At 41.0% G+C, this 67,561-nt stretch overlaps 2 protein-coding genes and 2 gene segments (V, D, J or C); all 4 read left to right on the forward strand.

Moving 5' to 3' along the window:
- LOC115363516 (immunoglobulin mu heavy chain-like) overlaps positions 1-22,997 on the forward strand; it is a 69,718-nt gene extending 46,721 nt beyond the window's left edge. Inside the window, exons 3-7 of the mRNA XM_030057775.1 lie at positions 18,605-18,661; positions 20,135-20,431; positions 21,573-21,884; positions 22,017-22,334; positions 22,508-22,997. Coding sequence (XP_029913635.1) covers positions 18,605-18,661; positions 20,135-20,431; positions 21,573-21,884; positions 22,017-22,334; positions 22,508-22,899 — 1,376 coding nt within the window. The 3' untranslated portion in view covers positions 22,900-22,997. The remainder of the gene's footprint in view (positions 1-18,604; positions 18,662-20,134; positions 20,432-21,572; positions 21,885-22,016; positions 22,335-22,507) is intronic.
- Positions 22,998-25,914: 2,917 nt separating this feature from the next.
- On the forward strand, positions 25,915-33,190 carry LOC115363708 (uncharacterized). Its single transcript, XM_030057981.1, has 13 exons — positions 25,915-25,930; positions 26,438-26,755; positions 27,095-27,388; positions 27,488-27,799; positions 27,917-28,201; positions 29,369-29,665; positions 29,765-30,076; positions 30,202-30,486; positions 30,963-31,289; positions 31,460-31,780; positions 32,086-32,373; positions 32,489-32,637; positions 33,175-33,190. Exons 1-13 carry the CDS (start codon positions 25,915-25,917, stop codon positions 33,181-33,183), a joined length of 3,213 nt encoding a protein of 1,070 aa, XP_029913841.1. The 3' UTR covers positions 33,184-33,190.
- A 7,378-nt stretch (positions 33,191-40,568) lies between these two features.
- Positions 40,569-56,008, forward strand: LOC115363598 (immunoglobulin heavy variable 4-30-2-like; the record flags this gene model as incomplete). The annotated part of the segment is given in 3 exon segments: positions 40,569-40,611; positions 50,330-50,446; positions 55,827-56,008. Coding segments are annotated over 3 exon segments (342 nt in total), but the record flags the coding sequence as incomplete, so codon positions are not given.
- Positions 56,009-66,799: 10,791 nt separating this feature from the next.
- LOC115363589 (Ig heavy chain V region XIG14-like) lies at positions 66,800-67,249 on the forward strand. The segment is given in 2 exon segments: positions 66,800-66,842; positions 66,945-67,249. Coding segments are annotated over 2 exon segments (348 nt in total).
- The last annotated feature ends 312 nt before the right edge of the window (positions 67,250-67,561 follow it).

A 67,561-nucleotide genomic window follows, 5' to 3' on the forward strand; every position in this document is an offset into this window, starting at 1 on the left:
TGTTGGATGGGATCAGAAAATAAAATGTATATGTATAAAAACAGAACATAATTCACTATAGCAATAAATAAATAGTGCAAAGCCCCTCCAAAAATGACAAATATCCTGTGGCTTAAATTGTCAATAGTGGCAAATATTAGTCCAGAAAAAGAAAAGCAAACATAAAACACTATTTCCACCGGTCAAGCTGGCACTGGTGTCGGTGCTGCTGCTGTTGGCAAAATTTACATCCATTTTTTTTTTTGTTGTTGTTTTTCGTCGACGTTGTCAGTCATGTTACTAGTTGTTATGCTGTAAGTTTTGGGTTGGGAACGTAACGCTACGGAGCGTGAGAGTCGTTTCATGAGCTCTCACGTTGTTTTAGAGATGAAAACTGTAAAGCCTCAGGCAGCCGACTCCTAGTCTCGCGTTATCCGATCCAAAACTCTACAATCAATTCGTTTGAGGATTCATGGCTGATCCATATCGACTGAGGAGTCTGCTACCGACACAGCCGTATCCCTCGCCTGTAAAAGCAGTTATCCGGTCATATTGCTTTATCGTTCCCAACCCTAATATAAATGTGACAACTGGGTTAGAATAAAGCAGCAAAGCTTTCACCTGTGCAAACTCAGACATTCACAGTTAGCATCGTGGCTACATTTTAGTATAACCACAAGACATGGGAATGAGCAGAGAAATTACAATTATTATTTGGACCAGATTTTTTCTTACTTCCATTAAAAGTTTCCTATACTGATTTGTCAAAACATGTGAGCTACTTTTTCATATTTTTCATTTATTTATTATTTGAGATCTGACTGAAAAGAATTGGTTCGTTTTCCATTATTTTTACAATGCTACAAATGAATGTAATTATTATTATTATTATTAATTTATTTTTGTTTTGTATGTTTTTAAGGACAGACTCTGTCACTTTCTCCTTATACAAATAAATAAATACATACATACATAAAAATGTTTCACTGACCACACTGTGCAGTGTCTTCAGTGTGTCGGGAGGTTTTTGACAGGCTGTGTGTCGCTGTGGTTATACTGGTAGCTGGAGTTATGGCACAGTGTTACATGCCATGACAAAAACCATGTGAGTCAGAAACCAGAAGTTTCCACTTCTCTGCCGTCAACTGAATTTTACAGATACATTTATAGATTTCTGTCAAAATAGGTGTTATTAAAATGATGAATATGCTTCGAAGACTATTCAATAAATACATTTACACACACAAAGAATTACTTTTTTAACCCAGTTTGCCAAGCAAGCCGGTTTTGTGTCAACACATATGAATGTGACAACTGGGTTAGAACGTAATAATAATAATTATTATTGTTATTATTGTTATTATTATTATCATCATCATCATCATCATCATCATCATTATTATTATTATTATTATGCAGTAAATATTAATGATTTGTAACAAAGACACACTGTGATGTTGTCGCTCATCTCCGTGCATCAGTGTAACTGCTGTGGTTATGTTTTGAGACGTTTGCTGCTTTTTAAATCTTAACACACACACACACACACACACACACACAAACACACAGAAACAGCTCTCGACTGAATGTCATGTAAAAATTATTTCCTGATTTAGCAAAAGTAAAGAAACAGAAATGTTTGTGTTGCTGCTGGACCTTGAGTGAGTGTTCAGTTGCAAGTGTGGGAGGTTTTTGACAGGCCATGTGTCACTGTGGTTACTGGAGTGGCAGCGGCACAGTGAGACATGCCATGACAAAAACCACCAGCCGCTGTCACGTCCCTGCTCTCAGTCAGAAAGCTGGAAGAACTACACAGAAATTAGTGCTTTGCAATACTTGGACTTTTAAAAGAAAACAATGTAAAAACAAACAGTTAATGCATTAAATTAACTGATGTATACTTTTATTCATAGATAAGATTACTGTCCAGTAAAATCCAGATTTGCTTCAGTTGTGGCAGTGGTTCAGTGATAAAAAGGCTTATGCTACCAAGACAAGTCACTGACTGCATTAACATGCACAGATGATTCCATTAGGCTGGTTTCTCAATTAAAATTTTGCCTTCATCTCATCCTTAAAAAAAAAAAAAAAAAAGTTACTAGTGTCTGCTCATGCATAGGGCACACATTAAGGTCAGTGTTGAAATTTCACAGTCATAATTCTTATATTACAATATAACAGAATAATAATATAATTTTGATACATTTTTTTTTTTTTTTTTTTTAGATTTGACAAATTGTACTTTGAACAATAATGAATATGTTTAACTTTCAATTGTTTGCTGGGGGGACAAATTTTTATCAAACTTTATTCATCATATTGTCAGGCATATATTATTTAAATTATGTAAACTATTCAGACACAAATACTTGAGATCGCTTTTTCTCCACTGAATGTTTTGTAAAAACAATAATCTCTGTCTTTGTCCAAACTCCAGAAAAGACATATCTCTTGTAGGAGTGGGGAGGTTTTTGACATGCCATGTGTCACTGTGCCATACGGGGTGGGGTACACAGTGTTACATGCCATAACAAAAACTATGTGGAGTCAGAGGGCAGACAGCAAGAAAAACAAAGCTAAACATGAATGACTGCAACTTGAATAAAACACAGATATAAAGCAGGATCATCATTGTATAGCATAGTGCAATTACAAACACAAAATCTGACATATTTTTCGTTCAAACATATTAAATTTACAGCATTGAAAAAAGTCACTCCAAATATACAATTTTATAAAATGAACTTAAATTTATTAATTGACAAGATTATGTTTATGACATGACATGTTTATGGCTTTTCTCAAATGACATTAAAAAGGAAAGTAATTAGCATCATTAATAACATATTTATAATATGCCAATAAAATATCATAGTTACACTGAAGATAAGCACACAAATAATCATAATAATTCATCAATACAAAAATGTTTTGTAATGGTCACCCTATAGTATTTTTCTTTTTTTATTTGAATTATTTCTAATGATTTAGGAGGAAATGAGCAGTTGTTTTAGTCTGTTTCTCGAAGCAGAACCTGTGGGAGCGACATACTGGAGCAGCTTCAGTTTTTGTACTGTCATGTATCACTGTGTACTGGGATGGCCACAGTGAAACACACCGTTACAAAAACCTCACAAGAGGCAGAGGCCGTCACTAGTGGAGGACGCATTTCAAATCTCATTACAGACTCAGCAAGCTGTGCCTAAATCAGTGTGCAGCCAGTCTCACTATGAAATGTATCTGACATAATTCAGTTCAGACTGAACTGAATCGCTCCATGGACACTGGTCCACTGGTTCAATGGTCCACTGGTCCACTGGTCCACTGGCAGCTATGAATCATTGTGCTAGAGGAAAACTTGTCGGTGGACAGTTTTCCTGAGGCCTGTCGTTTGGATTTGGACAATATGTCATACAACTGATAACACTGCTGCATGCACTTTTATTACAAATATTACCAGAAGATTCCCACCAGGATGAAGACTAACGATGACCGAGCCTTTGTAGTCAAGGTGCAGAAACTTTGAAACAGTTTGTCTGAGGAAATATTTTCCAAATGAGTATATGTGTTTCTTTTTATTTTTTAATTGAGCAATGCAGTAGTTATATTATTGTTATTGTTATTCTTAGTAGTAATAGCATTGTTAATGTTAATGTTATTGTTACATTGACAGCGGCTGGTCAAAGCACAGGGTGGGGTTTTTGTACAGCGCTCTATCACAGTGCATACTATAACAACCACAGTGATACAGCTAATGACAAAAACCTCCTTCCACTGTTCTCAGGGAAATAAACGGCACTGACACTGAAAACAAGTGAGTGAGTTAGAATGCTTCCTTCAACTGGTTTCTGTTAAATTTCTCTAACCTGCTGCTGACTGAAAACCTTTTAAAAACGTTGATTTTTTTTTAGGAATTCATTAAAGCAGAGCTGTTTTAAGACAATCTTTAAAGGTTTTTTTTTTTCTTTTTCTTTTTCTTTTTTTTTTTTTTTTTTACTTATTCAGGTGGTTACAACAGCCCTTTATGAGATCAACAGACATAGTATTTCAATTGTGAGAGTATTTTCTCAACCCGTAGATTATGATGTAAATTGCATGATTTTCACACTAGCAAAAACTCAGTGATTTTGAAGAAAAATCCATCATAGAACTACCAAGGAAGGTGGACCAAATATTGAATATTGGAGCAAAATTTATTAGATTTACTCCTCTAAAAACTGTAGTAAATAAAAGTTATTCAGTGCACCCGGACCACGCATCAGACGAAGGTTTTTGTATGAGTGTGTGTCACTGTGTATGGGGGCTACCCACAGTGATATATGCTATGACAAAAACCTCACTTGCCTGAAGCCATTCATAAACAAGGGGAAAATATTCACAAAATCAAGTCTTTCTCAAAACCATGATGCAGGGGACTGATACTGACTGACACCATGGCATGGTACATTTATTTTACATGGTTCTGTACTTTACCATGCTCATCCTGAAATATTTTGAAACTTACATCTAAGACTGACAGTACCTACTGAGACTAGGATCAGCAGACATAAGATTTTAAATATTAAAAAGAACACAAGTTCAAAGACTGATTCTACAAAACTCCACATGCAGTACTACTAGCAGACCAAATAGTCCAATCGGGTTTATCTGTCCGGGTTTATCTTTAAACACTGGAAACAACAACAGGTAACCCTGATGCGATTCAAACACATCCCAGTTGAGATACACCACTTCAGAGGCAGCAAAGCTTACAGCAAGTGGACAATAGATGATCTTATAAGTGCCAAATTGTCTTGTCATTGTCTTAAATATATTAATACACAAAGACATATATTCAGAGAGTGTGACATATGTTGAGAGAGTATGTTATGACAAATATATTGTTAAAATAAATTAGTTGTGAAATCTTTTACAAGGGGCAATCATAACACAAAATAATGTGTATGAATTTTGGACTTGTGGCTTGTGACATCCTGACTGTTTAATATTTATATAACAGACAGGAAACAGCCTTCACCACAGCAGGTGCTTCCTCGTCCAGTGAACAAACTGAAACCTTGGACTGAAATTTATCTGACAGAGGCAGGAGCCAAAGGTTCTGCCCAACTCTGGAAATTGATTTTCTTATACAAATGGAAGCTGCAAAGCTCCTCTGAATACATTAGATTCCTTTAACAAGACCAAACCGTCATAGAAAGACAGAAAGGATATATTCATACAAATAAATTTCCCTATTTTAATATGGATAGTGTGTTCTCAAGTTCCCTATCGAAAACCTGGGAGTGTGAATGTTCTCCACAGTATCCCAGCGGTTCCTAAACTGCACTCATCAAGACGGAGCTGTTGTTCCTGGACTGTGTTGGAGACACTCTCCCAGTTTGGGGGTCACAACCCCAAGTGCAACTATCATTGCCTTCACTTTCAAATTTTTTCCAGTTCCTGTTTCAGTCCCCAATACTTCTACAGCAGCAAGTCCCACGGGGTCTTAGCTCTGTCACTCCCAACCACCCTTTGCAGAGTCTCCCATCTGGACTTGGTGGGATCCGACCTATATTAAGCACAGATGTTCTTCCACACATTCCCTGCAACTTGGTTGTGTTGCTTAGTCTTCCCACTCACATCGTACACCTTTTCATTATGAGCTGGACTGTGTCAGCCTCTGGAGCTGATGTTCTGTCTGATGTGATAGATTCCTGCTTCGACTGACTCAGTGCTAAGTGCGTGCTCCGATTAGTGCCAAAGTGCTGTCCTTCATTCCAGCTTTTCCAGCTAATAGTAACAGTATTTCTTGATGTCAGTCGTCTGTGCTATCTGGTGGTAGTACACTCCATGGAAAGGCTTGGCTTGCTATGGCACCTGGGCCTGGCTAAGGTGTGTGGCGCCCCAACCATATGAGCATGTACAGCAATCCTCTTTGAAGGAAATATCATTCAGTAAAGCTTTGATGACCTAGGCTGAGAGAGTGACTCCATTAAGTGTCCTGTCGGTTCAATCTACCTGCATGCTGCTTTGTGGTGGTCTGAGTGGCACTACACTCAGATTGAACCCCTCCTGTGTTCCAAAGAATTTAAGGAGATCATTAAGATCAAGAACCATTCAGCTGGATGTGTTTTGTCTTCAAGCAGGAGAAGAGGAAGTATAAAAGGCATCTGCTAATTGTGCCAAGTACACACACTACCATGTTATGTCAAAAGCATGGCCCAAATCCATCACATCCAACAGCTGTTAGTGTGCTATGGTGATGATGTGGTTGGGAAAGCCCAGTTCAAGAAGCAGTTTGCTAAATGCAGTGGTGTAGTCTAAGTGATACGCGGGTATACGCTGTATACCCACTAGAAAAGGTCCCAAATTTCCGTATAACCACTTAAAAATGCGTAAAGATACGTATCAGTATGTTTTTTTTGACATAACGTTCACTTTCCCATTCATAAAGTCGCCTTCTCTGTGTTACGAAGCGGGCTCTTTTTGATCATAAGGTCTTCTGTCAGGCGTGACGTTTAGGGGGACACTACAGCTGGAGCTAACGTTAACGTTTCAGAAAGGGAGCCTGTGTGTGTGTGTGTGTGTGTGTGTGTGTGTGTGTGTGTGTGCGCGCGCGCTAGCGTGCACATACGTGCGCACGTATACCCACTAGAATAAACTAGACTACACCACTGGCTAAATGGCTTTGTGAAGCATTTCCAAGAGACAGTGGTGTAGTCTACGTGATACGCAGGTATACACCGTATACCCACTAGAAAAGGTCCTGAATTTCCGTATAACCACTTCAAAATGCGCAGAGATACATATTAGTATGTTTTTTTTTTGACATAACGTTCACTTTCCCGTTCATAAAGTCGCCTTCTCTATGTTACGAAGCGGGCTCTTTTTGACCATAGGGGCTACCATCAGGCGTGACGTGAACCCTAAGTAAACTACTAAGGAAGCAGTGAAGTTGTATGGTGCCGCCTCGGGGGACACTACAGCTGGAGCTAACGTTAACATTTCAGAAAGCGCTCGTGTGTGTGTGTGTGTGTGTGTGTGTGTGCGTGCGCACGTATACCCACTAGAATAAACTAGACTACACCACTGCCAAGAGATACACTATATTACCAAAAGTATTCGCTCACCCATTCAAATGATCAGAATCAGGTGTCCTAATCACTTGGCCTAGCCACAGGTGTATAAAATCAAGCACTCAGGCATGCAGACTGTGAAACAAGACATTTGTGAAAGAATGGGCCGCTCTCAGGAGCTCAGTGAATTCCAGCGTGGAACTGTCATAGGATGCCACCTGTGCAACAAATCCAGTCGTGAAATTTCCTTGCTCCTAAATATTCCACAGTCAACTGTCAGCTCTATTATAACAAAATGGAAGCGTTTGGGAACAACAGCAACTCAGCCACAAAGTGGTAGGCCACGTAAAGTGACGGAGAGGGGTCAGCGGATGCTGAAGCGCATAGTGCAAAGAGGTCGCCGACCTTCTGCACAGTCAATTGCTACAGAGCTACAAACTTCATGTGACCTTCAGATTAGCCCAAGTACAGTACGCAGAGAGCTTCATGGAATGGGTTTCCATGGCCGAGCAGCTGCAGCCAAGCCACACATCACCAAGTGCAATGCAAAGCGTCGGATGCAATGGTGTAAAGCACGCCGCCACTGGCCTCTAGAGCAGTGGAGACGCGTTCTCTGGAGTGATGAATCACGCTTTTCCATCTGGCAATCTGATGGACGAGTCTGGGTTTGGAGGTTGCCAGGAGAACGGTACATTTCAGACTGCATTGTGCCGACTGTGAAATTTGGTGGAGGAGGAATTATGGTGTGGGGTTGTTTTTCAGGAGCTGGGCTTGGCCCCTTAGTTCCAGTGAAAGGAACTTTGAATGCTTCAGGATACCAAAACATTTTGGACAATTCCATGCTCCCAACCTTGTGGGAACAGTTTGGAGCGGGCCCCTTCCTCTTCCAACATGACTGTGCACCAGTGCACAAAGCAAGGTCCATAAAGACATGGATGACAGAGTCTGGTGTGGATGAACTTGACTGGCCTGCACAGAGTCCTGACCTGAACCCGATAGAACACCTTTGGGATGAATTAGAGCGGAGACTGAGAGCCAGGCCTTCTCGACCAACATCAGTGTGTGACCTCACCAATGCGCTTTTGGAAGAATGGTCAAAAATTCCTATAAACACTCTCCTCAACCTTGTGGACAGTCTTCCCAGAAGAGTTGAAGCTGTAATAGCTGCAAAAGGTGGACCGACATCATATTGAACTCTATGGGTTAGGAATGGGATGGCACTTCAGTTCATAGTATGAGTAAAGGCAGGTGAGCGAATACTTTTGGTAATATAGTGTATATTCAGCCTGGAGAAAACGCTCTCACTGTGGTTCGTGCTCACTCTGCATGCAGCATTGTAGCGTCAACAGCCCTCTTCAGTGGGTTGAATGTCGAGGACATATGTACTGCAGCATCCTGATCTCAGATTTGTCCACAGAGTTCTATCTCTTGGAGCTCATGGGTTCCTTCTCGAGGTCAGGTCTCAACCCAACACTTGAGAGAGAGCGGTGTGTGTGTCAGCTGTTTTACACCTGACTCCCATGGACTGTATATATCATGTTATTGAAATTTTGTTTTGTTAGGTTTTGTTCTTGTGTCTTGTCTCGTGACTTCCTGTTTTATTTTGATATCCCACTCTCCTCTTGTGTCAGGTCACTTGCCCTTCCCCTTGTGTGTTTCCCTCTAGTCTGATTGTCTGCCACACCCTGATTGTTTCCACCTGTTCCCCATTACCTTGTGTGTATATATAGTCCGTGTTTCCCCTTGTCCTGTGCGAGTTCGTCCTGCTATGTCCTGCTTCGTCTTGTCTGGTCCTGCTTTGCCTTCCACGTCCATGTTCCTCGTCACGTCAAGTTTTACCAAGTCAGGTTTTGTATTTCCTTTGTTACTTTGTTTTGTCATAGTTAAGTTTCATGTTGTTTTGATACTTTTGTCATAAGATATTTCTGTTGTTACTTTGTATTGATATTTAAGTTGTTACTTTTCTTATTAAAAGAATTAAGTTTCACTCTCGTGAGTCGTGCGTTTGGGTTCTCGTTTTTGCTCGGTCTTGACAGAACGAACTCGCCCGCCAGAACCCAGCCGACTCAGAACAGCTGACAAAATGAACGAGCGGGAAATGACCCCAGCAGAAGTCATTATATTTTGTCAGCGGTTGTGGACTGATATGTCCTCCCGACCTGCACCCCAGTCTCATGTGCCACAGCAGCTCCCTGTTGCCTGTCCTGCTGCTCCGTTCCAGAGCCCATTTCAGGGAACCCGACTGGCCTTTGGGGGTCCTCGTAGCCACCAGCTGGCCAGGCGCCGGCTTGCTGCTCAACAGCGTGCTAGTCGCAGCCCAGCCATCAGCCTCGGCACCCTGGCAAGCTTAGCCCGGAGCCCAAGCAGCCCAGTGTGTCAAGCCACGAGCCCCAGCAGTCAATTGAGTCAAGCCACGAGCCCCAGCAGCCAAGTGAGTCAAGCAACCAGTCCTAGCAGTCTAGCTACCAGCCATAGCAGCCCTAGCAGCCTAGCTAGCCTAACTACCAGTCCAAGCAGCCAGGCTACCAGCCCAGTTACCAGTCCCAGTAGCCTAGCTACCAGTCCAAGTGGCCAAGCTACCAGCCCTACCAGTCCAAGCAGCCTAGCTAGCCCAGCTACCAGCCATAGCAGCCATAGCAGCCTAGCTAGCCCAGCTGCCAGTCCTAGCAGCCCAAGCAGCCTAGCTATTCCAGCTACTGACCCCTGCAGTCTGGCAGGTCCAGCTATTAGCCTCTGCGACCTAGCAGGCCCAGCTACTAGCCTTAGCAGCCGAGCAGTACCTGTCCCAGTTCCCAGAACCAGATTGGCTGCCCCAGTCCCAGTTCCCAGGGTCAGACAGGTTGCTCCGGTTCATGTCACTGTCACAGTACCTCGAACCCAAGTGGCTGCCCCAGTCCCAGTTCCCAGGTCCAGACTGGCTGCCCCAGTCCCGGTCACAGTCCCCCGTGCTGGATCAGCTTCCCCGGCACCAGTCCCAGTTCCCCGAACCGGACCGGCTGTCCCAGTCCATGTCACAGTCACAGAACCTCAAGCCGCACCAGTCCCAGTTTCCCGAACTGGACCCATTGCCCCAGTCCATGTCACAGTTTGCCGAGCCCGACCGGCTGTTCCGGCCCCGGTCTTGGTTCCTGCCCCAGTACCCCGAACCGGACTGGCTGCCCCTGTCCCAGTGCCCCGAGCCAGACTGGGTGTTCTAGCCACTGCCCTTGTCCCAGTTCCCCGTACCAGACTGGCTGCCCAGGTTCCTGTCACAGTTCCCCAAGCCGGACCCACTGCCCCAGTCCATGTCACAGTCACAGGACCTCGAGTCCGACTGGCTGTCCCGGCCCCAGTCCATGTCACAGTTCCCCAAGCCCGACTGGCGGCCCAGACCCCAGTCCCTGTTCAAGTTCCTGGAGTGGACGTTGCCGCTGCCCGGCGGCCCGGAGTGGACGTTGCCGCTGCCCGGCGGCCCGGAGTGGACGTTGCCGCTGCCCGGCGGCCCGGAGTGGACGTTGCCGCTGCCCGGCGGTCCCGAGTCCACGTTTCTGCCGCCGCTGCCCGGCGGTCCCGAGTCCACGTTTCTGCCGCCGCTGCCCGGCGGCCCCGAGTCCACGTCGCCGCTGCCCGGCGGCCCCGAGTCCACGTCGCCGCTGCCCGGCGGCCCCGAGTCCACGTCGCCGCTGCCCGGCGGCCCCGAGTCCACGTCGCCGCTGCCCGGCGGCCCCGAGTCCACGTCGCCGCTGCCCGGCGGTCCAGAGTCCACGTCGCCGCTGTCCGGCGGTCCAGAGTTAACCCTGCTGCTTCCGCTGCCTGGCGGTCCCAAGTCTGCACTGCAGGACGTTATGGTCGCTCTGCAGTGTGGTCCCACCCACACTGCAGCCATCCAGGGTGGGTCCGCCTTGACCGCCAGCACTCTGGCCGTCCGCCAGAGCGTCGTCCCGTCCATGGTTCCCAGCGCTCTGGCCGTCCGCCAGAGCGTCGTCCTGTCCATGGTTCCCAGCGCCCTGGCCGTCCGCCAGAGCACCGCCTCGTCCATGGTTCCCAGCGCCCTGGCCGTCCGCCAGAGCACCGCCTCGTCCATGGTTCCCTGCGCCCTGGCCGTCCGCCAGAGCACCGCCTCGTCCATGGTTCCCTGCGCCCTGGCCGTCCGCCAGAGCAGCGCCTCGTCCATGGTTCCCTGCGCCCTGGCCGTCCGCCAGAGCAGCGCCTCGTCCATGGTTCCCTGCGCCCTGGCCGTCCGCCAGAGCACCGCCTCGTCCATGGTTCCCAGCGCCCTGGCCGTCCGCCAGAGCACCGCCTCGTCCATGGTTCCCAGCGCCCTGGCCGTCCGCCAGAGCACCGCCTCGTCCATAGACTTCTGCCCGGAGTTTTTTTTTGTTTGTTTTGGCCTCCTCCTCCCCCCGTCTTACAACGGCCGTCCATCCACGTGCTCTAAAGACTGTTTGGGACGTCAGGAGCCGTCCCTAGAGGGGGGGGTACTATCATGTTATTGAAATTTTGTTTTGTTAGGTTTTGTTCTTGTGTCTTGTCTCGTGACTTCCTGTTTTATTTTGATATCCCACTCTCCTCTTGTGTCAGGTCACTTGCCCTTCCCCTTGTGTGTTTCCCTCTAGTCTGATTGTCTGCCACACCCTGATTGTTTCCACCTGTTCCCCATTACCTTGTGTGTATATATAGTCCGTGTTTCCCCTTGTCCTGTGCGAGTTCGTCCTGCTATGTCCTGCTTCGTCTTGTCTGGTCCTGCTTTGCCTTCCACGTCCATGTTCCTCGTCACGTCAAGTTTTACCAAGTCAGGTTTTGTATTTCCTTTGTTACTTTGTTTTGTCATAGTTAAGTTTCATGTTGTTTTGATACTTTTGTCATAAGATATTTCTGTTGTTACTTTGTATTGATATTTAAGTTGTTACTTTTCTTATTAAAAGAATTAAGTTTCACTCTCGTGAGTTGTGCGTTTGGGTTCTCGTTTTTGCTCGGTCTTGACAGTATATGCCACTTCTATCCCCCATGCTCTTTGTGGTCCCAGGGCTGTGAGGTGAGATAGGTGTTCCATTGGCATGACCTTTGACCCCTATATGATCAGGCAAGCCATTTCCAGCAATTTGCCTTTTAATGAGCATCTGTGGAGAATCACTTACAGATATGGAATAATACTGAGTACCGGTTCATATGGTTTTAGGCAAGCAGTCGGCATGTCCTCATTGGCTGGCAATGTGCATGCAATTTCACTGAATGAGTCCATGTGTGCAGTTGGAGAGGAGCTACTGGCCATAGAGCCAATTACAGGGCTGTGCTTTACTTATAGAACTAGGGTTACAACATTGTAACTTTAGTTATTAACTGGCCTACTTAGTTCTTGATGACAACTCAAGAACACTCTGGGACTGGCAATCTAGAAATTCTGGCAAATTCCAGATGGGCTGATTCATGTGTTGGCTGCACAGCCTGGACTGTTATTAAGCCATAAAAGAGATAAATATGTTTGGGAAATTGGGGCCTGCACCTTAAGTCCATTTGATGCAAGAACTGATCAGCTGTTTGGGGGTTTCTACATCCCACCTGTGTAAAACCCTTATCTGTAAATGTTCTGTTCAGCTTTATGCTGATGATACAGTTATATATACATCTCATACAAATATATTACAGATTGAATCAGATTTGCAGAATGACTTTAATAATCTGCAACACTGGCTGGTAGCTAATAAGCTACTCCTCAACAAAAATAAATCACATACTATGATTTTTGGCACACGACAGAACATCAAATTCAAATGCAAAACACACACGTGCCGTATTTCATGTCAGGATGGCACTACTTTGCAGAAAGTTGACCATATCAAATACCTTGGACTATATCTCGACTCTGAGCTTTCATTCAACTATCATATTAATCATATAGTCAAAAAAATGAACTCTAGTCTTGGTCTCCTTTTTCATTCTAGAAACTGTTTTTCATATAAGGTCAGAAAAAAGATTGCAACTCAACTTATATTGCCTATAATGGACTATGCTGATTCTGTTTATTGTATTGCCTCCAATACCTCTCTCGCTCCGCTTACTATAGTTTATAACAGATTGTGTAGATTTATTCTTAAATGTTCACCTACAACTCATCATTGCACAATGTATGCACTTCTTGACCTGCCCTCACCTTTGATAAGAAGGCAGATGCACTGGCTGCAATTTATTTTTAAATGTGTTCATTTCAATTATCCTACTTATCTAAAGCAGTTGTTGGTTCCTTTTTCCTCTACTCATCATCTAAGACATACTGTACAGTGTTTCTTTTCTGTACCTAATGTTTCATTGTCTACATCAAAAAAAGCTTTTATGTTCAAAGCACCAGCTGACTGGAATAATCTGCCCGCAAACATCCGCTCTATTCCATCGTTCAGACTGTTTAAACATGCCCTGGCAAGTCATTTACACAGCAATTGTATATGTAGACTTTAACAGTCATCCAATTGTACTTCATATCTCTTCTCTTTCAGTGACATATTACTCCTATATTATTACAATAATGCCGGTCAATCTCTTGAATGACTACTATCCTGTTGTTTAATATGTTGTAATTGTAGGCTCTGATTCCTGTTTGGCCCCTTTTTTTTTTTTTTTTTTTTTTTTCTCCCCCCTTCTTTTGTGTGTGTGTGTGTGTGTGTGTGTGTGTGTTTTGGGTTGTTGTTTGTATTGTGTTAACTGTGATTGGTTCTCTCTTTACGTTTATGTCATGATGTATGTATGTATGTATTTATGGCTATGTTTGTCAAATCTGTCTGAGTATAATGTCCTTATATTTGTCCTGTGCTTAGGACCCCCTCGAAAACGAGATGGTTCATCTCAAGGGGCTATCCTAATAAAAGAACTTAATGTAAAAAAAAAAAAAAAAAAAAAAAAAAAAATCACCCTGCACTTGCTTTGCAACAAATCAGACTGATGTTCTCCTCCTTCTGTGAAAAGACACAGGACCTTCTGAAGAAGATCATGCTGCCAGTCCGTCCCTCTAAAGAATGGTTCTTCCTTTCTATCGTCACGGATCAAATCAAGGATAAAATTCACCACACGTAAAAAGCCTAAAGACCTTGGTGGATTTTCTGATTATTTTTAGCATCCTTTCATCGTCATTTACAGTCTATTTTGAAACAGCTTGTCAACAACTGTCAGACTGATTACCTATTTTTGAGGCATCTAAGAGGGAGCACCACTCCTGGTAGGTAGGGTCACAGAGCTCCCTGCCTTCATGAGCACAGGTGAGGGCAACTAGTGCCGCTCTTTGTCTGAGGCCTGGGAGCTGAGGGGAGGACTGCCTTATTTGTGCAGAGTTGTGGTGCAGCTGACTCAAGGATGGATGGATGTTTGCTTTGTAGCCCCATGTTGAAGAGGAAACAAGACAGCTTGCCTTTCCACTGGCTGAGTTACAGTACTGCCAGTCATCTTCATTGGTGCAGGACCCCCAGTTTAGCAAAATTTAATGCCAGACTGCTGCTTTGCCTGACCTGATTTCCCGAATTGCTTTTTTTTTTTTTTTTTTTTGGTTAAACCTGAATTCTTACAAGTTGCTCTCTGTTTTATATTGTGGTCTCAAAGTCAGACTTTATATAATTGTATTCTGTTTTATCTTGTATGCATGCGGGGAGTACTTGAGACACCTCTCCCTGCATGAAGTGTGATAGGCCTGAAGGACGGTGCTCACTTTAATTTTGTTCATTTGCCTTTCCTTCAGTGCAGTGCAGGTTGCAGTGTAGTTGTGGTGACAGTGTGCACACATGGTGGTCTCCCTTGGGGTCTGCGACAGATTCTCCCCACAGTATAGGTGCCTGCTTCTTGGTTCTGCTTCTTGGTAGAGTCAGTTGGCATTTTCGTTATCTTGCTAAAGGTATTGGATTTATGGTTGTCCCTGCTGTCTTCCCCAGATCCATCATCAAGTCAATTATAAATTTTTAATTGTGAACTGAATGGATGTCTTTGCTCTTCTTTAATTTTAAATTTGATTGTGTCCACGCACAGGAAGTTAACGCCCATTGTGGCCAGTGGGCTTATGTAAAGTCATTGGATATGTACCCCTCCTTGTACACATTGTTGGGTCACACATGGTTAGACTGTGAGGAATCTGACTGCAAACTACTGTCCATCAGAGGCCTACTATACATGACTACAGCTGCCCAAAGTAAGTGTTTAAAAAATGCAAACCCTAGTCATATGTGTTGCTCCATGCAGGTTTTGTGCATCCTCCAGCAACCTTTGTCAGCACTTAATATCACAGTGAATTTCTTAAGCCTTATAGTAAACAAGAGTCACTGCTGACTTCATTTTTATCTCCACCAATCTAAAAGCAAACACATTTCATCAGTCAAACCTTTGCCTCTTACTTTTCTTGAACTTGTAATATCCATTCATGTAGTTTCGAGCAACCAGGAGGCCTTAGCTGGGGTTTTGCCTACAGTTTAACACACAGTACATGTCAATATGGTGTACTGATGAGTGGCGACCAGACAAAAGATTTCAGTGTTGTACAATGTAGAAGTTCTTTAAGCCAAGGTAGAGATAATAAGCACTTTTATGCAAGAAATCAAAAATGTGTAATATAGCCATTTTCATATTCATCCTCAAGATATCAAGATATCCTTCAAGATATCATAGAGTTACATCATCTCAAGATACTGTCCAACATTTTGAGCCCAAATGTCCAGTTTATTAATGGCACAAGAACCCGATTTTATTGTTGCCACATTCTTTTATTATTATTATTCGGGGCCAGGCAGCCTAAGCTGCCAGGACCCTCTTGTATTCTTCTTCTTCTTCTTCTTCTTCTTCTTCTTCTTCTTCTTCTTCTTCTTCTTCTTCTTCTTCTTCTTCTTCTTCTTCTTCCGAGGAAGTCCTACTTCCCATGCATGAAAAATCACCAAATTTTGCACAAAGGTCCAGTCCCATGCCAGATACATTCAGATGCAAAGTCAAACCAATAGTCCTGATGGTGGCGCTATAGCAAGCCTTTAAATTTTAAAACTTTGAAAATTCATAACAAATCAACCATATGTGCTACAGTTTTGCAACTTTCACCAAAATGTAGCCCCAATACTGATGAAACTTTTGTACACTTAAACCTATTGCAAATTATGAAGTCCATCACTCTATTTTTTTCAAAAAATGTAAAACTTGTTAAACCTATCTCCTCCCACAATTTTTGCTCAAATGTCACCAAATTTGATACAGAGCATCTTCAGACTGTCCTACACAAACGGTCCACACAGATTTTTGATTTATCAAAAATTGAGCCTACAGTGCATCAAAATGTTTGACTGTAAATGGTACTGTAAACACACATGCAAATTCTTGGTAAATAAATCTTCAATGTTCATGAAAAAATGGACAAAATTTTGGAGTCATGGTAGATGATGTGTGGCAAATTTCAGAACTGTATCTCAAAAAGTGAATTTTTGACAGCATTTTGAATTTTGCTCTCATGTGAACAATTGGAGTCAATGCAAGAATGGCATTTTTAAACATCAGTTTTTCACTTATGGAGCAAATCAATCATTGTTAAAAACAAATGATCAACATCTCCATGCTGTCTAGATGCAATATCTGTATTTTCAGATTTTTGTCTTAATAACTGAATCTTTGACAGCTGTTTAAAATCTGCCTTTCCATGCATGGCTGGCTGCTGTCCTGCATGTCAGTGATTGGCTCAGTCAGTTTGTGAAGCTACATGTGAACTTTTAGCTCAGTCGAAGATTGTGAGTTCAAGCCTCAGCTTGTGCAACATTCCCATGTGCGAAAATTCACCAAACTTTGCACAAAGGTCCAGTCCAATGCCAGATAATCATTGTCAGATTTTTGTCTTAATGACTGATTTTCTTTTTCTACCGTGGTTTGAAATCTGTCTTTCCATGCATAGGCGGCTGCCTATGCATGGAAAGTGACTGGCTTAGTCAATTTGTGAAGGCTCACATGAGTTGACACTTGTCAATTAGCTCAGTGAGATAAAGTGTTGTCCTGCATGCCAGAAATTGTGAGTTCAAGCCTCAACTGATGCAAAATGCCACCTTTCTTTTCATCTTCCAATTCTCCACTTGTTACTCAGAATTGCCTAAAATTGCCCGGCCCCGACCATTGCTGCACTATCTAGCAGCTATAATTATTATTATTATTATTTTTATTTATTTATTTATTTATTTATTTATTTATTTTTGCTTGACGTGTTTCTTTATTGTCAAGCCTGCAGAGGGAAGGATGATTTAATTGAGCATGCAACAGGAAATAATGCAATTTAAATCCAATTAGTGAAAATCTGGAGTTTAGGAAAGACTGATCTGTCCTGAAGGATGTATGATTTAAAGTGATATTTGAAGGTGTGTTTTGAAAACCGTATTGAAAATGTAACAAAATGGAAAGTGCAATAATCATACTTTTGTATTTGATCTGGAATGACTCACACATATCAATACTGTCATAAACATTTTAGTTCATTTTTTGGCTCAGGTTTTCAGTTGTGTGAGCTGAACTGCAGGCTGGGGGGATTTCATGAAACCCTCTGAAAAAGAGGAAGTTTTCAGCAGCTCTGGACAAATAAGCTTGATATTATGTAACCTAGGTTACAGGAAGTGGTAAGAGATGGTAAGCTTTATCTCAAGGGGATCTGGCTAATAAACAATGTCAAGACGGTATTAAGTGGAACTTGTATGTTTTTTTAGTATTTGTACGGGCGGCACATCACAATCTATCATTGTGATGACTACTTTGACTACTGGGGGAAAGGAACAACAGTCACAGTAACTTCTGGTAAGTCATCATCTGATGAGTTTTGACATTATTATTTGTCAAAACTCATTTTTTATATATATATATATAAAAATGTAAAATATTATGACAAAAATTGAAATTTTCCTTCAGCTGGGATACAGTGTAGGCCTTCAGCAAAAAACAGACACGATCAGGGCAAATGTTAGAAATGTTGTGTATTGAAATAGTTTTGATAAGATGATTCCAATGGAAAAGTATTTTTGCACTGAAGTGCTATTCAAACTGAACACTGTGACTACTACGGTTACTTTGACTACTGGGGAAAAGGGACAACAGTGACCGTAACAACAGGTAAAAATGGCTTTGTTTTATTTTCATCTTCACTGTATCAATTCTAATATTTAATAGTAGAGAACCTGGACTTTAGTGATGTCAGTAGACGGCATCTTTTAGATGGTCGTTTTTGTACGTTGCATGTGTCTGATTGTTACACTGTGACTATGCTTTTGACTACTGGGGGAAAGGAACAATGGTTACAGTTTCATCAGGTAAGTCATCAAAAGTTTTACAAATTTATGGATTAAAAAAGAAAAGAAAAGTGTTTTGTTGAAAATTCAAACTTGATATCAGGGATTTCACTAAGACAGAATGTGTTGAAAAAGAGGGACAAGAGAGAGTTTCCCCTTGTTGTCACTGAAGTCGGTTTAAAGTTTGAAGGTCAACATCATGTATCATTTAATTTTATTCATAAACACTTGTACAAGCAGAGAAAATGTATTTGTAAGATGGCAGAAAAGTGTAGGTTTGTGGACGCAGGTTTTTGTATGCAGAAGATAGTAAACTGTTAGGCTGTGACTACGGTGCTTTTGACTACTGGGGAAAGGGAACAATGGTCACCGTCTCCTCAGGTACGTAATATTAATATTTCTGATTAGATACAGAAATTCTTAATACATCAGTCAGAAATATTGTATTATTTCCAGGTAGTCACAACTGTTGTCTTGTGATAAAACAGCCAACAGTAATTTGTAATCTGTCAAATGATCTGTCTTGAGTGTGAAACCGATCGGGTCTATCAACAGATGTAGTAGATGTTAGTTTGATTTTAACTTTAGACTGCCTTTAAGCTGGCAGGCTCCACAGTCTGTATGATGTGAGGCACTTAGGAGGATAGTTTTTGTAAGAAGTGTGTATTGGTTGTCTCCACTGTGACAACTGGGCTTTTGACTACTGGGGAAAAGGCACTATGGTCACTGTGTCATCAGGTAAGAATTAAAATCTCTCTTCGTTTATGACTCAGACCGAGCAATATTATGTTTTTATGGCAAAAAGATCATTTTTAATTTCTCTGTTTGTCAGGTGTCAGTTCAGATGTTCATTATTAAAATAGAAAGAGTTTCAAATGTGCGAAAAGTGGAAACGGCAAAATCCTCAGTATCAGACAAGATCTTAGACAAAAAGCTGTAATATGAGGGCATTTGGTCATTCAAATGCATTTTATAATATTATTCGGTAACACTTTACAATAGCAGTACAACAATTAACGTTAGGTAATGCCATGATAAACATTATTAAGTGATATAAGTGACAGTTAACTAACCTTAGCTAATGTGTCTAAGAATCATTTACTAATGCTGTTCATGCTAAGGTATTTATTTATATGTTATTTAAGGTTTATTGTAGATATTATTAACATTAGTAAATGCCATAATAATCACTAACTAACAGTTATTTAACCATTACGGCATTAACTAACATTAACTAACATTAATTAATTGTTGTACTCTTATTGTAAAGTGTTACCCATTATTCTCTAATAAACGTAAAGTTGTAGACTTTTCAAACTAGTTATTGACTAGATGAAGTCTTTTGAAAATAAGCGATAAGTAGATTTAGTGCTGTGCTACGGTGCTTTTGACTCCTGGGGGAAGGGTACAACAGAAACTGTTTCATCAGGTAAGAATTGTCAACTTAAATAACCAGTGAACTGAAACAAAAGGAACAGTAATTATTTCATAATCATTTAATGTCCATATTGTGATGTGGCTGCTATTACAGAAATGAATGGATGTTTACTTATGTCAAACCTCCACAAATGTCAAATAATGATGAGATTTTAAAAATACTGTTGAATTTATTAATTGATCATAATTTACCAACAATATACTGACTGATAGCCAATAACTACTACAAAGTGCTATAAGTGAGAGACGTAAGTCCGTTCCTTTCCTTACAAACCTGTAAATAACTGGGATACGAAAGTTGCAACACAAAGCTGCCATGGGCTTCTCTTTGTTATCACTCATGTTAAAAAAAATCTGTCATGTGCAATCAAACTTTTATTTCAATATCCTAATCAGAAATATTTGTCTTTTTCTCAGCCACATCAAAGGCCCCTACTGTGTTTCCTCTGGTACAATGTGGTTCTGAGACCAGTGACACGGTGACTCTCGGCGTCCTCGCCACTGGCTTCACGCCCGCCTCCCTGACCTTCAGCTATGCCACTGCCAGCGGGACTAACCTGCCCGACTCTCTTCAGTACCCTGCAGTTCAGAAGGACAGCTACTATTCAGCGGTCAGCCAGATCCGAGTGAAGAGATCAGACTGGGAACAAAATGTTAGCTGTACCGTGAACCATCCAGGATCAGGATCAAAAACCGTCTACATTGGACCAACACGTAAGATTCACATCAGCTTTTATATATATACTTAGTCAATCCAGAAACTGATCACTTTGTTTGAAATTTAGTATACTGGTTAATCATTTTTAGGCAACATAGAAATTTATGTATTTTTAGTCATTGCAGTTTCAAGTAGGCTAAATTATAAAAAAATAAGTCCTAACTGGTTTGGTTATTATTATTATTGTTGTGATTATTATTCTATAGCATCAATTCTTGTGCATCTGTTGAAGATAGTTGGATGACCTAACCTCTATTAATTAATCACAATGTAATAATATCTTGTTAATTATTTGTACTTTTTCTTCTTTGTCTCCCCCCGCTTTATAATTTTGTGACTTTATGTCACTCCAGAACCTTTTGTAACTTTAAGTGATGTCTTACTTTAGTTCTACATTCATACAGTGCACATAAAAGGGAACCAGATGTGATTTTTTTTTTTTTTAATTTTAAGTTATCTACAAAGACACCATACTAATTTGTTATATGACACATGAAAATAGCATAAAAGCAGGCACAAAGTACAGCATGATCACTCTAAATTGAATGTGACTGCAGTTATTGCTAAATCAAACAGCTTCTCATATCTATAAATATTATTCTGTGTCGAGTCAGTAGCAGGTACAGAGTTCGGTGGAGAGGCTTGAGCTTGCACGATGCAAATTGACTTGTTGGCTCAGTCTAGTTTATTTCCTGCTCTTCTGTGTTCTCTACACCTGGCTAATACATTTTATGGCAATATGTTCTGCTTGCTTCCATCTACTTGCATAACCCGTGTTGTTTCCAATCTGCCTGCCTGCACTTTTACTGTCTTTCAATGAACGTTCACGGCTCAGAAAATGTCCAGTCAAAGCTTGGTTTTGACTTGTTGGCTTGCCTGTACAGTCAGTGTCTATGCAGGAGAGAGTACTAAAGCTCTAGTCATTGCAAAGGTCATTGACAGTGGCGAGCTCTTTTTCTGTTTGACACTCACTGTGTGTTTGAGCAATTCCATATGTACACATGTTACAGTTTCATAAAGCTTCATGACAAGTCGGCCAAGGTTTATCTCAACTGCTGCACCTTGTTCATCTCTGCTTCTGCACATTTGTTATTCTCTGCTTCTGCATACATATATTTGTGTATGTTTGTTTTTCAGCCGTGCCTGTTCAAAGACCAACTCTTAATGTGTTGGGCTCCTCTCCCGAGGATGAATCGAAGGGTTCCTTCTCCTGCTTTGCCATTGATTTTTCACCTGAAAAACATGAGATCACATGGCTGAAAAATGGACAGGAAATCACCAACCCAATATCTGAGATCAAGACACCTGCTGTCAGCAGAGAAACTGAAAATGGACCTGTGTTCAGTTCAGCGAGCTATCTCAATGTCTCAGGGCTGGCTGAAGGTGACATATTGACGTGTTTGTTTGAAGGACCTAAGACAAATGAGAACAAATCTGTCACCTATAAAGGTGAGTATGTTATTATTATTGTTATTATTATTATTATTATTATTTTTGCCGTTGTTGTTATTATCGTGACAGCAGTTCCAATGGCTTTATAATTATGCACGTTTAGTAAAATCCCATTATTTCCTCCCTCAGAACCAGGCGTAGGTCCTACTCCTTGCCCACCTTGTCTGGACATAAAAATCAAACCAATCTCACTGGAGGACATGTTTCTCAACAAAAAAGCTGAGCTGATCTGCGAAGTCACTCCTAAAGAGGGAGTGTCTGTTGAGTGGCAGGACGAGAATGGACAAGTAATAGTTGCAAGCAGAAACCTGAGTGAGAGCAATGGGAAAAGCAAATTTGCCATAATTGATGTCCTGTATGAGGAATGGAGCAAGGGGATAGATTACATCTGTGTGGTTGAACATTCAGACTTGATTGAGCCTAAGAAGGAACCTTATCGAAAGAGCGGTAAGCAAAGTTTCATTATTTTTTCAACTGTGCATTAAAAGTCTGTTTGAATGCCGCTGATGATCATGAATGTGTGTGAGTGTTGTTTATGAATGCTTCTTGTAGAAGAAATGTTGTATAACAGCTGCTCTCGTCTGTGCCACGAGGGCCTAACTGTTCTGTCATGCTTGCAGGAGAAGTGCCTCAGCGTCCATCAGTTTTTCTGCTGCCTCCAGTAGAACAAATTCGAAATAACATGGTGACCCTGACTTGCTATGTGAAAGACTTCAAACCCAAAGAGATTGAGGTGTCTTGGCTTGTTGACGATGTGGCAGCAGATTCAAAAATGTATGCGTTTAATACCACGAACCTGGTAGAAAACAACGGAGTCTACTCTGTCTATGGCCAGCTATCGTTCAGCCTTGAGCAGTGGAACAGCAGTGAAGCGGTGTATAGCTGTGTAGTTTACCATGAATCCTTGATGGACACATCCCGAGTCATTATGAGGTCCACAGTGAGAAGAACAGCTGAGAACTCCAACACGGTCAACCTCAACATTGACCTCCCTCAAAGTTGCAAGGCCTAGTAGATGTTTTGTTGTGTCGCTGTGTCTTATGCCCTGTTTGTCATGTTTGTTGCTTGTGATATGACATGTTGTTTGTCTTTTAAATGCAGATTCAAAATCAAAATAAAAAAAAAAATCACTTCATCATTTTGTTGATTTATGTTGACATCCGTGTTTAACCCATGTATAGAGTTGTATGTTTAGTTGAACGATGAGGTAAAAGGCGTACCGAGTGGCAGCACAAGAGGACAAAGAAATAGAAAGCAGGCATGAAACAATTTGTCATACTGTGGTAACACAAAGTGTACAAACAAGGTGTAGAGAGAAGAATATTTACAACAGAAAGTAGCAGTAGTACAGCAAATGTCCCACATTAAAATTTCATTCACTTTAATAACCCCCACCCCCACTGATCAATGACTGTAAGAGTCAAAATCACCAGCTAAATCATATTTGTTCTTTGTTCTGTGTGGTTGGTGCATGAACACTGTTCTCATGCTTTGTCTTTGTGTGCGTATGTTATCTCTACTGGGTCTTGCCTCCCTGCCAAGAAAAAAAAAATCCATTTAACATCTAACCGGGTCACTGGTCTCAAAGATTATTATTGGGCATTGAGTATTTATGATACCAATTCACAAGCCAAGCCACAGACAGTCCACAGCAAAACATGGGGTCTTTCAAAAGCAATTCAGGGTCATTGCCACTGCTGCTATTACCACCATTTAACACACTCTCTATATATGTATATTTGATAGTAATGACATTTAACACTATATCCATTAGATAAGAAGTATACAAGTATACAAGTATACAAATACATATTGAGAGGACAGGCAGCTTGATTAAAGGATCCATAGAGAATTATCATTCAAAGTCTCAATGACCGGCAGGTGGACTGAAAAAAAAAAAAAAAAAAAAAAAAAAAAAACACATCAGAGAAAACACTCACACACCACCATCAGTCACATCTCAAGGTCTTTTTTTAAAATGAGAAAATGATTATTTCATGTCAAAGGTAAAAACAGTTTGTAAGTGTACAAAGTGTGTCAGAAATGACACACTGCTTCTCCCAATGCTGTTGTCACTGCTTTAAGAAAAGAAAACAAGAAAGAAAGGAAGAAAGGAAGCAAGAAAGAAACACAATAATCAGTCTCATCCCAAAATACCCTTCACAGATCTATATGGGTCATAAATATTGTGTAGTCTTGATAGATGTGATAAAATGTGTCATTTATAAGCAGAGCAGAGGACCACAGATGTGATTGTCAATGTAACTTCACTTCCATCTCCACATGCAGAGTATGTGTTTGTGACTAACAGCTGCTGGGATCTTGCCATGGAAACAGATCAAGACAGCATGGGGAGCACAGCCCTCACCTTCATCATCCTCTTCCTCATCACTCTGCTGTACAGCATCGGGACCACTGCTATCAAGGTAGTAATGCTTTTAAAAGTTAGGGCTTCACCCGACACAGATATCATGTGAAATCTGGATTTAACTCTTTACACTCCAAATGAAATAGACTGGAAAACTGGATAAAGAAAAGCTAAAGGTCATTAAAGAGTAGCTGCAATAGAGGACAGAAAAATCACCAACATGCTGTTGGTTATTGCATATCTTCAGATAATCCTGTGCACATCATATAGATGTGTTAAAACAACTGCATGAGAAAATGTTGTAATGCATGATGAACATGATTTGACTAGATAATGTGGATGTTATAGGTAAGATATACATCACTGAGACCAACTACTAATCAGACCCACACCCACACGCCACTGCCTTTCTCACATCTCTTTTTCCGAGCCTGGCTATTTTATATTTAGCCGTTATTTGCACACTGCTAGTCTTCAGTGCAGTTTCATGATGGCACCAGCCATGGTTGACTGACATTTGTGACACAACTGCACCAAAAGCTCTACAGGGTGGTGATTATCTGCCATCAGTGTTAGATGCATGTACTGTTTTCCCCATCTGCCAATAGAGTTAAAATAATTTCTCAAATTAATCAATAGTGAAACTTCAGAAATATGATCTACAGTACATACCATGCAACAATTATGTTACACCTCGCTGTGTACAGATGCATGTTGCAGTGTTTTCTGCTTCACTTAATAATGATGTGCCTCATTTCACGTTCACTACTTTAGATGATGTCATGATTTTATACTTACTTATACATTATGGCACAAAAATGAAACTTTCTCATCACATACATCATAATGTATTATCACATGTTTTCATTATAAAATTCATGATTTAATTTTAACAAGCTGGTGGTAGGTTATATACAGTAGTATATGTATTACTCAAACTTTATGGTGCATTAAATTGTAATATGGCATTTTCTAATGCAGTTGTGATGAAACTTATGATGTGCACAATGAGTTATACCTCATAACATCCAGCAGCTAAAAAATTTGTACTCATCGAAATGTTAGAACTAGTTACAAATTGTTGTATTTTTATCATTTTTGATATGAAAGCTCTGATCTGTATTTCTTTGTTTTTTTCTTCCCTTTTCAGGTCAAATGAAAAAAAAAGAAAGAAAAAGGAATGCAGTGACTGTCTGTGTAAAAATATCATATTTCCACATATTAATCCTTTGTCTTTTCATTGTACACTGTAAGTCTGCATAATTGCTCTTTTTGCCTTTAAGAACATTTGTGTTATGTCTTTGAAAATAAACCTTTAACTGAAGAGAACCATTGAAGCATTTGTGGCTGCTCCTCCAATATTTTTCTCTCCTGCAGAAAAGGTTTTTATTATCTCCAGGTTATTATGTCAAGGTTCTCATTACACTTACTCTTAAATTGTCTGTAGATCCAACCAACAACAGAACCTAAAGTTTCTTTGAGCTATTTTTAATCAAAGATTATTTACTATTTACTAATGTATGTATTTATTCTTTCATTCTTTCATTCATTACTCTCATTTATAAATTTGATTTTGTCATAGCTGCATCAGTTTTGTCCACCAGCTCTCCAGCACCTGGAGCCAACAGACCGTGTTCAACTGAATATGTAAATATAAAGATGTTACAATGTGATGGTAACAACAGACCAGAGAACTAAAACCCTCAGCAAAGTTGTGAGAAGTCACCAAACAAAATCTGAGAGGTGCCTGAGAATGTAAATAGTTATAAGATATTTACATTTTCAGTGCCTTTCCTTTCCTGGCATGAGCAGGCTTCACAGCTGGGGTGTGTGATGCACCGTTGCTCAGTGTCATGTTTCACTTCTGTATTTCGGGAGCTTTTTTGGGACCTGGGTGTTACTCGGTGCTTCCGCTTGCTGCCTGCCCTGATCGCTCTTCCCTGTCCTGCTCTAACATCTGTGCAACACATCCTGCTCCATCTCCACCTGACTTTAAGCACCAGCCAGTGTACAAGTACAACTCTGCCATCTAGCCAAAGTCCAGGGCTATTACACCTAGGGTTGAGACAGTAGAGCTGCTAAGTTGCCTAAAATCAAAAGGTATGTATAACTTCTCCTGAGATCCTTCATTAGGATTTTGAAAATGTACATGACCTGAAAACCAATCTCTGCTGTGTTCCAGCGCCACGGGTGATCTCTCCAAACATCACACTCTACTCTGTCTGGGAAGGCCAGTTTGGGAGCTCACCAGTCACACTCATCTGCACCCTGAGTGGCTTCTTTCCAGACCAGCTTACTGTGCAATGGCAACTGGGAAACGATACTGTCACTGCTTCACCAGTCGAAAACAAGCTGCAAAGTGTGGATGGAGGGGAGCAAACCTTCAGTCTGACCAGTCAGATTAAACTTGATATGATGGAGTGGGCAAAAGGCTCAGATGTCACATGCAAGTCCCAACACGCCAAAAATGAATTCAAAAGATCCATCAATATTTGTTCAAGTAAGTGTGGGAAAATCTGTCTGATGGCACAACAAGAAAATTGCTAGATCATTACTCAAGACATGTATTCATACTTTAATTGCTATTCTTGGTTTGGGAGTATTTTGGAAATCAAACGGACCACTGATTAGTCTATGATTTTTGAAAGACTGAAATTCACTATCAGTTATATCAGTGTTTATTACTCCCTAAACAAATGATGCAATGCACTATAGTGATATATAAAGAGAGAGAGAGAGATAGGCTATATTCCTATTAAACCACTAAAATAAATCACATTCAGATACAGTCTGCTAGTTTTAGACATTAACATGTTTTGTCCAAACTTGTTTCTGACAGTTCATTCGTCCTCACCTCCCTCCATTCATCTGGAGATCCCGAGATTCAAGACAGTGATAGCAGAGTCTGTGGTCACTGCCACATGTTTGGTCCATACTGACTTGGATGCCAAAGTGACCTGGCTGCTAAATGATCAAGTCCTTTCCAATAAACCAACGAAACAAGACAGAAACACAACTCATATCATCAGTAATCTGACGGTTCCCTCAGCTGACTGGAAAAACCTCAATAAAGTCCAATGTAGAGCTGAACATCGCTGCTTCACACTCACTGAAAACACCATCATTCTTACAGGTAAGAAAACTATCCAAAATAAAAATCAGCTGATATGTGAGAGCTGAAAACCTGAAAACACTGACAGTCTGAAAGTCACCACCTCTATGTTTTGTGCAGGGCCTGCAGCTGCAGCTCCATCAGTGCTGATCAGGAGACCTCTGTCAGATTTGCTCAAGAGAAACAGTGCTGTGCTGGAGTGTGACGTCACACAACTCTCCTCCAGTGACCTCTACATCACATTTCAGGCCAATGGCACTGACATCTCTGGGAAACAGTATGTTGAATTTCATAAAGCCCCAGGCCCCCACTCAGTCACAAAAAGTTTCCCTGTCCCTTCAAATTACCAAAAAAAAGACACAACATTCACCTGCAAAGTGAACCAAGGTTTCTCCAAGCAATGGGAGTCAAACTCCACTGGAAATATTTTTGGTGGGTAGACATTGATATTTTTCTTCCCCTCAAGCTTATAATCTGTTGCCATCTGTTCCCTCCTCAACAATCTCTTTGAACTCAAATGAGCTATTTTTGTTGTTTTTTATTTGATAGGTGACCCATCAGTGGAGCTCCTTTTAGCCCCAAGTGAAGAGTCGGGACCACAGAAACTCTTGTGTTCTGGACGGGGCTTCAACCCTCAAATCAAATGGCTTTCTGGGTCTCAGCACAGACCCGCAGCCTCTCAGGACATCAAGATGGGTGCAGATGGACGTGTGGAAGTAACCAGTCATCTCCTTGTCACTAAAACAGAGTGGAAATCAGGGGAGGACATCACTTGTGAAGTGTCTGACCAGTCTGGAGGCAGTACAGTCAAGAAGAGCATCAGCCTTTGTTCAGGTAGATTGAAAACTAAATGTATAAATGACCAAATACAATTAAAAACTAACAGAACTGACACCATGTAGTACACACAAAATATGGAATAGATCAATTTGACAACACCTGTAAACCTTCCATTGACAATATGAGGACATATTTTACGAGTAATCTTTCCCGCAGAAAGAGCTGGTAGCTGAAATTTGAACCCCTGCATGCTTAAAGTTTTTGTTTCGTTTGTTTGTTTCTTCTTTCTTTGTGGTCAGAACACCAACCAGTGTGAAAACCCTTTTGTAATTGCTCTCTATAATAATCTTATTAATATACCCAAAAATAATGAGCATTTTTGAGGGGCTGCGGGTGCTCAAAAACTCCCCAAACTTTGCACGTGTCAAAAGTGGTTAAAATTTGCATTATTTATGGGTCTTGTGCTTGTGCAAAGCAAAATGGCTCCATAATGCCCCCTAGGAAATTTCTAGGATGCAAGCCTTGCATAACGTTTCACCTCCATGCACAAAATACAGGCACATGTAACATCCCGACACTTGAACAACATCTTACAGGTGGCATGAACAAAATCCAGCAGAAAGTTCACGATTTTGATGAAAATTTGCAAGTTTTTGGAAGGTTTAACTTTTCCAGATGTTGTATTTTAACAACGTCCTCCTGTAGATTTGACCTGAGCAACCTCAGATTTGGTGTGTGACATCTAAAGACCTTTGAGACGTTATATTGTGAAGCTTTTGAGTTTTCGTCAAACAACAGGACCGTGGCAGCATGGCGAATTTTGATGTTTTGTCATGAAACAAGAAATTATAACTAAAATATACATCCTCCATTCTGTCACAAATTTCACATGCTGGATAAGAGTGCAGGCCTGAACACATCTACACACCCATCTTGAGTCATAGTCATAGCACCACCTACTGACAACAGGAAGTCAGCCTCATGTGACACATCTCATCGGATTTGCATGAAATTTACATGGTGTGGTCTATAGATAATATACAGAAACATAAAATATAATTAGTGGCTGTTCTCTAATGCCACATAGTTGGCACAGGTCGTGATATTTAACTGCTTTGTGCAATGTCCAATATGCATGAAAACCCTTTAAACAAATCAGATTCAGATACAGTCTGCTAGTTTTAGATGTTAACATGTTTTGGCCAAACTTGTTTCTTACAGTTCATTCATCCTCGCCTCCCTCCATTCATCTGGAGATCCCCAGCTTCAAGACAGTCATGATGGCAGGGTCTGTGGTCACTGCCACATGTTTGATCCATACTGACTTGGATGCCAACGTGACCTGGCTGCTCAATGATCACGTCCTTTCCAATCCTCGAGTCAATCAGGACAGAAACACAACTCATATCATCAGTAATCTGACGGTTCCCTCAGCTGACTGGAAAAACCTCAATAAAGTCCAATGTAAAGCTGAACATCGCTGCTTCACACTCGCTGAAAACACCATCATTCTTACAGGTAAGAAAACTATCCAAAATAAAAATCAGCTGATATGTGAGAGCTGAAGACCTGAAAACACTGACAGTCTGAAAGTCACCACCTCTATGTTTTGTGCAGGGCCTGCAGCTGCAGCTCCATCAGTGCTGATCAGGAGATCTCTGTCAGATTTGCTCAAGAGAAACAGTGCTGTGCTGGAGTGTGACGTCACACAACTGTCCTCCAGTGACCTCTACATCACATTTCAGGCCAATGGCACTGACATCTCTGGGAAACTGTATGTTGAATTTCATAAAGCCCCAGGCCCCCACTCAGTCACAAAAAGTTTCCCTGTCCCTTCAAATTACCAAAAAAAAGACACAACATTCAACTGCAAAGTGAACCAAGGTTTCTCCAAGCAATGGGAGTCAAACTCCACTGGAAATATTTTTGGTGGGTAGACATTGATATTTTTCTTCCCCTCAAGTTGTTTTTCATTTGTTGGTATCAGTTCTCTCCACAACAATCTCTTTCAACTACAAATGAGCTATTTTTGTTGTTTTCTGTTTGATATTTAGGTGACCCATCAGTGGAGCTCCTTTTAGCCCCAAGTGAAGAGTCGGGACCACAGAAACTCTTGTGTTCTGGACGGGGCTTCAACCCTCAAATCAAATGGCTTTCTGGGTCTCAGCACAGACCTGCAGCCTCTCAGGACATCAGGATGGGTGCAGATGGATGTGTGGAAGTAACCAGTCATCTCCTTGTCACTAAAACAGAGTGGAAATCAGGGGAGGACATCACTTGTGAAGTGTCTGACCAGTCTGGAGGCAGTACAGTCAAGAAGAACATCAGCCTTTGTTCAGGTAAATTGAAAACTAAATGTATAAGTGACCAAATATAATTAAAAACGAATAGGCTAGAACTGGCATCATGTAGTTTTTCTATAGTTTCTATGTTCCTTGTTTATATTGTTTATATTGCTTGTTTGATATTTATTGTCTGTTTTTTTTTTTTTTTTTACTGATGCTGCATATTTTTGCTATCCACTTTACTGCTGTAATGCTGGAAATTCCCCCACTGTCGAACTAATAAAGGAATATCTTATCTTATCTCTCTTACACACAAAATATGGAACAGATCAATCTGACAACATTTTTAACCTTCCATTGAGAAAATGAGGCCATATTTTATGAGTAATCCTTCCCTTAAATAGAGCTGGTAGCTAATATTGGCATCTCGGTACGCTTCAAGTGATTTTTTTTTTTCTCTTGTTTTCCTCTGTTTTCTCTTTTTGTGAACCGTACAGGGAAAATCTTCAGTCATCTTCTTTGTTTTTCAGTGACTCCAGCATCATCTCAGACAGTTGGTGTGTATGTTCAGGGCCCACCTCTCCAGCAGCTGCAGAAAAATGATCATGTGACCATCACCTGTCTTCTGGTTGGTGCAAATCTTGAAGACTTCTCCATTACTTGGAAAGTAGGTGATGCAGAGGTGTTGGACAATGTGGCCAAAGGACCACTACTCCGTCACAGCAATGGGACTGCAACTTTGCAGAGCTCCCTGAATGTATCATCACAGGTCTGGAATTCATATACACAAGTGTCTTGTAAGGCTAAGCACCGATGTTTCGACCAGGGCTACGAGGACCATACAAGCAAAAGCAGAGGTAGCATCACACATGACATTCCTGCAGCTGATTGTTTCACTTTTTGGTTTTCTGCCAAGTTTAATATGACATGACAAGACTGCAGCAATGATGATGATTGATGATGACTGAAACAAAAAAGTCAAAATACAAACCCTTGTTAACTGTTAACTTCTTCTGTGTTTCCTCAGATCTAAATCAACCAACTGTGAAGCTGATACAGCCAAGTGACGCTGAACTGTCAGAGTCAAACACCACCACACTTGTCTGTCTCGTCTCTGGGTTCTCCCCACCTAACATCATGGTGTACTGGGAGAAGGATGGCCACAAGCTGTCATCATCTCACTACACCAACAGCCCTGCTTGGAAAGACCCAGGGAGCAGCACTTATTCCCTGAGCAGCTCACTGAACACATCCCCAACAGAGCAGGACCAGAAACCCACTTATTCTTGTGTTGTCATACACGAGTCATCTGAAAAGCCACTGAGGAGCACCATAGAGGAAGTGTTTGGTAAGCAGGGAGCCAATATAATGTAGAAACACAGCTCTGTTGTGTCCATCACATCCAAGAGTGTCTAATCTTTTTCATGTTCCAAGATTACTGAATAGTAATTATGGTTGTCTGTCTCGCTCCAAAACATTTCTTGCAAGAATTTTTTTTGCTGTCTTTCTGCATTTTGTTAAATCACAACACAATAATTACTGCAAGTGTTACAGATAACTCTTCAAGCTGTTTTGCCATTACATTAATGTAAAATTCATGGAGAAAGATATCATCAGTACTGATCCATAACATGTATATGACTATATTCCCAGCTTCGGTGAGCCTCTCCCGACCTTCAGCCACCTTGCTGCAAGGCTCTGGTGAGCTTGTGTGCCTGGTGACTGATTTCAGCCCTGCATCCATCAACATCACCTGGCTTCTCGATGGCACCACTAAGCTGTGGGACTACAACACCAGTGAGGCCCACAGAGGCCCAAAAGGGAAATTCAGCATCCAAAGCCGACTTCGTGTGTCCCCAGTCAACTGGCAACGTGGGGCAGTCTACACCTGCAGGGTGACACATTCAAACACCACCTTAGCCCTGAATATCACCAAACCAGGTGCCAGTTTGTCTATCATATCTTTGATACAGATAATGGCATCTTCCCTCTTGGTTTGTGGTGCAGTATTTTCTGTGTTGGTAATTAACAGATGTAATATCAATCCCTGTTATAGAGGTCCTGGATGAAGGCATGTTCTTTTATGACATCGTACATGATGTTGTCACTGAGGACTTGAGCCAGGGCAGCTGGTATATGGCTGTCACCTTCCTCCTCCTGTTGTTAATCTCCCTCATCTATAGCATGTTGGTGACCCTCATTAAGGTGAGAAGAATGAGGTGTGAATGTCTAAGGTGGTTTTGCAGAACTTTGTGTCACTGTAATGCTTCCTGTAATTGAGTAGCTGCATGCAGTCAGTAGTGTTGTCATTATCCACTCACCCTCATGGAAATTAAATGCTGAGGTGAGGTTTCTGTGTCAGTGTAACATGCAGCCAGTTAGCCAGTGCTGCTCCACAGGACTCTTCTCTACAACTGTAGAGGAGAAAGAGTTGGCAGCTACTGCACGAGTGCAGAAAGTCCAGGACTTAATGAGGTAAATACTGGACCAACACTGGACTCATCTGGATTCTCAACACATGAATGATGCTCTTTGTTGTAATTTTATCATTTCTGTATTTTTGGAAGACTAAAGAAACAGTCTTCACTACCACATTTTTTTTCTTGCTAACTTGGTGCATCATATCGACATACACACTTTACCGGCATTTCAATCTGACATGATGGTGAGGGCATAAAGACATTTCATTTTTTTAAAGTGTTGTAAGATAACTGACCAATTTTCCCATCTTTTTCTTTTCAGATTAAATGATCATGACGTCTGGAAAGATCCCATCTCATGACCTGAATGTGAAGTGGACGTTTCATTTTCTGTTTTATATGGTTTGTTTGTACTGTCATCATTTCCCTGCAGGATGCTCAGTTCTGTATTTGGTGAGGCATGTTCATGTTGCTAATCTGTTCTTACAGGTTGGAAAAATAAAACTTCAGATGTTGAGAGCAAAGTCTGTCATACTTTCTCCTCTTTGAGCACCTTGACACTAGCAATTACACAAGCTTCAATTTATTTATTTATTTTGGTGATTAATATAAAACTAGAAAAACGCATTTTCTAGAGAAACTGCGTGGGCAAGTTGGAAGCAGCGAGATATTTGGAGTTGAAAACAAAACAGCAGCAATAAACAGCCTTTCCCACCATCTCTATAACCCCCTGGCTTTACGCTGCACATGATGTCCTTTAATATATGAAGGACGAAAAATGACAAAACAATAAAGAAATATATAAATACACATACAAATATACAAATGCATAAATAATTAAATTAATAAATATTTCTACATGTATTTATTTAATTATTTCTGTATTTATTGATGCATTTATTTATTTATTTGTGTATTTATGCATTTATGTATGTATGTATTTATTTATTTCTACATTTATTTATTTATTTCTACATTTATTTATTCATTTGTGTATTTATATATTTTATTATATAAATTTATAATATTATAATATTATTTAGTTATATTTTTATGTATTTCTACATTTATTCATTTAATTATTCCTTCATTTATTTCTACATTTATTTATTTATTCCTACATTTATTTCTGTATTTCTGCATTTCCACATTTATTTATTTCTGTATTTCTGTGTATTAAAAAAAAATAATAAAAATATTTTTTAAAAATGTAAAAATAAATATATAAATACACAAATGAATTAATGAATGCAGAAATAAATAAATATATAAATAAATAAATGTAGAAATAAATACATACATACATACATAAATGTATAAATATACAAATAAATAAATAAATGCATGAAATAAATAAATAAATAAATAAATGTAGAAATATTTATTAATTTAATTATTTATGCATTTATATATTTATATGTGTATTTACTTATTTATGTATTGTTTTATCACTTTTCGTCCTTCATATTAATAACCCCAGTGTCAGATTTACACCCAGCGGCTAGTAAACGGGAATTTAAGCCAGGCTCTAAAAGTTGATATACTTTTCATTCTAACACTGGAAATATGTCATTTTCATCAGTTTTACAAAAATTTCAGGTGACAACGTAGCTATGTAGATTACCAAAATGTGATAAGATTATCCAAATAACGTCTATTTGGAAATTTTATCCGATGTTTTCGGAGAAGCCAAACAACTCTCAAGCTAGCCGCAGTATATGATAGAAACGTTTCCGTTTTTTTCCAAAATAAAAGCTTTCTCTCCTGACACAAGCGCTGACATGTGAGAATGCTCCCTCTTGTGGCAGAAATGGGTATCAACTCCCGTGCCAGAAGCAATACACACATTATAAATTTAAACTGTGAAAAATATAATGAAAAAAGTATAAAATGATACGAAAAAGTTGAAAAGAAAAAACAAATGAAAGGGACGCTTAACACTTTCCAGTTTGTAGGGAGTTTCTAGTTGAAATTGTTTAAAAGAAAAAAAAGAAAGAAAGAAGAAAAAAGAAAAACACTGAATTATGAGAAATCTGTACCATTCATTCCATGGGGGAAAAATTTGTAGAAAAAAGTTGAATAACTCAAAAATTGAAATACAAGCAAATATCACACCATTAAGCTGTTTTTCTGTTTGTTTGTTTGTTTGTTTGTTTTGTTTTGTTTTGTTTTGTTTTGTTTTTTGTTTTTTGTTTTTTGTTTTTTTTCTTAAGTTTTAACAACAATTTTAGCTTAAAGTATGAAGGAGCAGATATGGTCTCACAGATTGGCTGTATTACTGATTGTGTCCACAAGAGGGAGACATAGCTGTGCATTCAGCAGCAGTGAATTGTTAGTTCCCATGTGAAAGGCTCGTGATGTGCAGTATTGTGCTCTGCTAGGTATGCAGCTGGTCACAGGTCTGGGATCATGACCATCATTATTGTTACCTGTCACTCTATCAGCACCAATACTTATCATCATCATCATCATCATCATCATCATCATCCACGTGGTCATTGTGATGATCAGTATTTTCAGTTTTATCTTAATTTAATAAATAAAACTAGAAAAATGAAGTTTCTAGAGAAACTGCGTGGGCAAGCTGGAAGCAGCGAGATAATTGGAGTCAACGCTGTTGAAAACAAGCTTAAAGCAGCTGGAAATCACAATTAAGCTTTGCTGTTACAGCAGGATATTTTATCCCTTCTAAATTATCCCAAGCGACATGGGAGTCAAAGTAAGACTTAATGTTTCTTGATGTTCAGTTTTATTCCAACAACAGGCCAAACACAGTGTGACTTCCACGGGTTGCTCTGTGACTCTGGCATCACGGTGCTCTTCTGTACCGCTGTACAGCTTCGAGATGCGGGATTGTTTGGAGCGACTCCACGTAACGTGAGAGAAGCCAAACACATCCACTGTGACTGTGGCGAGTTATCTACAGCCTCAGCCGGAGGCTGCCAGGCTCAGCTTTGCCTCCCTGTTGCTCCCCATTTCATTACTGCTGCATTCCCAGCAGGATACCAGGCGATTCAAACGCACATGAGCTCTGCGGCTCCCTACACGGCTCAGCCAAAGTTAGCTTAGCTGCCATATTTACAAGGATAACAACATTTATAAGTCACACTGAACATTCACAGCAGCAATAAACAGCCAACTTTCCCACCATCTCTATAACCCCCAGGCTTTACGCTGCACATGATGTCCTTTAATAACCCCAGTTTCAGATTTACACCAAGCGGCTAGTAAACGGGACTTTAAACCAGGCTCTAAAAGCTGATATACTTTTCATTCTAACACTGTAAGTATGTCACTATAATCAGTTTTAAACATTTTTCAGGTGACAACGTAGCCATGTAGATTACCAAAATGTGATAAGTTTATCCAAATAACGTCTGTTTGGAAATTTGCTCCGATGTTTTCGGAGAAGCCAAACAACTCTCAAGCTAGCCGTAGTATAAGGTAGGAACGTTTCCGGTTGATTCCAAAATAAAAGCTTTCCCTCCTGAAACAAGCGCTAGCGTATGAGAATGCTCCCTCTTGTGGCAGAAATGGGTAACAACTCCCGTGCCGGAATCAATGCACTCAAACTTAAACTGTAAAAAATATAATTAAAATATAATTTAAAAAAGTATGAAATGATATGAAAAAGTTGAAAAGAAAAAAAAATGCAACGGATGCTTAAAACTTTCCAGTTTGTAGTGAGTTTCTATCTGAAAACAAACAAACAAACAAAAAAATAAATAAAAATAAAAATAAAATGAAAAACACTGAATTATGAGGAATCCGTACCATTCATTACATTGGGGAAAAATGTAAAAAAAAAAAAAAAGTTGAATAACTCAAAAATTGAAATACAAGCAAATATCACACCATTAAGCTTTATTTTTTATTTTTTATTTTTTTAAGTTTTAACAAAAATTTTTAGCTCAAAGTATGAAGGAGCAGATATGTGCCAAAAAAACGTGGAGAATAATAATAAAGACTGTGTATAACATGAGTGTGCAAGCCTCCAGTTTGCCCACTAATAAAACATGATTTTCTCCAGAGGAACGTATGTTGTTTTACTGTATGAGCATCAGGTGTGGTCTCACGGATTGGCTGTATTACTGATTTTGTCCACAAGAGGGAGACATAGCTGTGCAATCAGCAGCAGTGATTTGTTAGTTCCCATGTGAAAGGCTCGTGATGTGCAGTATTGTGCTCTGCTATGTATGCAGCTGGTCACAGGTCTGGGATCATGACCATCATTAGTGTTACCTGTCACTCTATCAGCGCCATCATACTCATCATCATCATCATCCACATGGTCATTGTGATTTTCAGTATTTTCAGTTTTATTTTAATTTAATTAAAAAAGAAACTGATCAGGGAAACGCATCACTTCCACACAATTTGAGGAAAAAATATGTTATGTGATGTCATGGTGCAAAGATGGAGTTAAAAATAATTAAATTATATAAGACATTGAAATTAAAACAGTTAAAACAAAACTTAAATTAATACTAATAGTTAAAAGCAGATTAATCTTACAAGACATAAATGTTTAGTTTCCTTTCTTATTACATTAAATGTTATTGATACTTTTATTGATTTCCATATCATGACGATTCAATATCATTCAAATTCTGATTTGTCTAGTTGTATGATCTGGTTACTTCTTGGACCAGTATACACACACACACACACACACACACACACACACACACACACACACACACACACACACGCACACACACACACACGCATATAAATTTCCGTCTTCCTGGTTATGTTCATGTTGGTCATCTATTCTCAGAGTTTGAAAAAATCAAACTTCATATTTTGAGAACAAAGTCTGTCACACTTTCCCCTCATTGAATACCATGAAACTAGTAATTACGCAAACTTACATGTTTTGTTTTTTTTTTTAAGTGTGTGTTTGTGTGTGTGTGTGTGTGTGTGTGTGTGTGTGTGTGTGTGTGTGATTAATATAAAACATTGTTTTCTCTAGGAGAACACATGGTGTGTTACTGTGTTAGAATCAGCTGTAGGCTCACAGCTTTGCTGCACTACTGACTGTGACCACAAGAGGGAGACATAGTAGCTCTGACCTGTCCATCTTCTGAATAACAGCCACAGCCGATGGGACTGTCCGAGGTTTTAGATTCAGCTTCTGACTCGTCTGTCAGTCTGAATGCCAACTAATGGGAACATACACTCAGTGGCCACTTTATCAGGTCCACCTGTACAATCTAATGCAGTTCAATGCAACAGCTCTGCCATAAATTCTACCTTTTAAGAAAGTTAATAATGCTCAGTTTTTGTTGACATTGTGGAGAATGTGTCAGTTTAATTCTGTGTTTCTTATTGAGTTCTTATTATTGAGTCCTCTTTGGGCTCTGTGGGCACTAGTCGTCAGACAAGTGCGGACTAGAAAGACCGATGCACCTGAACTGATGAATCCCCTTTGATAAGAGGCGAAACGTCTTCCTAAGACAAATACAAGTCCAGTTGCCTACGATTCAATTTTGCCCAAAGAGAACGATGACCTGGATGAATGAGAATATCCATAGACATATTGAGTTTGTCGTTTTCCAAAATCTTGTTCTGGACTGTATTATATTTTGAGGCGTTTCAAATTTTTGGTCCTCCCCATTTATATACATGCGGGGGACAGAATATTAGAAACACTTCTCAATAAAATGCAGTCCAGAACAACAGCACCACTAACTATGAGCTAAAGGCCAAACATAGAAATGAATAAACATCTCTATTACTGTGACAAAAAGAAAACATGAGCATTACAGGCATCATAATAGTAAATTTTATGGCAGAACAGTTGAATTGGATTGTATTGGATTGTGAAGGTGGACCTAAAAAAGTGGCCATGTAAAGCAACAATTATATAGCTAGTGTGTATCATAACGAATATTAGGAGTTAGGAATTAACCTTGAATCAAATATCGGATGCTTGAGGTACAACAACCCATCCTCCTTTTATGTGATGTGAGAGTTGTGCTGTATGCAAAGCTGACTTCCTTCTAGTCTGCTATAAACACTTGATATCACACTGTCAGCTGAGGCAGACCAAGAGAAGCTCCCACCAGTTGACCTTCAACACCAAGCATGTTCTCTGTAGCTCTGCTGCTGCTGCTGGCTGCTGGATCCTGTGAGTCTCTTTGAGGGACAAACACACACTCTATCATCACACTGCACCACTTCTTTATTATTATTCCACTGTCAGATACACTGATATGTTGAATATTTTCTCCTCCACAGGTGTGAAATGTTACACATTGACACAGCCAGCGTCTCTGACTGTCCGGCCAGGTCAAACTCTGACCATCACCTGTCAGGTCTCTTATTCTGTTAGCAGCTATGGGACATCTTGGATCAGACAGCCTGCAGGGAAAGGACTGGAGTGGATTGGATGGAAAAGAACTGATGCTGAATTCTACAAAGATTGTTGTTTGTGTGTTTGTGTGAGCAAGAGACTCTGTCCCCTGGAGACACAGAGCTACAAACAAGTGGCTCACATGGAGAAAGAAGATCAGACAAACATGCAGCCAAACATCATATTCATGTTTTTATTAACAGACACAGTTTAACAATTATATATTGGTGATTGATACTGTGAATCTGTTTTAGTTAATGCAAGATCATGTATTTGAACACAGTAGTGGTTTGACTTCACTTAACAACTGCACCAAAAATCATGAATTATTTTAATCTCATACGTTAATTCACTTTTAGTCAGTCACTCGCCTACAAAGCACCACTAAACAAAATTAATTCTGAAATTTCAGTTTTGTTCAGGTAACAACTATTCAGCTATTAAATTTGATAAGAATTCACACATACGGTAATTGTATGTCATTGTGAGAAAATGTATTTCTATGCTGTTTATTCAAATACAATTAAACTATTTCAGTTATTCTCTTCAAGAGCACACACACACACACACACACATTCACACACACACACACACACACACACACACACACACACACACACACACACACACACACACACACACACACACACAGTCATAGAAAAACAAAACATATGAACAACCAACAATAATTATAAGAATAATAGTGCTGAACTATCATGTGCTTTAAAAGTCCTTGAATTTTCCAAGTTCAAGAAGTCAGAAGAATTACACCAGAAGAGCTGAACACAATAAACACAAAGATTTTTTTTTTTTTTTAATGAAATAACTTCATAAAGACTTATACACAGAAAAGACAATGATTGAACAGTAAGCAATAAATTGAAAAAAAAAACAAAAACCAAAAAAAAAAAAAAAAAACAAGGTTTTAAATTTGCTCCAGTGAAACAAGATTTTCTTTATTGGTTCTGCAACAGAGCTACACATGGTTAGTTTCAGCTTCAAATCAAAATTAATTTGTCCCTCACTGATTCAAGATGCAAGAGTCACTATGAGATAAAATTACTGACCTCAGATCACATCAAATGTCACATCAATCAAATTTTATTCAATTTGTCCATTTCTACAGTGAAGACTGATATGATAATTGATAATTTATTTAAAAAAAAAAAAAAGAAAGCAACTGGCAATTCATTCTTTAAATGCTTGTTACTCAACAACCCACCCTCCTTTTATATCATGTGAGTGTTGTGCTGTATGCAAAGCTGACTTCCTTCTAGTCTGCTATAAACACTTGATATCACACTGTCAGCTGAGGCAGACCAAGAGAAGCTCCCACCAGTTGACCTTCAACACCAAGCATGTTCTCTGTAGCTCTGCTGCTGCTGCTGGCTGCTGGATCCTGTGAGTCTCTTTGAGGGACAAACACACACTCTATCATCACACTGCACCACTTCTTTATTATTATTCCACTGTCAGATACACTGATATGTTGAATATTTTCTCCTCCACAGGTGTGAAATGTTACACGTTGACACAGCCAGCGTCTCTGACTGTCCGGCCAGGTCAAACTCTGACCATCACCTGTCAGGTCTCTTATTCTTTTTACAGCTATTACACAGCTTGGATCAGACAGCCTGCAGGGAAAGGATTGGAGTGGATTGGAATGAAAGCAACTGGAGCAGAATACTACAAAGATTCACTGAAAAACAAGTTCAGTATTTCCTTAGCCTCTTCCAGCAAGACAGTGACTCTAACTGGACAGAATGTGCAGCCTGAAGACACTGCTGTGTATTATTGTGCCAGAAAGCCACAGTGACACAAACCATTGGTAGAGCTGTACAAAAATCCCTCAGTCCCTGAACACTTGGAACATGAAGCCACCAGAGGAGGCAGCCTCAGATCACCAACACATTCAAGGCCACTTCCCTGAGTTAAAAAAAAAAAAAAAAAATCTAAATAATAATAATAATAAATAATCTTTTAATGACTGAAAATAATATATATAGTAGAGTTTTATAAAGCACTGATTTGATTCATAACTGATTAAATTTAGTTAAATTGTTTTCTAGATGTTTATGGCAACACCAAGAGTGACTCTGTATCAAAAAACAAAATGGTTTTGCTCTCAACATTTTTACAGTGATTCCTAAATGTATTGTCAGTCTTTTATGTATCTTTCATGTCAACAACTTTTTTTTTTTTTTTTTTTTTTTTTTATTACTTCTTGAACAAAACTCTGCACTTTTCTGGCCTTCTGAGATTCCCACCGAGGAGGCCTCAGACACCACCTATCTCCCATTTGCAATGTTGTCCTTTCATCCCTTCCCAGTAGATTGAAACACCAATCACACTTGACCTCATGTGACAACAGTCGACCACACTTAACACCAGGTGACTCCAGCGACTCTTCATGATGATTGTTAGCACCAAAATGTCTTCTGAAATCCTACTATCAAGTCCAGTCAACTTTGCTCTCAACCTTACTTGTGATATTCCCACCAGTTCACCTGAAACACCAGCATTTTTGTCTTTATTGCCACTGCCAGTTTTGAGATAGGGTTAATATATATTTAATAAAGTACTAACAACAGAAGATGTCCTTTCAGATTGAAGTCCACTGTCTATATAATAAAACAACACTTTGATCATTGCATCCATTTAGAGTCTTTGATGCAAAAGGTGATGTTTTGAGATCAACCGCTCTTCATCACACCACAGTGACAATGAGAGACACCGTCTTAAACCTGCCACCAGTCACATGATGTAACACCTGAGTCTGGTTACCAATATAACAGGGCAAATGTCAAGAACACTCATATACAATACAGCTCAGTACAGTCACAATACTGCAGTTTGATACAAAAAGTGACCTGTAGAAATAAAACTATCATACACAGCAAATAGCATAAATACAGGAAACAACAAAAATACAAAAAATACATATCTGAGCACAGTCAGTCTACAGTCTGTGGTAAATAACAGGAGAAACAAACAAACAAACAAAAAAAAAACATACAACAAATGCTAACAATCCAATAAAAATATATCTGACTTCAATTAGCCTCTGTTGTGTTACGTGAAAAGTCAATATAGTACAACACTTAACACCTCCATGTAGAAAATATACCCAAGATGTATAACGTGAATAGGGGGAAACGGTCAATAGTAGTGTCCACATGGCTGACAGTAAATTTGTTGTCAACACAGTAAACATATCTGTGAAAGTTTCCTTGTGATTTTGTAGAACTTCATGTGAATCAGTTTGAACCCTTCAGTTTCTCCAGTGAAGATTAAGGGCCCACTCACATTGGCAAGTTTGAGCCCGTATCGTGCTAAAGCCAAAATCCCCCCCTCCCCAGTCCCCGGCTGGCCTGCACTCACATTACCTTTTTCCCAAACGCGCCCAAGCACGATTGCCCCCGGTGTGCACGTCATCACGTTGAAATACGACAACAGGCATGGCCCGACGTCATTATAAATCAATAGTTCAAATACATTCATCATGTCTTCCTTTTAATTAAAAAACGTTTTTGGTCCTTTTAATCAGACATGGGATGGTTATTTACCTTGACAGTTTCGGAGGTAACTTCCTCCTTCTTCAGAAAGGTCCAACTGACAGCCGGAGCGGCACCTGTCAGATCCGGCAGACCGGGTGACCGGGTGGCCGCACACCGCGCGGTGCCGCGGCCAGTGCCGGCCAGTGCCGACGCGGTGCCGGCCAGCACCAGGTCTGCCGGATCTCCGCACACAGACTGCTGTACTTTCATTATAAACCGACTTTTGTTTATACGCGGTTGCAGCAGCACAACGGACAATGACACAGACAACATGGCTGATTATTGATTGCGCAACGCGGCCATTCGCCGGTAATCAAGCTGCGCACATTAAACAATTTTGCAGAGGCAGGAGGAAAGTTGCATGATTTATGTCCGTGCACTGCGTGCATGACCGTGCATGTGCTCGTGTACGCGCCCGTACCGCGCTGAAGCACACCCCCTCCAACCGTGCCAGAGCGGGGGAAGTGTACTGTATTCAAGCACGATACGGAGCGATCACACTGGTCAAAGAATCCGGATTTTAGGGGCAATCGTGCTTGGGCGCGGATCAAACTTGCCAGTGTGAGTGGCCTCTTATTCTCCATTTGTACCAAATAACTATTTCGAGACTAAAACAATGCAGGGCTGTCGCCCCTCCCTGTGAGGAGGAGTCAATGCAAAACTTTGATGTCTCCCATCTCTACTTATGTGACTGCAGAGAGGATGACAGACAACAGTGGCCACACACTTGAACATGATGGGCTATAGGACAGGACTGCTGCTTTTAACTCTCTGCTGGGCAGGTCAACATTTTCACTCACCTGGATTTGACAGCGTCTTCATTCAAATCCGTACTTCATGCATGTGATGCTTTTCTGTTTTGTGTTGCCAGGTGTTGATGGTCAGACTCTGACCCAATCTGAACCAGTGGATAAAAAGCCTGCAGAGTCCCACACATTGACCTGCACAGCCTCTGGATTCACATTCAGCAACTCCTGGATGCACTGGATCAGACAGGCTCCTGGAAAAGGACTGGAGTGGATCGCTCGTATCACTGATGGTGGCAGCACCCACTACTCCCAGTCATTCCAAGGCCGGTTCACCATCTCCAGAGACAACAGCAGAAAGCAGCTGTATCTCCAGATGAACAGTCTGAAGACTGAAGACACTGCTGTGTATTATTGTGCTCGAGAGCCACAGTGACACAAACCATTGGTAGAGCTGTACAAAAACCCCTCAGTCCCTGAACACTTGGAACATGAAGCCACCAGAGGAGGCAGCCTCAGTCCACAGATTAATTTAATGCCATGTGTTTCGGTGAGCAAGAGACTCTGTCCCCTGGAGACACAGAGCTACAAACAAGTGGCTCACATGGAGAAAGAAGATCAGACAAACATGCAGCCAACCACAGTTTGGAAACTATGTAAAACAAAAATTATATATTGATCATGAATACTGTAAATCTGCTTTAGTTAACATAAGATCATGTATTTTAACACAGTGGTGACTTTAGGCTTATTTACTAAATAGTAATGAAACACATTTGATACAGCACACTGATATAATTATCAGGATTTATGTTGCATGATGCAAGTAACTACCACTTCAACAGGCTTTATTTAATGTAGTTTCCCACTTCATCCTCTGTGTCCAGTGGCAGCTTCTGGGCTTGTTGGATTTGAGACAAAGAAGGAACAAAGTACAAGGAGAAAAGCCCACTAACTGGTGTGCTATGATGAATCTCACTAAGTGACCTGCACATCCTCTGGGTCAAGTGTTTTTATTAGAACAGGTGAGTCCTGGTCTGCAGACTGGAGTGTGTTTTCACCATCAGTCGCTGTAGCTCCACCAAATCCTCAGTTGTCAGTCCAGTTGCTTGGTTCACCCTCTCATCTCCTGTAGTGAACAATAGATAGATAGATAGATAGATAGATAGATAGATAGACAGATAGATATACTTTATTGATCCCAACCAGGGAAATTCTGGTGTTCCAGCAGCAACAGTAGAAACATACAATAAAGTTAACTAAAAAAGAATAAAGGCTAAATATATACAAAAAAGACTATGAAGACTAAAAACTAAAAATATACAATAAGGGCTAACCTAAGGAAAAGAGATACGAGATGTGAAAATATATATATGGAATGAATATGACAATATACAGATGGAACTGAAGTATATACATTATTTTATAGATTGTATGGATAAGGAGAGTTAGCATGAAACCACGAAACCAAGAACCAAGTGGCAGAACCTGACGCCCGGTAATGGGATTCAGGAGCTAACCGACTTGATTCGGCCTCTTATGGAATCACCACTTCCCCTCCAGTCTGAAAAACAGTGTGAATGTATATTAACCTAGGATGTAATATATAGATAATAAATAATAAATAAACAGTTAAGGTGCTGGGTAGTGGAATAATAAATAAACAGTTAAGGTGCTGAGTAGTGGAGTGTTAAAAATAGAACTATAGGGGAGAGTGGGGTAAGTAGTGCCAATTTTTACTTAAAGTGCCTTTAAAACGAGGGGATTACAGTAATGCCTCCAACTAAAATATGCACATATAGTTTAGGATGTTGTGCATCCCTGGGAACAATCACTTTGGATCTTATATAAACTCTTTGAGAAATATAGCTTTTTAAAAAAAAGTGGTTTTGTGGCACAACTTGCCCCTGGTGCGGGGTAAATTGTGCCATAAGAGAGAATATACTGGGGTAAATTGTGCCATTGATAACTGAAGTAAAACAGATAATTTTAATCTCCCAAATGATAATGCTATATAAAAGCAAAACAAATTCAATACAAAATTATTTATTTAACATTTATTTATTATTTTAACATGATCACAGGCCACTTTTCTATAACGAGGCCTAGCGCCACATGAACACATACCCAGAACAAAATAAAAATTCAAAAATGAGCACCTGCAAATCATCTTCATCTGAATCTGAATAGTTTTAATGATCAAAGGTAAGAAGACAATGTACAATAACAATAAAATACAATAAAGTAATATACAGTATATAATCACAAGTTGTTCCACTGGCACAATTTACCCCAGGCCCTTTGGCACAAATTACCCCAAGCCCACCATTTTGAAAAAAATGCATCCCCCAGCTGTTTTGAGCTAACATCATGCTAACTGGATAGACTCATGGTGTAGCTTACTAAAGTACTAAAACCTGTGTGAACTGTTTTCAAAGTTTTCTATAATTGTTCAAATACAGCAATCAAAAAACCTTGATCATAGAAATTTTACTTTGGAGGGCAAAAAAATGTTTTTGAACTGAAATGTGCTTACCTCTCAAGCCATGTGTCTCCCTTCTTTGCAGGATGAGTGAAATGGATGCCTCTTCAAAAATATGTGGTCACATGACCAACTTCTTCTATGGTTTTCTAGATAACAGGGGTGGCACTACTTGCCCCTTGGCACAAATTACCCCACTCTCCCCTACAGCAGACAGTTGCAAGTCTCTGTCTGACAGATGTGATTTGTTGTACAGTCAGATGGCTTGTGGCAGGAATGATTTCCTGTATCTGTCCCTTTGACAGCGGAGCTGTAACAGTCTGTTGGAGAAGGAGCTCTGCTGTCTGACCAGTGTGTGGTGGAGAGGGTGGTCAGGGTTATCCATGATGGTTAACAGTTTGTTCAGTGTCCTCCTCTCCACCACAGCCTCCAAAGTGTCCAGTTTGCAGCCGATCACGGAGCCAGCCCTCCTGATCAGTTTATTGAGTCTGTTGGTGTCACTGGCAGGAGGCTCTTTGGATGAATGTTGGCCTGTTAAGATTTTACTATTTATTCTTTTGCCTGTGAGACACAGTGAAAAATGTTGAATAGCAGATGTAAAAAAAAAAAAAAAAAATCCACATAACATGAAGACATATTGGGTGCTTGGAGCAAATAGTAGTGAAAAATTCTCCTTACCTGCCCATCCCAAAATCGGAAAATGTATGAAAAATTATCCTTAACTCACATGATTTAATTCCAAGAAATAATGTTAATGCTGTTTCACACAAAATCTTGAAAATCTGTTTTAAGGGAACAGCATTGAAGAAAGCTTTTGTGTGAGATCATCATGCATGTATACAGTTTACTGAAGAACCTCACAACATCACCACCACCTCATGGTTTTGATAAGAGTATGAAGACCACAATGACCTTCTCCTAATTTCCATGTTTATCCCACTTTTCTATGAACAGAGCCATGCATGGTTGTTCTGATGTCAGCTTCAGGTCGGCTAACTTGTTACTCATCAATTCACTTTCATCAGCAACAGAAACTCTGAGCTAACATTGCTGACCCCAGTTCACATGATTGATGCTAACTGTGTTTCCAGTGTAGCCAAGCATGTTTGATTACCTGTGGGTCCCATTTTATTCCATTAGTCACTCTGTACAGTGAACATTCATTCTCCACTGCATGAAATAATAACTGAGACACTGATCCACTGCAGTGCTGTCGTCCCTCCCTGTGAGGAGGAGTCAATGCAAAACTTTGATGTCCCCCATCTCTACTTATGTGACTGCAGAGAGGATGACAGACAACAGTGGCCACACACTTTAACATGATGGGCTATAGGACAGGACTGCTGCTTTTAACTCTCTGCTGGGCAGGTCAACATTTTCACTCACCTGGATTTGACAGCGTCTTCATTCAAATCCGTACTTCATGTATTTGATGCTTTTCTGTTTTGTGTTGCCAGGTGTTGATGGTCAGACTCTGACACAATCTGAACCAGTGGTTAAAAAGCCTGCAGAGTCCCACACATTGACCTGCACAGCCTCTGGATTCACATTCAGCAGCTTCTGGATGCACTGGATCAGACAGGCTCCTGAAAAAGGACTGGAGTGGATTGCAATTATCCACCCTGGTGGCAGCAGCACCTACTATTCCCAGTCGGTCCAAGGCCGGTTCACCGTCTCCAGAGACAACAGCAGACAGCAGCTGTATCTCCAGATGAACAGTCTGAAGACTGAAGACTCTGCTGTTTATTATTGTGCTCGACAGCCACAGTGACTGGAGTTGGTGGAGCAGCTGTACAAAATCCTCCAGTCCTCATCCTCACTGCTCTGTTAGAGTAGAAGTATGACTGGGCTTTAAATGAATGTTTACTGAAACAGAAAGAGAGAGGGGGGTAGGGGTGGGATTTGAGCACATTATATTTCTCTCATGATAAAGCATAATAAACACAATGAAATATCGACAACATTTATGATGAAGACATTTAAAAGATCAAATCATGATGATGAATTCTACACCAAAAGCAGCACAACACTGTGGTTGCTGAAAACATCACCCAAACTGTAAATAAAGGAAAGCACCTGCTCCACAACATTCAAACAGAACTATCTTTAAAATGTCACACAAATATAGCATCCATTCATGACATTCCCATACAACAATGCATAACAAGGATAGTCATTTTCACAAAGTAGTTCCTGTCCTGATTCTGCACTGCCCACTTCTTAAAGTCTGACAACAAACTTAATGTCAAACCTATGTCTTATATAAAGATGAAAAAATGAAATTAACAATTTCAAAAATAGCTGAAATCATTTTGCGTGGAAATCTGCATGCTTTAGAAACATGATCACATTTGATAAATGAGAACACCCTCAATAATGAAATACTGAGACCATCATTTGAGAGAACATGTTTAGTCTGAAAAAACAATTTAGCCTAATGGAACTGTCTACCTCACATGCCTCAATAAAACTATACCCATACAACAGTATATGTATTGTTATTGGAATACAAAACTGATCAGGTAAAAAGGCTGCAATACAGTGAATCACACACTGAGCAGATTATTGCAGAAAAAGATGTAACAGGTTGATTTAAAACCCCAACAGCAGGCAGAGCTGATTTCCAGGCAACAAAAAGTGTTTTCTCTCTCTCCAGAGATCCCAGCAGTCAGCAGGTGGATTAAAGTGATGTGGCACAGTCACACACATTAGAGGACTGTCACACTTGGGACAAAACTACTACCTCAGTTTAGATCCACTGCTGAGGAGATCCTCTTCAGTCGTATGTTTGATTGTATGCAAAGTGTCCTTCCTGGTTCCTCTGCTATAAAGAGTTGATATGAGGCTGGAAGTTGAAAGAAAAGAGGAAGAGAAGCTCCCACCAGTTCAGCTTCAACACAAACCATGTTGTCTGTAGCTCTGCTGCTGCTGCTGGCTGCTGGATCCTGTGAGTCTCTCTGGATTTGACATCACATTTACAAAACCAGCAGCTCTTCTGGTGCCATGTAACTGGATAGTTTGATTTAAAAAAAAATGATTTTTTTGTTTTCCACAGGTGTGAAATGTTACATGTTGACACAGCCAGCGTCTCTGACTGTCCGGCCAGGTCAAACTCTGACCATCACCTGTCAGGTCTCTTATTCTATTACTAGCTATTCCACAAATTGGATCAGACAGCCTGCAGGGAAAGCAATGGAGTGGATTGGATGGGTTTCTGGTAGCAGCACAGCTTACAAAGATTCACTGAAAAACAAGTTCAGTTTGTCCTCAGCCTCTTCCAGCAACACAGTGACTCTAACTGGACAGAATGTGCAGCCTGAAGACACTGCTGTGTATTATTGTGCCAGATATCCACAGTGACACAAACCATTGGTAGAGCTGTACAAAAACCCCTCAGTGCCTGAACACTTGGAACATGAAGCCACCAGAGGAGGCAGCCTCACACCACAGATTAATTTAACAGCATGTGGTTCCCTGGTGGCTTCAAAAATGAATTCATGTACCATTCAGGAGAAGTCCTTTTCACAGTGGGCCAGGTTTGAGTCCATCCAGGGCATTTTACTATTATCAGCTACATATACAGTATGTGGAACAATTATGTGCTTCTTTTCTTCAAAAACATAAGTCAATCAGTCTGATTTCCATTATAATGACAAAGTGACAAGAATGTTTAGTGTGACCACAGACACATCCAGTCCAACACAGACACTTAGAGGACAGAGTGTGTGGACTGAAGATGCAGCTGTGTGTTTGTGTAAGCAAGAGACTCTGTCCCCTGGAGACACAGAGCTACAAACAAGTGGCTCACATGGAGAAAGAAGATCAGACAAACATGCAGCCAAACATCATATTCATGGGTTTATTCACAGACAAATTTTTGCAACTAACCGGAAACACAAAATTCATTGTGAAATTTCATTTTTGTCTAAATACAAACTATAAGTATTGTGAGAATTTGATAAGAAATTGCACATACATTGTAATTGTATGTCATTGTGAGGTTATTAATTTATATGCTGTTGATTTAAATATAATTAAATGATACAGTTTTTCTCCTCAATATGCAAATGAGTGTGTAAGTCTGAGCACATAAGGAGACGTATGTGTGTGTGTGTGTGTGTGTGTGTGTGTGTGTGTGTGTGTGTGTCAGTCAGAGGACAGAAGAGCTGACATCAGATCAGCTTCAACATAAACCATGTTCTCTGGAGCTGTGATACTGCTGCTGGCAGCTGGATCCTGGGAGTAGCTTTCAGTGGATTCCTACTAATAAACCCATCATAAAGGCTGCAGAGTGACATGAATGATGTGGATCATCCTGATGTTTGTCTCCACAGGTGTGTACAGTATTGATCTGATCCAGCCAGACTCAGTGGTTGTGCAGCCTGGACAGTCTTTGTCCATCACCTGTCAGCCCTCTGGCTATGCCTTGACTGATAGCAGCTATGCAACAGGTTGGGTCAGACACTGTAAAGGAAAACCAATGGACTGGATTTTCCATCAGTGGGGTGGCGGAACCTTTTATCGAAATGATGCTCTAAGCAATTTTTAAAACATGCATTTACAAAGTGCTTCACATGAGGAAAATAAAAATAAATCCATAGGAAAAGAAAAAAATAATAACAGAAATGAGCACAGACAGAGAAGACATACATATCATCAGTCATTCCAAAGACCTTTAATAAAGGATCTATGGAAAACCCCCTAAAATAAAATGAGTCTCAGGAGCAACTTGACACCGTCCAAGGATTCAGCAATATGAGTTGTTTGGGGAAGATTATTCCAGAGAGAAAGACTGGGTGTAAATCTTAGTGTAGTTTGAAGAATAAGCTTCTTTTATAATGAACGCCATAAGATTTAACTGAATAGAGATGTCTTTAGATAGATAGAGAGATAGATAGATAGATAGATACTTTATTCATCCCGCAGGAAATTCACATTTTTTCAGCAGTATCCACGGATTACAGATTAAGTAAATAAAAATAAATAAATAAATAAATAAAAATAAAGAATAAGATCTAAGTACAACAGAATAAGATCTGAGTACAACAGAATAAGATCTAAGTACAACCCAGTGTGCAAAATGCAATGTGCAACAAAAAAAAAAAAACTGAAAAAAACGTGTGCATGGGTGTATAAAATGTGCATAGAGGTAGGTCATTGTGCAAATTTAGAAGAAATATACAGTATACACATGATAAATAGCAGTAAGCAATATAAACACTATAAACAAGGATTATAAAAAGATAGAAAACAGGTGTATGTAACAGGTGTATGTTTTGAGAAATGTGCATTTTTCCTCTAATATGCTTCGGATGCACAACTGTTAAGTTTCTGTGCTTGTGTTTTTACTGGGTATGAGATGAGCAAGAAAGTTTTCTTAATCCTAACTGGACCACAAAGTCACATTATTTTATTGTAAAGAGCAAACAAATACATAGAGAGCCTGATGTCTGATGTTTCAGCCTTTTTGTTCCATTATTTCCTGGCTCACATATAACTTTGACTCCCTGATTCTCTACTGAGTGTTCATGTTTCATTCAGGTTTGGCTTCTGTTGCCCTCCTACTCAGCGTCTGTTTTGACTGACTTTGAGTGACCTGTGAGCTCAGTACATTAGTCCCTCCCTCCTAAATTCCCCATGCAAATTCAGAGTGTCAGAGTGTGTACTTGTGTCCTCCTGCTGACTTGTTGTCTTGTTCTTTTGGGTGGAGCAGCTGAGTTCACATCTTCAGCCTCAGGATGATGGACAAACTCTCTCTCCTGCTCACAGCTCTCTGTCTGCCATGTGAGTTGTCATGTTTCATGCTGCTATACTGACATAATGGCAAATATACTGATTGTTATGTTTTACTACTTCTGACTTTCTTTCTCTCTCCTCTGTGTTTTTCTCCTTGTTCTCTGTCAGGCTTGAATGGCCAGGCTATGGAGTCCATTCCCTCCAGTCCGGTGCTGAAAAAGCCTGGGGAAACTCTCAGTCTTTCCTGCAGGGGAACTGGCTTCACTTTCAGCAGCTTTGGTATGCATTGGATAAGACAACCTGCAGGAAAAGGATTGGAATGGATAGGACTTATTTACTATGATGCAAGCAAAACAAATTATGCCAGCAGTGTGCAAGGACGTATAGAAATCACCAGAGATAACAGCAACAGCATGGTTTATATGAGACTGTCCAACTTAAAGCCAGAGGACTCTGCAGTGTATTTCTGTGCAAAGAGCCACAGTGATGTGAATGAGCAGAGGAGCTGAACAAAAACCTCAATCAATTTATTTTAACAAAGATCACCAGGGGGCAGCAGCAGATCAGATACATACACACAAACACACACAAAGAGAACAAAGAGAGTCATTTACAGTTGTATTTTTTGTCATCATTTTTAATGTTTTTATCTTGCCAACATGCATGTTTCTACAGCAGTGCAATGGTTAATAATATTTCCAGCAAAATCACTGAGAACCAGTTTGAACCTAAATGGACATGTATTGATGACATGACTGTGATTACTCTTGTAGCCCAATGAGGTTCAGAAAATGGTCATTGAACAAAATTATCAATCGTATTAGAATGAAGACTAAATCAAACATGTTGAAGAAAATCCTTTTAGAGGAACCTGCAAAAACAGTGTTGTTTATAGACAACAATATAATACACGCCCTTTTAAAAGTGTGCCCTGTCCATAAAAATGTATATTTACACAAATGGTATGTGATCCATGTAATGCAGAGGGACATCTCAATCTGATTTGATTATTTAATTTTAAAAAAAAAAAAAAAAAAAAAAAGTGTAACTTTCAGAAATGTTCAGTCATGTGATTGTTTTGTTCAGTCACTGGCAGTGGGTTTGAAGTGTCACATCATAACCATGTTCATCCTGCATCATCTTGGACCTTTACTTGTCGGAGCCTTTACTGTACATGTTCATACAAAGGAAGTAATTGATGCAGTTTTATAGATTTCAGTGTTCACAAAAAGCAAATCATATCCACCCATGTGTAAAAAGATGGAAATGCACAGAGCCTGTGATTATTCAGAGGCAGATCCACCACTTGTGCTGCAGCTGAGTGTTTTCCTCCCACATGATGCACAACTCAAAACAATTAGTTTCTAACCCCCCTCTCTCACAACATTTTCTCAGCTCTTTGGAAACTGAATTCAAGACAAACATCTTGCCAAGATAATTCAGCTCAGTCATTTGAACAAATTATGGCTGAAATTTTAAATGTTAAACTGAGTCTTGTTTTCTGGTTTTCAGTCCCGTGTCTTTCACCATTGTACCATGGAAACCACAGTATATGTGTGCTAAGATTTACTGATACACATGTCAGATTCAGATTCAGATTCAGATAATTTTATTGTACCCTTGGGTAAATTTGGTTTACAGTGAGTGAGTCTTCTCATATTATAAACACATAAAAAAGGCTGAAAGAACAACAGGGTAAAAAGTGAGATAAGTTAAAACATCAGTGTCATCAGGTGTTATCAGTATAAATGTGATATTTTGACATGTGGTCTTTGTCATGTTGAGTGCATCTGACTGCAATAAGACACAAGGAGTTTCCTAACGGACTAATCAATCAGTCAATTACACGATCAATTCATCAAACAAACTACACATTCCAGTGCCACCTGGTTGCAAAAATACAGCACTGTAAGAAATGTAACTTAAATTGGAATTTCCCCTTGTGGGATTAATAAAGTGTACTTACTTACTTACTTACTTACTAAGTCCTTTTCACGGTGGGCCAGGTTTGAGTCCAGCCAGGGTGTTTTACTATTATCAGCTACATATATGTGGAACAATTATTTGCTGCTTTCCTTAAAAACATAAGCCGCTCAGGGTTTGGATAGTCTTTCAACAATCAGTTGATCTATCCACACTGTAAAGCATCACCTGCAGAGAAACCAGCAGTGGATCTGAGGGAAGTGCATCAGACATCATGGACATTATAATGACAAAGTGACAAGAATGTTTAGTGTGACCACAGACACATCCAGTCCAACACAGACACTTAGAGGACAGAGTGTGTGGACTGAAGATGCAGCTGTGTGTTTGTGTGAGCAAGAGAAAGAAAATCAGACAAACATGCAGCCAAACATCATATTCATGTGTTTATTAACAAACACAGTTGTAGTAATGTAGTAATGATGCAATGCAACAATTATATATTGATCATGGTTACTGTAAATCTGTGTTAGTCATTGTATTTGAAGAAAACTAAACCACAAAGTTACATTGTTTTATAGACATGAGCAAATTAATAGAGAGTATTTCATGATGTTAGTGTATATTTTGATAATTTCACCAGTAAATGGCTTCTACATGATATTTGAAACCAACGAAGTAATTATTTTTTATTGTTATTCATTTAAACAACTAAATCCAATATTAAATCCATCCATCCATCTATCCATCCATCCATACATTCATATATCAGGTTAGGCAGAGTCACATTTGTTTTTTAGGTGAATTCAGATGCAGTTCTTCATTTGTCCAGAATTACATCCAAATCTTTTAGAATACAACATATGTTTTTTAATATTTGCTGTAATTACTGAAATGGGATTTTTCTGTAAATTGTTCCTCAAGCATTACAGCTTTAAAAAATCTCATGTTGTCACAAATATTTGCTGCTCTGCCAGTCTACTGCAGCATGTTGCCTCCTGCCTCGTTCTGCGTCTCAACCTGTGTTTCAACCTTTTCATTCCGTTATTTTCTGGCTCACATGAACTTTAAATCCCTAATTCCCTACTGAGTTTTCAGGTTTTGAATGTGGCTGCCCTCCTACTCAACACAGCAGGGTCTGTTTTGATTGACTGTCCTTTTCACATCATCTGTACTGTTACTGACCATTCAAATGAATTCAGATTTATTTAGATTAATTTACATAACCCCTCTCTTGTTTCTGAAATCCTGATGCATATCACACACACACACACACACACACACACACACACACACACACACACACACACACACATACACACACACATAAACACTTTGAAACATTCTTCCACTTAGAAAGATTCTTGTTTTCACTTCTTGATGGTGCTCTTAAAGTCATTAACATATCCAAGTTAATTTTGTTTTTGTTTTTTTGTTTTTTTCATTTTCATGACACAGCAGATTAGAAACTCTAAAAAAGTTGCATTTCTTCAAACTCCTCTATACATATAGAGAGTTTTATATACATAATTATACATACTAGGAAGGAAAAAACAAAGGAGTTTTCCAGCCTCTCCATCTTCACTTCATATTTTCTAAACTTAATTCCTTTCTAAAGCATACAAAAATTCAGCCTGGATTAGGTACCAATTTCTCATTTAAAAACAAAGCCAATTTTTCTCTTTAATTGTTAAAAAGTAGAGTAAAAAAAAAAAAAGTTTGTCATTCCGACTTCATAACAAGAGAAAACAATTGGCAGTTCATACTTTAAATGCTTATAATGCCACAGTCCATCCACCCTTTATGCTGTATGCAAAGCTGACTTCCTTCTAGTCTGCTATAAACACTTGATATCACAATGTCAGCTGAGGCAGACCAAGAGAAGCTCCCACCAGTTGACCTTCAACACCAAGCATGTTCTCTGTAGCTCTGCTGCTGCTGCTGGCTGCTGGATCCTGTGAGTCTCTTTGAGGGACAAACACACACTCTATCATCACACTGCACCACTTCTTTATTATTATTCCACTGTCAGATACACTGATATGTTGAATATTTTCTCCTCCACAGGTGTGAAATGTCAAACGTTGACACAGCCAGCGTCTCTGACTGTCCGGCCAGGTCAAACTCTGACCATCACCTGTCAGGTCTCTTATTCTCTTAGCTCTTACACAGCTTGGATCAGACAGCCTGCAGGGAAAGGACTGGAGTGGATTGGAAAGAAAAATACTGGCTATGAATACTACAAAGATTCACTGAAAAACAAGTTCAGTATTTCCTTAGCCTCTTCCAGCAAGACAGTGACTCTAACTGGACAGAATGTGCAGCCTGAAGACACTGCTGTGTATTATTGTGCCAGAGAGCCACAGTGACAAAAACCATTGGTAGAGCTGTACAAAAACCCCTCAGTCCCTGAACACTTGGAACATGAAGCCACCAGAGGAGGCAGCCTCAGACCACAAATTAATTTAATGCCATGTGTTTCTGTGAGCAAGAGACTCTGTTCCCTGGAGACACAGAGCTACAAACAAGTGGCTCACATGGAGAAAGAAGATCAGACAAACATGCAGCCAAACATCATATTCATGTGTTTATTAACAGACACAGTTTGGCAACTACACTATATTACCAAAAATATTCGCTCACCTGCCTTTACTCATACTATGAACTGAAGTGCCATCCCATTCCTAACCCATAGAGTTCAATATGATGTCGGTCCACCTTTTGCAGCTATTACAGCTTCAACTCTTCTTGGAAGACTGTCCACAAGGTTGAGGAGAGTGTTTATAGGAATTTTTGACCATTCTTCCAAAAGCGCATTGGTGAGGTCACACACTGATGTTGGTCGAGAAGGCCTGGCTCTCAGTCTCCGCTCTAATTCATCCCAAAGGTGTTCTATCGGGTTCAGGTCAGGACTCTGTGCAGGCCAGTCAAGTCCTTGCTTTGTGCACTGGTGCACAGTCATGTTGGAAGAGGAAGGGGCCCGCTCCAAACTATTCCCACAAGGTTGGGAGCATGGAATTGTCCAAAATGTTTTGGTATCCTGAAGCATTCAAAGTTCCTTTCACTGGAACTAAGGGGCCAAGCCCAGCTCCTGAAAAACAACCCCACACCATAATTCCTCCTCCACCAAATTTCACAGTCGGCACAATGCAGTCTGAAATGTACCATTCTCCTGGCAACCTCCAAACCCAGACTCGTCCATCAGATTGCCAGATGGAAAAGCGTGATTCATCACTCCAGAGAACGCGTCTCCACTGCTCTAGAGGCCAGTGGCGGCGTGCTTTACACCATTGCATCCGACGCTTTGCATTGCACTTGGTGATGTGTGGCTTGGCTGCAGCTGCTCGGCCATGGAAACCCATTCCATGAAGCTCTCTGCGTACTGTACTTGGGCTAATCTGAAGGTCACATGAAGTTTGTAGCTCTGTAGCAATTGACTGTGCAGAAAGTCGGCGACCTCTTTGCACTATGCGCTTCAGCATCCGCTGACCCCTCTCCGTCACTTTACGTGGCCTACCACTTTGTGGCTGAGTTGCTGTTGTTCCCAAACGCTTCCATTTTGTTATAATAGAGCTGACAGTTGACTGTGGAATATTTAGGAGCGAGGAAATTTCACGACTGGATTTGTTGCACAGGTGGCATCCTATGACAGTTCCACGCTGGAATTCACTGAGCTCCTGAGAGCGGCCCATTCTTTCACAAATGTCTTGTTTCACAGTCTGCATGCCTGAGTGCTTGATTTTATACACCTGTGGCCAGGCCAAGTGATTAGGACACCTGATTCTGATCATTTGAATGGGTGAGCGAATACTTTTGGTAATATAGTGTATGTAAAGCAAAAATTGTATATTGTAGGACAGGTCACAGTGACTATGTTTGACCCTCCTTTGTTCCCGTGCAGGATGTATTGCGTGTTGCTAGGCGTAGCGTCTCTATTGGTCAGTAAGCATAGCGTGCACGCGCATGGGATATGTGGCGGGGTCTCCCCACTGGAGTCGCCAGTAGGAAGTTGGTTGTTAAATGGTGCCCACGGCTCACTGCATGGACAGGCAGGCTCGCTGTTCTGTGCCCGAGCTAGGGACCACGACCCAACTCAGCAACACTCACCAATATTATTGTATACAGCTGCATGTTCTGTACTTACCAAGCAAACTTCAAATTTCCTAAACGGATCTTCCTTGCTGTGTGAAATATCTTCCACCCACGCACATCCAGACGAAGGAGTAGAACTCCCTCAAAAGGTCCAAGCACAACAACTGGTGTCAGAAGTGGGATCTTTGCAAACTTTTCCAACCGTGAGTACGTTCACCGGACAGAGAAGAAAGCTAATAGTCGCTAATTAAAGCTAACGGGAGCTAGTGGAGGCTAATGGGAGCTAGCGGAAGCTAACGGGGGCTCGCACGAGCAGGCAAACAATAACGGGAGCCACTGTCATAACACTGCTGCTTGCTCCCTGTGGTTTTTCATCGCGGAGGACTGTTGGTGTGCGCAGATCTCCAGCCGAGGCGGCGCAGTGCAACGAGAGTGGCCGCTGCCCTGCTGTCCTCACCTCATCAGCCGTGGAGCAGCGCATCACAGGGCACCTGCAAATGGTTGCTCTACATAACCCCAGTACTGTGAAAACAAAACTAATAGAGCCCCAGAGCAAAGACTGTGATACATAAGAGCAAAGACTGTGATACAGAAGAGACAAATAGAGACACTGAAAAAAAAAATAAATAAATAAAAATAATAAAAAAAAAAAAATGAATGAAGAAGGAGCCACAGCAGGCCCATCTGAGCCTGATCCAGCCCCAGCATGGTTGCAAGCTTTGTTGGATAACCAAAATCAACAGACAAAAAGCCTGCAGATGATGCTTGCTCCAGTTCTTAGGAAATTCAGCTGCACAGCAAGCTACGCCACCACTCACTGTTTCCAGTGGGGCTGGGGGTGAGATGTTACAGCGGCCCACACTGGACAGGCATGCTACTGCACCTTTGGCCTCTTGGGAGATGCCAGTAAGACCAAGGGATCGTGCTGGTGGTCCCTTTGCAGCTGAACTGGATGTCATCAACAGGCAGGCCCGCAGCCCCAGACCCACCAGGAGTAGTGTCAATCCTGAACCTGATGTTAGAAGGAGAGACACTAGAGAGATTGAGGGCGAAACCCAGCGCCCATTCCCCTACTATGTTGAGCAGAGGCTGAATAGCTCCAGCTACAACAGTCAGCCCACACTGCAGGAGGCACAAAGACCTAAGCTTGCCATATTTGACAGAAATGATGACTGGGACTCTTTCTTGTTGCCATTTGAGCGCCAAGCCAGGAAATGTGGATGGACTGCTGCCAAAAGAGTGGACAGGCTGCATGAGTGTTTGAGAGGAGCTGCAATATGATACGTCTGCTCACTGCCAGAACATACAAGGGAGGATTATGTTCTTCTAGTAGAGCAGCTCACTCAGCGTTTTGGGAAAAAAGACCCCCCTACCACAGTAAGGAGCTGGGGGAGCTCCGACAAGGAAAAGAGACCTCGACTGAGTTTGCAGAAGAGGTACGGCACCTCATTGCGCTTGCCTACCCAGGCGTGGATCTCCAGCTGCAAGAAAGCATCGGTTGCCAACTGATGCTTTCCTAAAGGGTCTGAGAAACCAAAAGGTGGCTTACGAAGTCATGAGCAGAGATCCACACTCCCTTGCAGAGGCTCAACAGCGTGTCGAGGCTCACGAACATAACTTCAAAGCCACTATGGGGCGTGAAACTGAAATAAAGAACAGAACCAGGTGTGTTTCTTGGGCCAGTGATGTGGACGCCTGTGAGGATGTCACTGCTACTGCTCGCCCGGTGCAGACCCCCGAATATGTGACTGCAGATCAGTTCGCTGCACTGACAGACCAAGGCAAAACCCTTGTTCATACAGTGGGGAAGCTACAGCTGGAGTATGAACACCTCCAATCCACATACACGGAGCACCAGCAAACTAGAGTAACTAGAGTAACACAACTTCCTAAACCGCTGGAGAGGAAGCAGAACCATCCTCAAGTGCAGCCCAGCCGGATGCGTTCCCAGTCCCCAAGCCCAACCCGTGGGACAACTGGCCCATGTTTTAAATGTGGAGAACCAGGACACTTCAGGAGAGAATGCACCAGGTCGCCAAGCCCAACAAATGCATGCAACTATGGTGACACAGGTCTTCAGCCGTCTCCACAGCTATGGGCTGAAGCTGAAGCCGTCTAAGTGTCACTTGCTTCAAGAAGAAGTCCTCTTTCTGGGCCACATTGTGAGTGGCGACGGGATCCGCCCAAACCCAGCTCTGGTCAGAGATGTACAACTCTGGGCGCCCCCTAGCAATGTGCAGGAGTTGCAAGCTTTCCTCGGGCTGGGTAACTACTACCGCAAGTTTGTCCCAGCATTTGCAGAACTGGCAAGCCCCCTCCACCGCCTTCTAAAGAAGGATGCCACATTCCTGTGGACAGGTGAACACCAGGATGCTTTCACACAGCTAAAGGAGAAGCTAACGACTACCCCAGTGCTGGGATACCCCACTGTTGGAGGCAAGTACATCCTCGACACCGATGCTTCGAGCCACTGTATTGGAGCTGTTCTGTCACAACTGCAGTGGGGTGAAGAGCGAGTTCTCACGTACGCCAGCAGCCACCTTACACCAGCTCAACAGAGGTATTGTGTCACCAGACGTGAGCTACTGGTTGTTGTTCGTTTCACCCACCAATTCCGTCACTACCTACTGGGCAGGAAGTTCTTGTTGAGGACGGATCATGGCAGCCTGACCTGGCTTTTCCGGTTCAAGTGCCCTGAAGGTCAGTTGGCTCGCTGGTTGGAGGAGTTGAGCCAATACGACTTTGACATCGAGCATCGAGCAGGGCGGCAACACTCAAATGCTGATGCCATGTCAAGGCAAACCAAAGAACAGTCCAATGAATGTGACTGCTACCAAGCTGGGAAGAACTTGTCTGACCTGCCATGTCGAGGATGCAAGTTTTGCCAAAGACTTCATGAGCAGTGGGCCAGGTTTGAAGATGATGTGGATGATGTGGTGCCGCTAGCAGTGAGGTGTATTCAAACCGGCAGTGAGACCCGTGGTAATGTAACTCAGCTGATGAAAATTGGCCAGCCACCTGCACCTGTGTCGGAGACCCCAGTGGTTAACTGGCTGCAATCAGCCAGTTTGGAAGAGCTAGCCAAACTGCAGAAAGCTGATCCCGTCCTCTCCATTCTTCACATGTGGACAGAATCTGGGACACTTCCTAATAAAGATCAGGTGACGCTCGAGGGCCCTGCAGTGAGGAAGTTCTGGCTCTGCTTGCCCCAGGTTGTGTTACAACAAGGAGTTCTCTACTATTCCTGGAAGAGAGTAGGAGCCCAATGCCCAGCCTTGCTGCTATTAGTCCCTGCATCCATGCAACAAGAGGTTCTTCGAGCTTGCCATGACCCTCCACACTCGGGTCATCTAGGAGAGGCAAAAACCCTCGAGCGCCTACGCCAGAGCTATCACTGGTATGGAATAGGTGAGGATGTCCGCCTGTTCATAAAGAGATGTCGACACTGCAATGCATGTAAATCTAAAGGACCAGTGAAAAGAGCAAAGCTGCAAAGTTACCAAGCTGGGGCACCTCTGGACCGGCTCCATCTAGACATCCTTGGTCCCTTCCCAGTATCCAGCTGTGGAAACAAGTACATCCTCATCATCACTGACCAGTTCACCAGATGGGTTGAGGCCTTCCCTGTTCCGGACCAAGGGGCAGAAACAACAGCAAGGAGGCTTGTGTATGACTTCATTGCCCTGTTTGGAGCCCCCCTCGAGTTGCACACCGACCAGGGTCGCAATTTTGAGAGCTCCCTGTTTCAGAGTGTATGCAAGCTCCTGCAGATCACCAAGACGAGGACCACCCCTTACCACCCTGCTTCCAACGGGCAGGTTGAGCGGTTCAACAGAACCTTGCTGCAGATGATTCGGTGCTATGTGGACCAGAACCAGAAGAACTGGGACGAACATCTGCCACTACTCACCTCAGCCTATCGCAGCTCGCAGCATGCAGTCACAGGGTTCACACCTAACAGGCTGATGCTTGGAAGGGAAGTTCATCAACCTCAGGATATCCAGAGCGGGGCAGCAGCACTAAAATCTGACCGGATGGGAGTAGCAGATTTCCTCTACAACCTGGAGGAGGGACTCAAAGAGACACAAAACACAGCAAGAGAGCATCTCCGTACTGCACAAGAACGTCAGAGGAAGACGTACGATGTTCGAGCACGAGAACATTCCTACGGTGTTAGAGATTTGGTCTATGTGAAAGACGACACCAACTAGAAGGGATGGAGCCCCAAGCTTCAAGCACCTTGGCAGGGTCCCCTAATTGTTTAGCCAGCTACACAGCCACCTGAAGAGGATGCTTTGTTGGCACCAGAGCTGCCACTAGAAAAAGACACTGCCAAAGATCCAGCAGAGGACGGAGCTTTCCAGACGCCATGTGATTGAGCCCAAAGCCCCAGGATGTGGGCAGGAGAAAGGACAAGAAGTCAGAAGCATTCCAGAAAACACTGTGAAAACCTCAAGTGGGCGAGTAGTTCATAAACCAGAGAGATACAGGAACTAACTATTAAAGAGAGACTGCCAAGTTAATCTGTTGATTTGCTAAGGCATAATTTTGAGTTGAAAATTTATATTAAAACATCTAGTTCTAACAGGGTAGTTCTAATAAAAGGAGGTTGTTTATTGTCATTAAACTGTTACCATTTTGAGTTGCTAATACTGTGATGTGAGCTAACAGTAATTGTAGTTTTCCTCTTTTGTAGACATGTTTATTGAGTCACCTGTACTGAAGGGACTCAGTACTCCCGGAGGGGGGTAGTGTAGGACAGGCCACAGTGACTATGTTTGACGAGGAGAACTCCCGCAAAAGGTCCAAGCACAACAATATTGATCTTGAATATTGTGAATCTGCGTTAGTTAACGTAAGATCGTGCATTGTAAGTCACAGTGGTGACTTGAGGCTTATTTACTAAATAGTAATGAAACACATTTGATACAGCACACTGATAGAATTATCAGCATTTATGTTGCATGATGCAAGTAACTACCACTTCAACAGGCTTTATTTAATGTAGTTTCCCACTTCATCCTCTGTGTCCAGTGGCAGCTTCTGGGCTTGTTGGATTTGAGACAAAGAAGGCAGTGGTGGTTCTGCCTATGTTGCCGCACTAGGCGAAATTCATGGCTTGCACCCTTTCATGTTACTACTCCAACCCTGCCTGCGCCCCCGCAGCACCAGTCAGCCGCGGCACCGGGGCACCATCAGTCGGCATCAGGCAGCACCATCAGTCAGCATCAGGCGGCACCATCAGTCGGCATCAGGCCGCTCACCTGTCAGATCCGGCAGACCTGACCGGGTGGGCGCGGTACCGGCCCGTGCCGCGGCCGGCACGCCTGATGCCGGCCAGTGCCGCGGCATGTGCGGGTCAATACGGTAGTTTAGAAAACTGGCGATTGTTTTATCCTCTCGTGCGCCTCCAAGTAGAATGCGCCCTGGGCAGTTGCCCACATTGCCCATAGCAAAAACTGTCCCTGAAAGAAGGAACAAACTACAAGGAGTAAACCCCACTAACTGGTGTGCCATGATGAATCTCACTAAGTGACCTGCACATCCTCTGGGTCCAGTGTTTTTTATTAGAACAGGTGAGTCCTGGAGTGTGTTTTCACCATCAATCGCTGTAGGAGGCTCTTTGGATGAATGAGACTCTGTCCCCTGGAGACTCTGTCCCCTGTCTGATCTTCTTTGTCCATGTGAGCCACTTGTTTGTAGCCTGGTAAGATTTTACTATTTATTCTTTTGCTTGTGAGACACAGTGAAAAATGTTGAATAAGCAGCTGTAAAAAAAAAAAAAAAAAAAATCCACATAACATATAGACATATTGGGTGCTTGGAGCAAATAGTAGTGAAAAAATATCCTTACCTGACCATCCTCAAATCTGAAAATGTATGAAAAACTTTCCTTAACTCACATGATTTAAGAAATAATGTTAATGCTGTTTCACACAAAATCTTGAAAACAGGTTTTACGGGAACTGCACTGAAGAAAGGTTTTGTGTGAGATCATCATGCATGTATACAGTTTACTGAAGAAGCTCACAACATCACCATCACCTCCTGGTTTTGATAAGAGTATGAAGACCACAATGACCTTCTCCTAATTTCCATGTTTATACCACTTTTCTATGAACAGAGCCATGCATGGTTGTTTTGATGTCAGCTTCAGGTCGGCTAACTTGTTACTCATCAATTCACTTTCATCAGCAACAGAAACTCTGAGCTAACATTGCTGACCCCAGTTCACATGATTGATGCTAACTGTGTTTCCAGTGTAGCCAAGCATGTTTGATTACCTGTGGATCCCATTTTATTCCATTAGTCACTCTGTACAGTGAACATTCATTCTCCATTGCATGAAAGAAGAACTGAGACACTGATCCACTGCAGTGCTGTCGTCCCTCCCTGTGAGGAGGAGTCAATGCAAAACTTTGATGTCTCCCATCTCTACTTATGTGACTGCAGAGAGGATGACAGACAACAGTGGCCACACACTTTAACATGATGGGCTATAGGACAGGACTGCTGCTTTTAACTCTCTGCTGGGCAGGTGAACATTTTCATTCCCCTGGATTTGACAGCGTCTTCATTCAAATCCGTACTTCATGCATGTGATGCTTTTCTGTTTTGTGTTGCCAGGTGTTGATGGTCAGACTCTGACCCAATCTGAACCAGTGCTTAAAAAGCCAGCAGAGTCCCACCGATTGACCTGCACAGCCTCTGGATTCACATTCAGTGACTACGGGATGGGCTGGGTCAGACAGGCTCCTGGAAAAGGACTGGAGTGGATTGCAACTATCAGTAATGGTGGTGGCAGCACCTACTATTCCCAGTCAGTCCAAGGCCGGTTCACCATCTCCAGAGACAACAGCAAAGAGCAGCTGTATCTCCAGATGAACAGTCTGAAGACTGAAGACTCTGCTGTTTATTATTGTGCTCGAGAGCCACAGTGACTGGAGTTGGTGGAGCAGCTGTACAAAATCCTCCAGTCCTCATCCTCACTGCTCTGTCAGATCAACAACACTCCTACATCTGAACAACACTGCAAGCTTTAAATGTATGTTTACAAAAAGAAAAATAATTCATAGCAAATAATTACAACAAATGATCCGAACTCATCATAAACATAATTTGATATTTCCTAAATATTTTATGAAAAAATTTCAATGATCAAATCACGATGATGCTTTTTCACAAAACTACCAAACCCAGGACAACACTTTGGTCACTGAAAGCATCACTGAAAATATAAGTAAAGGACATTTCTGTACAAATTTCAACCGTAACCATCTCTGTATATGATGGAGTGAAAAGTGAGTGACATTACAGTTTTTTTCAATCGCTTTACCTCCTTTGTCAACTCAGAAATGCTGGTATCAAAACAGTTAATCCATAGGCCTAATGAGAGGTGCACTTCCCAAAATAACACATTTTGTTTGCAAAAGGCTCTTACCATGACAAAACATTTCAAACATGCAGCAAAAGCACATTTTGTCACCGCCCAATACAACTTGCAGTCAAGCGACATAATCCAGCTACTCACTCACTTCATACTCAACACCAAAATGCAACACACCTTTTTTAGTCTGAGCAGGTTCAACCTTACTTTTTTCCTGTGTGTATTGCAGTCATATTTTTGACAATTTACATAGTTACATATTGTAAAGCAAGTAGCAAAATCCAATATTTCCCTCAAACAACTCAACTTCTGCCCAAATGAGTAGATTCCTTCAATCAGCTCTACTGTACTGTAACACAGCTGACAGCACAATACAAAATACAGCTGTCAGTTTGAACCAGGTTCTCCTGTGAGCTACACATTCAAATGTGAACTTACAATAAAGAATTGCATCCAAACTCAGAAAGACTTTGAAGTGAAATTATACTGTATTGATGGGAAAAACTGAAATACGGTAAGTCACATACAGTATTACACAGAAAAACTCAAAGGAGTTGAGAAAAAAAAATACAGAATACAATTTATAGGCCCCTTTTTTGTAGGTGCATACTGATTGATTGGTGAATGGTGATTTGTGGAACGGGTAGTGATGCAGGTGCGCTATTGATTTCACAGTGATGCAGCTCATTTCTATCAGCTGTGAGCAGATGTTTTGCTTTTGAATACCACAGTGAAGTCAATGGAGTCAGGGCCATGTAAATGACACATGTGAGAAGTGTTGTGCAAAAGAGCCTGAAAAATGTATGAATCCAATGAAAAGGTATGAACACATTTGCAAAAGAAAACTTCTGCTGTGGTTTGGAGGTGAAGATGACGACAAAGTGGATCCCAGTTTCATTATACTGGAAAAAGCGAATGAAAAAAACTGTATTTTGTAGTAGAAATCATGCTGCAGTTCTTCTTTGAAACATGAGAGGGCAGCAAATGTTTGTCTCTTCCTTCAGCTCCAGGTTTCTCATGAGTCTTAAATGACTTTGGAGCCTTGGAGCATAAAGACTGGCTAGAGTTTAATACTCAGACTACAACATGATCATAACTTGACCACAGTAATATGTGTTGACAATTTCCATATTTGTCAAATCTTTATCTTCAAACAAATGAATAAAGGACATTTACAAGATAAAAAGGAATTTTCTTTCAGTAAATATGAATCTGCATGTTTTCAAATTAAGATCAAATCATGTCAAATCATTTCAAGTGAAAAAATCGAGCACAATAAATTTCAGTGGACATGTTGGTGTGATTTTAATAAAGATTTAGTAGCACTGGAATTGTATCCTTGACAGGCTTCCATTCAACTAGAACTATACAACAGGATAAGTGTTGTTACCAGAACAGGAACCGATTAAAGAAAAAGGGTTGAAAACAATGAATCAAATATGGACCGTTATTGCAGACAAAGACATAATTAGATTAGTCGGCTGTAAGACTCGAGACAAAACGACTTCAGTGGAGATCCACTGCTGAGTAGATCCTCTTCAGTCGTATGTTTGATTGTATGCAAAGTGTCCTTCCTGGTTCCTCTGCTATAAAGAGTTGATATGAGGCTGGAAGTTGAAAGAAAAGAGGAAGAGCAGCTCCCACCAGTTCAGCTTCAACACAAACCATGTTGTCTGTAGCTCTGCTGCTGCTGCTGGCTGCTGGATCCTGTGAGTCTCTCTGGATTTGACATCAGATTTACAAAACCAGCAGCTCTTCTGGTGCCATGTAACTGGATACTTTGATTTAAAAAATGTTTGTGTTTTCCACAGGTGTGAAATGTGAAACGTTGACACAGCCAGCCTCTCTGACTATCCAGCCAGGTCAAACTCTGACCATCACCTGTCAGGTCTCTTATTCTGTTGGCAGCTATTACACATCTTGGATTAGACAGCCTGCAGGGAAAGGATTGGAGTGGATTGGACAGGTTGCTGGTAGCAGCACAAACTACAAAGATTCACTGAAAAACAAGTTCAGTTTGTCCACAGCCTCTTCCAGCAAGACAGTGACTCTAACTGGACAGAATGTGCAGCCTGAAGACACTGCTGTGTATTATTGTGCCAGAGATCCACAGTGACACAAACCATTGGTAGAGCTGTACAAAAACCCCTCAGTCCCTGAACACTTGGAACATGAAACCACCAGAGGAGGCAGCCTCACACCACCAACACATTCAAGGCCCCTTCCCTGATGAGGAGGAAAAACAACCAGTATATATGTTTGTTGGAACAGATGTCCCAGAAACAAGAAAAAAGAACAAAATGAAAAAAAAAAATGAAATTCTTTTCATTGTTAATCTGTAATTTAGTGATAGATATTAGTTTAAACATACACTGATTTTGATTCATGAGTCACTCAAACAGTTTTGTTTCTTGTTGTTGTTATTCTT

Source organism: Myripristis murdjan, chromosome 8 (genome assembly GCF_902150065.1).
Source record: "Myripristis murdjan chromosome 8, fMyrMur1.1, whole genome shotgun sequence".
NCBI lineage: Eukaryota > Metazoa > Chordata > Actinopteri > Holocentriformes > Holocentridae > Myripristis > Myripristis murdjan.

Bases quoted from the DNA above. Each gene is read 5' to 3' on its own strand.
- LOC115363708 (XM_030057981.1), top strand. The intron at 26,756-27,094 runs GTAAGTGTGGGA...TGTTTCTGACAG, and splicing joins ATCCATCAATATTTGTTCAA to TTCATTCGTCCTCACCTCCC. The intron at 31,781-32,085 runs GTAAGCAGGGAG...CTATATTCCCAG, and splicing joins CACCATAGAGGAAGTGTTTG to CTTCGGTGAGCCTCTCCCGA.